A 72089-nucleotide genomic window follows, 5' to 3' on the forward strand; every position below is an offset into this window, starting at 1 on the left:
AAGCCCACTGTGTGTAACAGTGTGCCCCTCTCGGGGTGCCCGCTGCACGCGACACACAGCCAGACAAATGGACGCCCGTGTGACATTCGTATGTCATTGAATTGGACCTCACTTGGAACAAAACAAGGGACAGCTAAGTGACAAATAAAGAAAGACCACAAGTGTCAAAGGGCGGAATGCCATCAGGTGACCAGTCCTGATAACGAAAACCGGGCCTGCTGGTGGGCTGAAGCTTTGGGCAGGAGGAGGGTGAAAGCAGAAAGCAGGCAGCACAGTGCCAACATGGCGTGGTCTAATAATAGAGTTGTGATATACGGAAAATGAAGAAGATGAATGCATTGTGATCACAGCGAAAGATAGCGACTGGCAAAATGGCGGACCAGCATGCACTTCTGCCTCTCTTGTCTTCTCTCCTGTTCTTTCATCCTGCTGACAAATAGATTGACAGGCCCTATATAAAATAAAGACACCCACCTACACAGACAGATAGATAGATAGATAGATAGATAGATAGATAGATAGATAGATAGATAGATAGATAGATAGATAGATAGATAGATAGATAGATAGATAGATACTTTATTAATCCCAAGGGGAATCCACATACTCCTGCAGCAGCATACTGATAATAACAATATTGAATTAAAGAGTGATAACAATGCAGGTATAACAGACAATAACTTTGCATAACGTTAACGTTTACCCCACGAGTCGCGTAGTGTGGGGTCTCCTCAGTCTGTCTCTGAAGCTGCTCCTCTGTCTGGAGATGATCCTGTTCAGTGGATTCTCCATGATTGACACTCGCCTGCTCAGTGCCCGTCGCTCTGCCACGGATGTCAGACTGTCCAGCTCCGTGCCTACAATAGAGCCTGCCTTCCTCACCAGTTTGTCCAGGCGTGAGGCCACCCCAGCACACCACCGCGTAGAAGAGGGCGCTCGCCACAACTGTCTGATAGAACATCTGCAGCATCTTATTGCCGATGTTGAAGGACGCCAACCTTCTAATGAAGTATAGTCAGCTCTGTCCTCTCTTACACAGAACATCATTAATGAGAGGTATCAAGGCACAGATTAATAAATGAAGTTTAAAGGTGCCCGAGTATGCAGAACAATGTCTGCCTAGCCCCCCGAGACCACTGCCTTGACTCGGTGTTGGGGTCTTTGTTAACAGGTCTGTCAAGTCGAGCACAAAGCCCTGCCATCTCCAAACATTAAAGAGCTCAGTGTTTTTAAACATGGCACCGTCAAAAGGTCTGCTCAGGAAATTTCTGCCCCGGTCAACTACAAGCGCTGTCATTGTCACATGGAATTGTGGTGGGGCAACAAAAGTCGAGCCACGACAATGCCAACTCTGTGCCCATCCCACACAACTGAGGTCCAAAATGCCCCTGGAAGTGACATCAGCTCAAGGACTGGGCATCGGGAGCTCCGTGAAGTGGCTTTGCTAGGGCGAGCCTAAGGTGTCTACTCACGATGCCAAGTTTGGGCTGAAATTGGAGGGAAGCCCCCCAGCTGCCATTGGACTGTGGAGCAGCACAAATGAGTCCTCCAGAGTGACGAGTCACACTTCACTATCTGGCAGTCAGTCTGGGGTTGGCGAACGCCAGATGAATGCCAGCTTCCAGACTGCATAGTGCTGACCGCACAGTTTGATGGAGCAGCCTGGGAGGGGTCCAGTTAAAGCCACGGGATATAAAGGGTTGGCGGCCACAGTTTGTTGATGCATGACTGTGCCCCCTGGTGGTCCATAAAGACATTTATCTCCACAGACCAGCAACCCCACTGAGCACCTTTGGGATGAACTAGAAAGCCAGGTCTTCAGATCTGCACCTGAACTCACAAAAGCCTCGTCGGCCTGAAGGGGCACAAAATCCCACAGACGCAGAGAGAAGAGCGGACGCCAACTGCGTGCTTTGGAATGGGAGGGGTGTGATGCTCAGATAGCGTGTGTGTGTGTGTGTGTGTGCCTTATGAGGTCTGGAGACTCCAGAATGTTGATTTTGATGTTTGGAATGTTTTTGTAGAAGAGAAGACCCCCAAAACAGTTTCATATGTAATAACATCATTTTCTTGTGGAAAGCACAACGGAGGCCAACTCCACGCTAATGCCAACACTTTTAGAATGGGATGCCCAACAAGCTCACATGGGGTTAGAAGGTTGTTGGCTAATGGAGTCCGGGTGGGTGGAAAACCCCTGAGGCCATCCTGGACCTCCAATGACCGGCCTAGAAGAGGGTCACCTAAACTCAGCCAAGTCCCAAAATACTCCCTGCTGGCCTTCAGCTGAAGCAGAGCCCAAAAATGAGGAGCTGACGTTAAAAAGTCCAAAGAAATCACAGAATTTCAACGGGTCTCACAGAGGAGAGAACATAAAAAAACGTTCAGACTGTGTCTTGTATAAAGACGCGTTACACAAGAAAATCTACCAAGGCAGCAAAAAAAGGCCAACCTATCAAAGCAGCCCACCGGAAACAAGCGAAACCCGCCTTGACATCACAACACCCATCCATCCATCATTCAACCCGCTATATCCTAACTACAGGGTCACAGGGGTCCGCTTGAGCCAATCCCAGCCAGCACAGGGCACAAGGCAGGAACAAAGCCCCAGGCAGGGCGCCAGCCCACGGCAGGGCACACACTAGGGATAATTTAGGATCGCCAATGCACCTAACTGGCATGTCATTGGACTGTGGGAGGAAACCCACGCAGACACGGGGAGAACATGCAAACTCCATGCAGGGAGGACCAGGGAAGTGAACACCCAGGTCTCCTTACTGTGAGGTAGCAACGCTACCCACTGCGCCACTGGTCATCACAACACAAATGGAAAAATCTGGAAACTGAAGGAACATAAGAAATGCAAACAAATGGAACCTCCTGCTGCCCCGTTGAGCCTCCCTCTCCTGCACTGACACTGCACTGCGGACCACCTCAGGGTCCCAAGCTAAGACCCGAGCACAGCTGTGCAACACTGGTGTGGTGACCACTCCCCCGCCTCTCTCCTGACTGAGTAGAAAAGCAGCAGGAGGAGCCGGCAGCAGTGATGTCACTCTGGCCCCGCCTCCTGGGGGAATCCACCCATGAAGCCCAGAAGTTGGCTTACAGGACACACGGCTACTGCGTAACAGAAATGATACAGAGGGGACTGGGCGGTCTCTTGGTCTGGAACCCCTACAGATTTTATTTTTTTCTCCAGCCTTTGGAGCTTTTTTTTGTTTTTTCTGTCCACCCTGGCCATCAGACCTTACTCATATTCTATGTTAATTAATATTGACTTATGTTTATTTTTTATTGTGTCTTCTATTTCTCTATTCATTTTGTAAAGCACTTTGAGCTACATTTTTTTGTATGAATATGTGCTATATAAATAAATGTTGATTGATTGATTGATTGATACAAACACATGAAAAATGAAAAGCGTTCAGGAAGGACCAATCAAACATCTGGCCATAGGGTGTAAGGCAAGAAAGGGCAGCAGAGAGAAGAGCCGAGGCAGGGCTTACCAAAGGTGCAACTCCTCCGTGATTGGCTGTAATTGGTGGCTCCACCTCCTCGACCTCGAGACCAAAGCACTCCCAACTTTCAGCACAACGTTCATGGGATGAGACGGTGGAGGAATGGACAGAGCAACTCGAGCCACGGCAGCTGTTTCTGTTCATGCCCGCTTCTCCTGCGCCCCTTTCATCAGCTCATCGTGCTGTTTAACCACCCGCCGTGAATGCTGGGAGGTCCCCAGTAAGGTCAGGCTTAAAAAAAGTAAAAGATGTCAGCAAGTTTAAACAAATCAATAATGGAAAAAAATATTTAGTAATAATCCAGAGATTGAATGTGTGCACCACACCAGGGTGAGAGAGAGAGGCCCAGTAGACAGGGTGTACGTCACATGCCAATTGGCACCTCGTTTGTCTGCCCTTACAAAGTACAGCATGCCACCTGCCCGTCTGCCTGCCCGTCTGTCCCTTCCTGAAGGTTAACAGTCTAGACGAGCTGCATGACTGGCGAGGGGAGCTCTGTGCCCTTCTCATTACCGCTTTGTTTTGCTCTTCTTGCTGCCTTGGCAGAGCCTGGCGTCACACGGCTATTAATCCAGATTAGAATTAGCTTGACTACTTGTCCTCATTAAAGGATGGCATAAATGGAGTCCTTTTTTTGGACACAGCAGCTCTGACCAGGGCTGGGTCTGGGCTCAGTCACAAAAGAGGGCACAGTGGCTACTGCCCAAGAAGATAAGGGTAGCATAGCTGCCCCACCTTTTCAGGACCAGATTTCAAGCACATCATGGTGAGGTAGACACTGCCAGCTCTTTCCTCCACAAACAAGGGTTCAAGCACATGAGACTGGTACTGCTGCCTTACAACTCCGAGGATCAGCTTTCAAACGCACAAGGTTGGCATAGTGGCACAGTGGCTACTGCTTCAAGTACCACAGCCCCAGCACAGTACCTCAGGCTCTCTAAGAGATTCAAGCAGACGTGAGTAGAAAAGTGGCACAGTGATCACTGCTCCAGTGCTCCAGAGTGGCATGGTGGCACAGGCTTTACTGCCTCACCACGTCAGGGACCATGGGCCAAGCGGACAAACGTGTCATTACAGGCCCAGGCATCACGGTTCAGTTGCACAGGAAAAGCCTCACAAGAGGAGGGATGTCCTTAAACCCCTTGGCTTGAATAGGAAAGGAATCTTTACAAAGATGTATTCATCAGAGCCAAAAGCGGCACAAGGAGATCCTTAAAGAGACAACCCAAAGGAAAAAAAGTCCAAATATGAGATCCAAGAGGATAATCCAAGAAAAAGAGATAAAGATAAAGATCATCAAAGCCAGTAAATCCTAAAGAACACCCACGACTCACTGAACTCCACTATCAACGTATGATTCCCAACTCCTGAGCCTGCTCAGCTGACTCATATAGCCACTGGGTGGGCTCAGGAATGGTGAAATCATTGTGGGCCTGCCTACAAAGGACAATTAACATTAGTAAATCTGAACAGACAGTAGGAAACAGAAGAGAAAGTAAATAAAAATATGACACTCAAAAACCATCAAACAACACATAAATGATACTAAACCCATAACTCCTTAATCCCCTTTTGGGCCTGTGTAGGCCTTCAAGCCTACCTGTTTAATTTAGGACCAGGCTTCCTGACATCAGGTCTATTTTGGGGTCAGACTCAGTGAAGACCTGCTCTGACTTGTGGTCTTTGGAGATCTGCTCACCCCTTCTTGTGCTTCATTGCAGCAGTCGCTGACATCACTGGCCCTGCAGTCAGGTTCTGAAATGTGAGGGTATAGTACAGAGAAAAGTGGACGGGTCGGACATTATGGTGGTCCTGACTTATCACCATTACTGTCAGTATAGGCTTGAACCCTACAAATAACACAGACCAGAATAAAAGGGCGTAGAAAAGTCACTCTACACATGTCAGTGAGTGCCCCCTACAGGCTGGGTCTGAGATTGCATTCCTCCTTAAACTCCAGACTCCCGCATCTTGGACAAATGGAGAAGCAAAACAGACAATGAGTGGGCGTATGAAATTAAATATGACATGCAGGAAAGTGAACAGCAATGCAAGGTGCCTCTCTTTGTACTGACCACTCAGGAGACCCTCCTCATTTTGAGCAGCAGTATGGACCCTGACTCTTCATCACCTCCTTGCCTCTAACTTTGTGAGATGAACAGGCCGCTCTTGACTTAAGGAAGGCTGGCAAGTCTTTGGACGGCGGTCTTAAAATGGCCGCACGCGGACCTCTAGGTGTGGTCACTCAGCTCAGCGTGTGCAGAAATGTCAATAAACCAATGTGCCATCTGCAGCGTCACCTTCAGTGAGGCCCACCAGGGCACATTGGCAGCCATAGCCCGCCTCTCGAGAACCGCAGCTCTCGTCTGCCTTTCTCATTTTCTTGGCACACGGCGACCTAAAAAACGGCTTTGCTTCATCCGCCGTTTGCCGAATCGTTCATCATCAGGAGCCTTGAGGAAAAACTCAGCAAATCAGATTTCCACAGAAGGAAATTTCACTTTCTGTATCATTTCATTTTCTTAAATGGACGAAACAGAGGAGCTTTATAAAAACAATACGTCTGTCAAAGGCAGCCGCATAAATCTGCATGGAAATTACATCATTGTGCTAAATATATGCAAAAAAAAAAAAGAATGAAATCAGAAGATAAAAAGACAAAAGAAAGAGACGGGCAGGAAATATGAAACTTGTGAAAGAAAGAAGCAGGAGCCTGTCAGTGCCCATCCATTCATCAATATAGCGCCTTTCATATCTATCTATCTATCTATCTATCTATCTATCTATCTATCTATCTAATCCTGCCTACTACACCAAATTATATCTATCTATCTATCTATCTATCTATCTATCTATCTATCTATCTATCTATCTATCTATCTATCTATCTATCTATTTGTCTAATCCTGCCCACTACACCACATTCTATCTATCTATCTATCTATCTATCTATCTATCTATCTATCTATCTATCTATCTATCTATCTATCTATCTATCTAATCCTGCCTACTATACCAAATTCTATCTATCTATCTATCTGTCCATCCTAACAGAAAGAGAAGAAAAGAGAGAGATCACAGGTGTGAACTAAGAACAGAGAGCGATACAAAAAAAATAAAAAGGTCAAGAAGGCCATGAAAGACACTCAACTGGAAGAGGAGCAGATTGAGAGACCCTGGACATGGGAGGGGTGGTCTTCATAAGGGGCTTGTTCAACAGCAAGACACTAGTGTGGAGGTGGTGCTGCCCTCTAGTGTCAATGGCCGCCCTGCTGTCCATGTGAGTGCCTCTCCTAAATTAAAGGCCATTTGTGGTTTAGTTTGTCAGCTTTTTGAAAAGGCCCACTACACCCCGCCTGGTGTTTCTCACCAGCCCCCTGCACGTTTCTCCTTCCTTCACACTTTCCAGAAGGTCTTTGGTGGCTCCTCATTAATTTAAGTCATGCGTGACGCCCCCCAACCCGTCACTCTGCTCAGCATTGATTCTCCAGAAACGGGTGGCCTTTTATCAGAGTAACAAGTCTCTCTATATATACAATCGATAGCCCATAATCTGCCCGCGAGCGCTCAGCACGCTCAGGTGACCCACCGCTGTTTCCTTCGCCTTTCCCACTAATTAGCCGCCTCTGTCTTTTGATGAATTCCTAAAGTATTTTATCTCATTGCTCAGATCGTTTCAGGTAATTAATGGACGATTTGTCAGGACATCGATCCTTATGCTCGTGTGAGACGGCGTCAAGGTGCCCCCTAGTGGTCCATGCTGCCGCCTGACCTCTCCAGACCCCCAGTTAGTGCCGGGGTGCACTTTGCTTGCCCCCCCACCATGTCTGCGTCCCTCGGGCGTGAAGAAAGGTCACCTACAGCTCGCCGTGTCTCAGACACTCGTGGATCCTGCACAAATTTAAATGGATGCTGCAAAAAAATCACCAAAATATACGGAGACGTATTTGAAAAAAATGTTGGAAAGTCCATCCTGCCACTTCTGACTTGTGGTCAAGGAGAGCAAAGCTGATGGATGGATGGATAGATGGATGGATGGATGGGGAAGGGACTGATATAAAGAATCAAAAAATGAATGGATGGATGAATGAACAGATGGATGGCTGGACAAAGGGAGAGCTGGTTAGGTAAATGGATGAAAAGATGGAGAGACTAACTGGTATATGGAGAGTAAGAATGATGAATCAAAAGAGGGATGGACAGGCAAACTTATGAGGGATGGATGAGCAGATGGATGAGTGAATGGATAAATGGAGTATCAGACTAGTGGATAGATGGGAAGATGAACAGATGGACTGAGGACGAAGAGATGAAGGGATAAATGGATGCATAGAAAGACAGATGGATGACTAATCAGACTATCGATTAGACGAACTGAAATTAATGGAAGGATGGGTAGGAGAATAGATGGTTGGATAAATAAGAAGACAGAGGAAGAACAAATGATAGGACAGATGAATGGATGAAGGGAGGAGTGGAGACACAGATATGGATGGGCTGGTTGAAAAAGTGGATGAATGGAGAGAAAGATGGATGGATGACCCAACAGATGGATGTCTGAATGGGAAGGCAGATAAAGAATGAAGGTATGGATAGATGAGTGGATGGAGAGACAGATGAGTAGACTGACAGGCAGAGAGATGAATGAACAGTCTGATGGACAGACAGACAGACTAAGGGACGAGCGTGGAGAGACATAAAGAATGAATGGATAGATGCAAGGATGGATGAACTGATCGATAAATGGACAGATGAACAGACGGACTGGTGGGAAGATGTGAGGACAAAGAGGTGGAAAGGTGGACAAAAAAGATGGAGGAATGTAAGTATGGATGAATGGGAATATGGAAAGACAGAAAAGAATACATGAAAGGATAGATAACGATCAGATGGATCAATGGATAAGCATATGGACCATGAACAGGGGGAAGGACAGACGGATGCAAGACAAAGAGATGGATGAGAGGACTGATGGATGTAGGGATGGGGAGACAGATCAAGAATGAATGAAGGATAGAAGGACGGATGACTAAACAGACAGACAAGCCAATAGATGAACAGAATAGACTAACAGGCAATGGAGGCTGCAGGAGCGAGGGTCCCCACATCAGGCCCCCCACTGGGTGTCTGTCTGTTCCAGTCAGCTGGTCAGTTTCAAGTCCTTTTAGGCCTGCAGGTCAGTTCAGGCCACACATCTAAACACAGAAGCATTCCTGACTCCTGCATCCGCTCACCTGCCTGGAAGACGGAGGCCTGATGCCGAGAGGCTCGAACGGCTCACTCAGCAGAAACGGAAGCCGCACTTGGACTTGCCCTGACGTCTCGTTTCCTCGGCTCCTTGGTGACTCGGCAGGCGGGATATGCCAAGAATTCACTTAGCGTCAGACAGAAGTGCAGCGGGTCACGGCAGCTTTCAAAACACTGCCAAGAACAAGAACACCCCCCCGCCCCCTTCACCCATAAAAGTGCCTCCTGTTTCTGAATGGTGTCACCATCAGCTCCCCCCTGGCATTCAGCATTTGCCACGTCTACGCCATCCACATGCCGTCTCTCCAGTTACCGTCTGCTTAGGCTTTGCTGGACAACCTGCTGACAGAAAAGAGAGATGGGGGGGTGGCATTACTGTGCTGCTACACTGCCCCCTACAGTCACCGCCAGCAATGAGCAAAGGTTGTCACTTCTACCTGGTGTGACCCAAATGTATGCAAATATGCCAAGTGTTTGATTTGTAACTTTAAATGGTGGAGCAGAGGGGGAAATGGAGGAAAAATGTGTCCTTGTCCCAAACTTTAGAGCAGGCAGTGTACTTCTTATATAGCGCCTTTCACATCTATCTATCTATCTATCTATCTATCTATCTATCTATCTATCTATCTATCTATCTATCTATCTATCCTGCCTACTATACCAAATTCTATCTATCTATCTATTCTGGGCATATCGTTGCGCCCCCTTCTGATGATATCAGGCATTTCTTGATTACTCCAACATGCTCAGGTAATCCTCTTGGTCAGGGCAGAAAGCTCTAGAACATTTGGCAAATGAGAGGAGACCACTGAGCCCATCCGCTTGTCGCCAATGACTAAGCTGCCCCAGCGTCTCATCCTCTCAGAGCAGAATGAAGCGCGACTGTCAAATTCAAAGCCCAACATTCTCACACCTTCTCTGTCGCTATCAGGGTTTGGCCCATCCTGGCAGCATCAGGCACAGGGCAGGATGTCACTCGTGATGGAATGCAACTCACACAAAAGTCAAGACAACCCACAGGTCACAGGCCTTGAACCCCAAGGTATTGGATCCATCAGGTAGTGGCACTAACAATGCCACCCTAAAACTGCCATAAATAACTTAACTGAATTTGAAAATGGCAGCGCCACCTGCAGGGGGCCAGTGTGATGAGCAATTGGACAGCCTGGCACCCCACAAGCGGAGGCGTCCCCCTGTCCCAGGCTTTAATGTTGTTCAGCTTCTTTGAACCTCAGCCATCTCAACATCTGCCTGGCCTGCAGCTCTTCAGAACGTTGGCATTTTGTAACTCCACACCAGCAACACGCCGGCCTGACAAAGGGAATCTGAGCGATGGCACTCATGTGACAGTCACCCCTCAAGTCCAGTGGGCACTTTTTCATGGTGGGATGATGTTGTGGCGCGCCCCTCGACCTTTGATTCAAGGAGTGAGACGTCTGGTGCCAACGTGGCCAAGGTGGACATGACAGAAGCTTGGCAGGGCTGTCCCCAGCAGGACGTGCCAGGCATACAAGATCACACCTTGGTGACAGTGCAGCTGGACTTGTGACGGGCCGGAGGTGACATGAAGGAGCGGGCAGCCTTTGAGGGTCCACTTCAGGAACGCTTCACTGCGGGCAGATAAAAATCATTTCAGATTTGTTTTGAACCATAAAAGGATTAGCGATCAGCTGACTGCATTTTTAATCAACTATATGTTAGAATTTGGATTCCCCTCGTGGCCGTGTCGCATTAGGATTAACATCACGACATTTCTCATTTATTCAGGGTTACGCTTACAGGGCCCTGCGTTAATACGGCTGCTGGGGTGGGGCCACCGGAAAAATCAAATGAGGGCAAAGGAAAGGAGAAGCTGGAAGGGGCAAGCAATGGGCATCCCAGGATCTGCACTAGACAAGAAAATCCAGCACTGGTGAGCGGTGAGCATGCACGCACGTGTGTGTGTGTGTGTGTGTGCAAAGAGGGGACCCTAGGGGGCAGTCTGGACCCCCAATCCAGTGGGTGATATTGTGCCCAGAAAGTGTGCCAACATGGACTGGGATGAGCCCACCTTACCTGCACTTAAGCATCTTGGGGTCTGGGGAGTACTGGGATGGCTTGGGGTGCTGCTGGAAGAGGTGTTGGTGAGGACAGCAGGGGGCGCTTGCCTTGTGGTCCCAGGGCGGTGACAGGGACGCCGTGCTGAAGGAATTGAAAAGTCCTTCAGATGAGACGTAAATCTGAGGTCCTGACTCTCTATGCCATTCTCTCTCTGGGCATCATTCAAATTGAGCAGTTGTACTCCTGATGTCCTGGGTAAACTGCCCACCACGGCCCCCTAATCATCCCCTGTCCCTTATTGGCTGGTTATCTCTCTCACTCCTTTGTCACCAAATCGCCAATGTGTGGTGGGCGTAATGCCACAAGAATGGCTGCCCGTCACATCCTCCTGGTAGCTGTTGGCTGAAGTGTCCCCTCACCATCCATCTCAAGCCCCCTGAGGGTCTACAGGTGTAAAGTAATCAGTTAAAAGGGCTGGCAGTAAAAGCCAGAGCTTCAAAGCCGAAAGGATGAGAACTGCAATGGCAGAGCTATGACTTATTCTCCCAAGTGGCCAAAGGTGGTGCGAGACCCTCGAAAACCCGCAGAGAAACGGGCCGGAATCCCACCACCTCTTAGAGGTGAACACAAAAGGTGGTCGCCTCACTTCAACTACAGTGGCTGGCTTTGGCCTGCAGCTTCTCCCTCAAAGCTCCCGAAGTACAGTCCGTGAAACCCCAAAACAAGGGAGGGGATCACCGCCAACCCCTGGCTTGTATGCAAGATCTTCACAAAAGGAGGACATATTGACAGGAATGGAAATCGACAACAACAAAGAGCACAGGAGGAACACAAAGGGACTGTCCTGAGAAAGGATCCTCCTGGTGGACATTACTGGAAGTGTGGGAGTGGGACTTTAATCTGAATGGAAACAACTGAAACCAATGGACACAAAAGAAAAACGTAATGAATTAAATGTAACACCCTTCAGCTGCCCACTCGCCTCTCATTATTCCAATAAAATCCTGCATGTGTGGCTACGGTACACAACCTGGGGGTCTCGGTGTGAAAATGAGAAACCAAGAAAACACATCGAAGTAAGCCAAAGCAGGCACTCCTGCCGTACCCTAATGGGGCTTGGCATGGGACCCCCGAATGCACAGCACGCCATCTTGCTTTGCCCCTGTGCTCGTCTGCTGTGGGCGTCCCTGATGACTTTTCTCCCCAGTGACTTTCCGGGGAGGCTGTCGGAGCAGCGGGCGCCTTTGATCTCTCGTTGGCTTGTTTTTCAGTTCTGCGGTGCCTTGTAGGGGTTTTGCTGATTGAGAAGACCGTGAGTTTCCTTTCCACGGGGGGGGCGGTTGGTTCTTTTTTATCATCTTGAGGGGAGAAGGCAGAGGAGAAGGACACTTTGATGTGCGAGTCCCTTTCAATTCTATCAGACTCCGAAGAGACGCTGGACCTGGGAACGAAATCTGGCAGACATCCCATCATAAACAAAGCCGTATGGCAGACGGGGACAGCGGGGCGTCCTGAGTAGTCACGGTGTGTCACCTCGAGGACAAGGGTGGCATGTCCTGTTCACACTCCAGCCTTTTGAGAGCTCCACCAGTTGGCACGAGTTCCTCCAAAAAGGTTCTCAGATGAGGAAAAGTTTGTTTTAGGACTCGTAAGCGGAAGGGGATTGTTAGCCGTAAACAGCACTGCTGTCATCATGAGGGTCCCGCTGGCGTTAAGGAGAATCCTAATCATCTCCGCCATTGTGATAGCAAAGCTGCTCCTCATCATCATTATTATTAGGCATCACTTCTTTTACTTGAATTCATTATTATCATTATTATTATTCAGCAACAGTATCATCATCATCCTCTTCGTCATCATCATCATCACTGACCAATGGGATCATTTCCTTGGTGCACAGAGCCCAGCCCCTTCCCAGCTGACCGATGAGATCATTTCCTTCGTGCACAGAGCCCCATCCCCTCCCGGCAGACCAATGAGATCATTTCCTTTGTGCACAGAGCCCCGCCCCTTCCCAGCTGACCAATGAGATCATTTCCTTCGTGCACAGAGCCCCGCCCCTTCCCAGCTGACCAATGAGATCATTTCCCGTGAACAGAGCCCCCTTCCCAGCTGACCAATGAGATCATTTCCTTCGTGCACAGAGCCCCGCCCCTTTTGTTCTGTCCCCATTTTGGGGGACAGCGGAGCTCCCACACTGTGAAGTTTCCTTTGCCGAACCTTTCGTTTTGTCACGACTGTGTGTCAGGACCCAAACAAGAACAATGACGTAACAAGAACAATGACGTCAGCTCGTCTGACTGCTCAGTGGAGGTCCCAGCAATTTAAAGGGCACTCGTGTCAGAAGCTGGCATTCAGAATTGGAGCCCACGTCTGCGTGTGACCTCGGTGCGGCAGAAGCAGTCTGTTTAACCTCGATGGTCTTCTCTAAACTTCTTTCCTAACAGCAATGCGACACGTTCCCAGTGGCTTATGGGTAACATCCCTCGGTGAGCCTCACCAGGCTTCACTGCCTCTGCCCACAGAAATCTCATTACGTGTTCACTCGACTGCGACTTCAACTGGACAGATGGCAGAGCGCGGTGCCATGCGTGGCCTCACTACCCAGAATCCATTGCAAACATGCTGTATTGCGTCAGCTCCTCTCGGTGGCGGTTACTGTGTAATTGTCAAATTGCCTTTCACCTCGTGTACGTGTCACACGTGTGCCCATGGGAGGCAGGTAAAGGGCCTGACTGAGTAATTCCATGCCCGACCAGGGGGTGGCGGAGTGCACTAACTCTTTCTCTCACATTTCTTGGCACTTACTGGCCCCAATGACGTCACTTCCGGTTCCGGCCCTCAATGATGACATCACTTCCTCTGCTCGCCCCCTTTTGTGCCAGTAATTCAGTTCTGCTGTGGACTCTAAGCTGGACTACTGCCAGTCAACCAGGAAAACAATACACAGGTGGCTGCCCCAAACCTTTTTGTGTCTCTTTGTCACATTTGTGACAATGTGCACATGGTGTCACACGCACATGCGCATAGCAGGCAGTCTAAGGGCTCCAATAATTGTGTTTCTCAGCCAGACCAGAGGTTGGTGCTCTTCTCTGATACTTTCTCCTTTTTTTTCCCCACTGCAGGCCGTTATGATGGACCCGCCTCCTAACAGCATCACTTCCTGTTCTGGTCACCAAGAACCCGCCTCTGTATGACATCATTTCCAGTTCCTGTCTCCTGGCTGTATATTCGCCCTCCTTTGTTGTTTAAATCAGTTCCATGTTGAACTCGCGTCTGTAAAGATGTCCTTCGCCTTCAGTTTCATGCGTACGGGCGGAGCTCCTCTCATCTTTACGCTCTTTTCTGTGCTCTTTGTATATAAATAAATAGTAGGAACAAAAAGAAGTAGGGAACGCAAAGTGATCCTCGTCGATTGAAACAACGTTAAAAAATCACAAAGTCAAAGGCAGTGTGGCCAAATCCCACTTCTGACACCAGTGTGTGACCCCCTGAGCGAGTCACTTCACCTGCCTGGGCTCCAATTGGACAAAACAGACAAAGAAATGTGACCCGCTGTGTCATAAACTAGCCGCCCCCTGCAGCTCCGCCCACAAACTTTAAAAATCAATAAAAAGAAAGTAATGATTTGTATTTTCTATTGATCGCTTTCGTATCCGAGGGTCTCTTGATTTTAGGGCTGAGAATGTAGCTGTGATCTCTTTGATAAAAATGTAAAAAGTTGGCAAAGGTATCTCTAGCCAAGCGGAAGGTCGGTACGCGCCAACATCAAGCGTCACCACTGTATGTGATCGTGTTCAGCCCTGACGGGGGGAGCGGACCACGCGGCCAGTGAGCAGGTGCCCCCTAAGACACACGGAACTCTGATCTCTCTCTCCGAAAAACGTCCAACGTAACTCCTTGACAGTCTCTAGATGATGATGTCTGCTGAACAAACAGGTAGCGCTGGCTAAGTGGAGGCGAGGTGCGCTCCAACACGTGGCGACAGGTAGAGCGACTCGAACGCTGGCTGGCACAGGAGTGAATGAGGAGGGCCGACTCCTGAGGTCCCACCTCCCCCTCCCCTCAACCCGCTGCCTGTCTCTCGGAATCTCGTGAATAAATCGGTGCCGCAAGTAAACTAAGATACTTAGCACGATGAGAGGAGTCGCAAAATCAACCGGAATGTTCAAGCAGATTCTACAAAAATAACAGATCTAAATCTGTGAAGTGGACGGACAGACGGACGCTGGATTTTATAAATATAGCGATGTCGCAAGTCAGCCAAATCAGTCAACGTAAAGAACACGTGAGGAAGTCTTCTCTGCGCAGCTCTGCAGCAAAACTGAAGAAAAATGGCGGCGAGTTTGGCTTTCAGTCGGGGGTGGTGGGCTCTAACGCTTGTGCTTTGGTGGGCCGAGGAGTTTCATTCCATTGTGCCTGATTATGTGTGTGTGGCTTGCGTGTTTTACGCCTTTCACGTGTCAACTCCACGTGCGTTTACCTGCCGCTTCGTGTCTCTGGGAGGACAACGTCACGTGTCGACATCGGGGCAAACCCTGTGACGTCTGCTGTGGTTGCTCTAGTCGTATAATCACGGTGGGTCCCGGGGGGGTCTAAAAGAAGAAGCAAGGCCAACTAATCCAAGTCAGCTGGATGCAAGCCTGACCCCTTGATTTATGAAACATTGGCTGAAATGAAAATCAGCAGCCATGAGGTGCCCCCGGAATTCACTCGAGACCCTCTGCTCGTTGTGTTCTCCCACTGTTATGTACCCCCCATTCAGCCTGACTTGGCCTCCCTGCATGAACAGATCAGAGTCACTTGTTTATTAGTAATTATTTCTCAGTGAAAGGCGCTATATAATGAATGAGAGTGGCACACGCGCTGAGCTCCTGCTCAGTCCAGGATTAACGTGCCCCCACTCACACACACTCACACACTCGGGTGCACCGGGGTCCGTGAGGCACACCTGCTCAAAGGCAGCGAGAGTGAAGACTTTGGCTTTGATTAGCAGACATCAAAATGCGGCTAATCAGCAATCACGGCTTTTCATATTCTAATTACTGAGGTGGCGGAACAAATCGAGAGAAAAAAAGAAACATGAAAAGGAGCCCAAGTTCTGATTTCCGACATGAAATAAAAAGTCCAAAGCTTCCCAAAGATTTTTTTTTTTTACATTAATCAAAAAGATTTGATTTTTTGCCCATTAAATACAGAAAAAAAAAATCAAACTGGGTCGCCATGATGAAAGAACAAATTGGGCTTCTTCAATGCGATGGCAGCCTCCGGCGTGCAGGTGCGCCGTCCTCAGCATGAAGAGCCACGCTGATGAAAGATCAAGGAGAATTCCAAATGTTCTCCAACACAAAGGGCCTGCCAGGGGCTTAAAATAGAGGTGCTTTCGTGGCACGGGGGCCTCTCGGAGTGCCCACCTATGAAGTAGGTGTCCAACCCTGAAGGGGTTAAAAGTCCAGCGGCCACCCACTAGCCACAGGTCTCACAGTACTGAAGCTGGTGACAGTCCCCACCGTGGACATAAAGGTCATTGGGAGTCACACTGTCAGGAATCAGATGGACGGTTCATATCCCAGCATGCCCTGGGGCTGCCTACGAAGGGTATCCAGGTCCAAGGGATAGATAGATAGATAGATAGATAGATAGATAGATAGATAGATAGATAGATAGATAGATAGATAGTGAAAGGCACTAGATAGATAGATAGATAGATAGATAGATAGATAGATAGATAGATAGATAGATAGATAGATAGATAGATAGATAGATAGATAGATAGATAGATAGATAGAATTTGGCATAGAACAACAAAAGGTGCCAAGAAAGTGCCCCCTAGAGGTGATGGCCTCCATTGTCTTTTCCACAACAGGCTTCAGAGTGCCCAGGGTCAGTTCACTGAAGGGTCTGCTCAGGTGTTTTTGCCTCCCCATGAGACCCCAACACGCTGACACCCGCAGGCAGCCGCTTATCAAAAGACAGGAGTCTCCTGGAGGAATACAATCTTCTCTGGTCCGTCTTGTACAGCACCATTGGGTTTTCGGACCACTCTAATTTGGCCTAACCGTATGGACCCTCAGGGATTTACAGCTCTGCTTTATCTTCCTCTTCCTCCTCCTCCTCCTGGCTGATGAGTGGTCTCAGGGGTCTCCTTGACACGCCTGAACTCCTCCACCAACTGCTCTGTCTTGCTGGTGTTGAGCTGCAGGTGCCTCTCCTTGTGCCCACCAGGCTCCTCGTCTCCATTGCGAATGCAGCATTTGATGGAGGAATCAGCTGAGAACTTCTGCAGATGGCCAGGCCTGGCATGCAGTGAGTCGCATTTGGGGGGCAAACCCGAAGGGGGACAAAATTAAAGCGAAGCCCCATAAAAGAGAGCGGCCCTTCACCAGACGAGCTTATATCTTTGTACAGAATAAAGTTGGTAGCGGACCGCCGTGTCATGTGAGAGGTAATTGCTGTTTGTGATGCCGCAGCCCGCTTGATAAGACGACTTGGCTGACAGCTACAAGGTAAACACACACACACACACACACACACGCCGGTTGCTTTCTGCTTTAATCCTGAGCTAATTAAAGGGCAATCTTAATGCAGAACTTGTTCTTTATTTATGAAAATTAATTCTAATAAGAAGTGCTGGCGTAAAGGGAACATTAATCACAGCGGATGGCAGCATTCATCACCGATATCAGGAATTGATCGTCTTTATCTCCGAGCGCGCCGTTGTATTCTGTGAAGCCTTCCTTGGCATTGCGCTGCGGTTACACTGGTGATAGAAGGTAATTAGCCGGATGTCTTCAAAGGGGGTGACAAGAAGGACAACACAGTGTGTCATTTGAGGCCAGGAGTGGAGACGGCAAAGGGCACACCATGGTGGACATCTGGGGCAGCAAATGTGGGTTCACCCACCACACAACGAAACAGCTTCTGCTTTGACTGTGAAAAGCTCAAACCGGAGATGCAGATGACCCCCATTTAACATGGGTGATGACCCCCAAGCCCCATCACTACGCTGGACACTCCAGGTTGGATTACGGAAGACACTGCAGGGCCAATTGGTCCACCAAGCCAAAACGGCACATCATTTTAACCAACTTGAAAACTCAAATCAAAAACGTAATGTGGGGAATCAATTGAGACTGTCCATCCATCTTACACTGCTTGTCACGGGAGCAGCAGTCTAACTGCCATCTCCGCCAGGGGGAGGCTGTGCCAACATAACCCCTCCAGTATGTCCGAGGTCTGCCCCACGGTCTCCTGCTTGCTGGACATGCCTGAAACACCCCAGGAGGGTGACGTCCTGAGCCACCCTGAATCTCTGCATCCCTCACCCCATCTCGGACCCCCATTAAAGGAAGATCATTTCCACCGGTGGTATCTGTGACCCAGTTCTTTCATTCATCACCCAAAGCTCACAGTCATTGGCGAAGGTAGGACTGCAGACCAGCTGGTAAATTGTCTTCCCCACAACTGACTGGCACAAAGTCCACATATCTGCTGGGGGCCACAGACGCCATCTTCCCTCCCTTGTCAACAAGACCCCGAGATATGAAATCTCCTCTGCTCGATGTGCAGAACCTCCTGCCCAACCTGCAGGAGGCTCTCACTGCTGAGAACCACGACCTCGGCCTTGGAGGTTCTGATCCTCATCTCGAGCACTTCACTCGCATCAAATCACCAGCCCATGAAGCCAACAGGACCCCCTCATCTGCAAAGAGGCGAGAAATGACCCTGAGGTCACCCGACTGGATGCCCTGCACCTCTTGAAATTCTCTCCATAGAGATTATGGACAGGATGGGTGACAATGGTGGGGTCCCACACCCACCGAGACTCACAGCCAGCCTTGAGAATGAAGCTCTCACTCCAAATAGCCCATAGCAGCAGACCCCCCAACAGGACAGGACAGGTTGTATGACTATTTCAAGTCCACGAGTCACATGTCGACTCCCATGAGTGTAACGAGTTGGCCCAGTGTCTGCAATCCAAATTGTTCAGCAACCCCCCCCCAAACACCAATCACGGTTTTGATTTCATGTGCAGAACTCATAACAGTTAATGAACTCTGGCCTATCCCGCCGACTACGCTCTTCCTCGCTCCATTGAATAAGCAGCCGGTAACCCATTTCTCAAAATCGGGGCTACCGTGAGTACGGTGGCCACTAGAGGGTGCTGTGACCTGCTGACCAGGCTTATACAGAAAGGACATCGGGACGAGGGGGACGTGAGGGCCAGCTAGCCCCCCCCAACCTCTAGACGGTGAACAAGACCAGGGTTTACTTTCCATCCCTGAGCTTTAATGGCACTGGACCCCACACAGGAGTGATGCCTAGGGGGCGCTCACGCTTCGCGATCCCACAGCCCCAAAACGTTTGCTCCTCCGAGCCCTCCTTAAATCTCAAATCCCGTAATTACCCGTACTCTAAAGACGTGTAGGTACGCGGGCGAGGTGGCAGAATTATAAAAAATAAAACGGGAACATCATTTTGTTTTTCTTAAATTACAAGTGAAATTATCTCCAGCAGCAAACAGTAAAACAAACAAAGCAGCTCGCCGAGTATTAAACAACGGGTGCCGCTGATTGGCTCATCTCCATTCGTTATTGCAGGGCTCGAAGCCCCCAGATAATTCTGCCGTCCATTTTTAGGTAATAAATTATGCAAATTCCAAAATATCTCAACAAGCCAGTCGTGTGGCGCTCAAATAAAAGGCAGCGGGCTCAGGCGCCGAAGGAGGCCGACGCAGAATTAAAGGGTCCAAATCAAAATAAATTGCCTGTCAGCTCTCCTGCCACAACTGATTACACCTGAAGCCCCCGGCTTATTTGGAAAATGTTTAAGAGGTCCCGATGTCGGAGCGAAATGGGGAGGCCGGGCTGCCGGCAGAAACGTAGCGAAGCCTCACAAGTGAAAACGTGCCGCCGAAGGACCGAGATGGAATGGTGGGGCTCTTTGGGGTCCTTTACGCATAAAGACCACGCCGGTCATTTGAAAACAATAAGCGGCCCAACAAAAAACACGGAAATGTTTGTATCCATATGCAGTATGTGTGTGTGTGTGCTAAATTACGGAACAGAAGAAGCGACATACACAAAAGAAGATCACGGTGGCAGTGACCATGTTAAGTTCTCAAACAACTGAATTATTAGGATTTAATTATATTTAATTACAGGGTCAAGTGTACCAGTGCATGGCCAGTCTAGGCTGGCATCCCCTACCCCAACCCGAACCCTAACCCAATGGCGAGGGGCTGAAAAGACAAAATAACAGGATCACTGAGAGCCCTCTGACGCCTCCAGGGTTTATGGGACAGGGCTTCAGTGCCCACTCTGTGCCCAGGGTGGTGATGTGTCCTTGCTGAGTACCACTAAGATGTCCCCTAAGCACACACACGTGACTCTATGTGTATATTTACCGTATATATAGAGTCACGTATGTGTGTCAGAGGAGCACCTTCCAGTGCCATCTAAAATAAGCCATACCCTGCCAGGATGAGAAGGGGCGCTGTTGTGTGGCAATGCAACGTGAAAAGGCAATCAGCACCCTCGACAGCCGAGATTAAAGGGCAATTCATGTTTTAATTTCAAAAGTTGTCCAACTCGCATCCACACAATCGCTTTAACCACAAGGCGCCTCAGATGACAACGAGGGACAACGTACAGCAGCTGCCAGCCATGACGCCGAGCCACCCTTGTGCTCCCATCAGTGAAGATGCCACACTCCACGTCTGTGAGCTTCGCCTGTCAGCTTCTCCACCGCAGCTCGACTACCGCTGAGCTCCTGACAGGTTATTATACAAGAATGTTAAACCATCGACGCCATCCATGGATGGCTAAACACGTCAATATCACACACCGCCTCTGAAACCAAAGGGCTGCAGCGATGGAGAAAGTCCTGCGTGCTCCCTGAAGAAGAAGCCACCAGTGTCACACTGCGGGCGAGGTGCTGTCACTTTGTTATATAGCACCTTTCACATCCATCCATTCATTTCGTGATCTAATATTGTGCTTTTCATATCTGTCTACTGATCTATTATATAGCGCCTTTCATACCGATCTATGTCTGATATATAGTGCTTTGTCACACCTGTCCCTTCATACAGTGAATCCATCTGCCAGATGCAGTGCCTCTCATGTCAATCTATCTTACTAGCTGTCACCTTTTGCAATGCACTTCATATCCACCTATGTACCTGTAATATAGCGCCTTTCCCATCCATACATACATGACCTAAATTCATTTATATAGCACCTTCCTTACTTTCCATCCACTTTTGCAATGCACCTCTATAACTATGTGTTTGTAATGTAACTCCTTTCACATCTATATATTTTCTTTTATCTTTGTCCATCATTTCTATGGTACATTTCACATCTATCTATTATATAGCGCCTTTCATATCTATATCTATATATATATATTATTCTACACAATGTCTATTGTCTATGTGTCTCTGTAGCTGTACCAGAGAAACTTTTATTTCTACACATATTTCCTTCCATATTTATCTTTCATTTATATAGTGCCTTTCACATATATCTGTCAATCAATTTAGCTCTTGTTTTCTATAATGCATTTCATATCTGTCTGTGCATATGTAATATAGCACCTTTCACATTTATACATCCCTCATTTTACGCATATTACTTTTGCATCTACAGAAGTTTTCACACCTACATATTTCCTTTCATATCTATCTTTAAATGATATCTCTGTCATTTTATAGAATGCATTTCATATCAATACCATTCATGTCTTTATATTTCCTTTCATATCTCTATCTTTCGTTTATATAGCACCTTCCATGCCTCTCCTATCCACAAATCTTTTACTTTAATGCATTCGTATGCCTGTGTACAGTATTCGTAATATAGCGCCTTTCATATCCATACATATGTCTATCTTTCATGTATATAGCGCCTTCCGCACCTATCTACACTCAACACACCCGAGTCTGCCCATCTGAACCGAGCTCCTTTCCAGCGTCCCCTCGTGTCGCCGGATGGCACCGTCTCGTCCTTCTCCGCAAAGTGACCTCGTGGAGCGCAGAAAGGGCACCGACAGAGCACGTGACTCGGGGAGTGTCAATCCTATCAGGCGGTATGCGTTCTTAATTGAAATGAAGCTTCGGTGGCTTCGCTTCTCCAAGGTCGTGCAGTACAAAAGAGGTGAGTCACTGCAAAGTAAGCCAAAAATGTCCTCTCGTCTTCTTAATCTCCTAAATTATGGAAGTGGACGTAGCGAGCTGACGGACTCCCGTGGCCTTCAAGGACGCGCAGCGTGTGCACCCGCCTTGACCCGCAGGCTTGTCCCCTGAGTGCCCCTCAAATGCCGCTCTTGACTTTTGTTTTGTTTTTTTTCTGTCGGTGGCCCGTCGGTGTCTTCGAGGCCCCGTCTCGTGTTCGGCTCGGTGGTCGCTGCGGTTTGCCTGAATTTCCTTTTCTTCTCCTGGAATGACGGGCAGGTCAGACAGACAGCGAGGAATCAGCGGGGCTGACTGGCGTCTCGGCGGACTCGTCCCGCTCATGTCGCACCTTTTGTGCACTCCGGCTGTTTTATCACAGTTGTCACTGATATTAAAAGTCGCACATCTCAGCGCCGGTGCGGGGGTAAGGGGGGGTGGGCTTCCTTTTATTGAAGATATCTGAAGATACGAGGGAGACTTTCACAGGTCATTCGCTCAGCCTAATGGGATTGGGAAATGCACAGAAAATGAACTCCGAAATCCGAGGAGAGGAGAGACGAGCAGCTCCGCAGTGTAAATCTGACTTGATGGGTCACTGGCACAAAACCCAAGGGTGCCAACCTGCATGGAAAGACGACACAGTGAAGTCGTAGAGAAAAAACGCGCCTGGAGCTTCACGCAAAGCGCCTCGGGCCACTCGTGTCATTCACGCACTTGCCGTCTTTTTGGATTTCTTGGCCACCGTAATTATGGATTAAGCACAAAGAAAAATAAAGTGCTGCACAGGACACCCTGGGACACTGTGGGTACCAGTGCTGGCTCAAGGGTCCGTGGTGTCCCAGGGTAGTGTATGGTGGATGCGCCCCCTTTCATATATGTACATGAAATTGAAGGGCTAGGGGGGTTCCCTAGAAAATTGTGGGTCCCCAATATTAGCATATGAAATCAAAGAGCAGGGGGGGTCCTCGGAGATCACAGTATGTTCATGCATGAATGTCAAATTGAAGAGTGCTTGGTAGCCCCTTGGAGATCAGAGCACATTCATAAGGTGTACATCAGATTGAAGAACACTTGGGGGGCTTCTCCTAAGAGATTGGGGAGAGGGGGTCCTCTATGAAGACTGGAATGTGTTCATGATTGTGTTTTACATATTCGTTAAAAAAGTTGGGGGGGCATTGGATGAGCCTTGGTGCCCCCCCAAGTCATGACACCCATTTGCCTTAGCCATGAGCCAACCCTGAGGGGGTACCACAGCTTTTTTTTTCCTTCTTTTCTATATTTTTCTTTTAGTGGTCCAAGTAGGTGGCATTGATGCCAATGGGCACTCGAAGTAGGTGAAGTTGACTCCAGTAGGTCTATCTGCAGACCTCCAGAGCGCCGCCTGCTTACACTGTGATTGACATTGGGGTTGTGGGAGGCTCAAGTAATGCAAATGGGAGTCCGTCCATTAAGTCAGCCCCACCTACTTGGAGTTCCAGGGTGGAGGCTCCAGGCAACAGCGATACCACACTAGGATTATTGGACAGGACTGACACCCTGTAGTTGGGCAAGTCTGCACAGAAACCTAAAGCCACCAGGGGGAGCTCCTCAGGGGTGCTGGCCAGTGTAAAGGGCTTCTAGATGCAGGTTTTAAAAAGCCCCCTGCATCCGAGAGGGGGATCACTGCAGCCTGGAGCCTCCACCCTGGATCTCCAAGTACCTCGAGAGTCGTCATTATTTGAATTAAATAAGCGTCCTATAACCCTAATCTTAGCCATTGTGTAACCGGGTGGAGCTCTGGAGGTCTGCGGCGACACTCTATTGGCACCCCTGGAGGCAACTTCACATGCCTGGCGCTCCAGTGTGGAGGCTCTAGGCTGCAGAAATGTATAACTGCTGCACTCCATATACTGGGGGCTTGGAGTTGGCCAGGAAGCCATTGCTGATGGTTTGGTAGATAAAGAGCCTAAGGCGTACTAAGACAAGGGTTAATCTGGAGGGCCGTGAGGTGGGCGACGCTTACTGGGAGGTGTGGAAGGAGCGGAACACAGACGGTCTGGTGTGAGGTTGTACCCTGTGGTGTTCCAAGAGGCCCAGTCACAAATTAAAGAGCCTTCATTTGAACCTGTGACTGGCTGCACAAAGCTGTCTCTGGAGTTTGGGGCTTGGTGGGGCCCACCGGAGGTCTTCCATCATTTTCTTTGAGTTACGTTCCCAAATACTGTATATTCAAGAAGGCACGTTGGCGTGGGAGTGCATGAGCTTCAATGGCATCGGCTAAGCAGCGGGGTCTTGGGATTATCAGGCTGTGGATAAGAGAATAAGAGAGCATATTTTTCTTGTCCTTCACAAGGAAGATTAAACGGCCGTCGGATTTTCCTTCCCTTGCTCTTCCGAGTTCAGTCGCATTTGAAATTTGTAATACAAGGCAGCTGCAGTGGCGGATGGGCACTTAATGGACTGGAAGCAACAAAGCTGCAGATGGCATCCCCCTCTCATCATGCCACCCTGACATGGGCACGGGAAGACCCCCCTTGGACCCTTGGCTGCCTGCCACACTACACACATGTACTCTTAAAGCCAGCGGTTCTCTGATGGCCCCTTACTGGGCTGTGTGGTTGAACCCTTGCTTAACAAGGGGACCATTGCATTCTGGGATGGCTCTTTGTGTATAAAATGAAGTCTTTGAAATGTCCAGATATGTGGACAACACGGAAATCTGCAATGTAGAGCAGCTGTTGTTTTCACCAAATCGGCGTCTTTTCCTTCCGCTCTCTTTTTTCTTTTTTTAATTTAATTTAATTTATTTTGAGTCACCATCCATTTTGACTTTTTTGTGGCACGGTGACACCTTCAAAACATAAGGTGACCTGTGACACACCTGCTCTGAGCGTGCTCTGTATTAACCAACCAGGACTGGTTTATAGTTGTGAGGACTGCAGGGGGGTCCGGGTGGGCTGTATGGTACGTTGCTTTGTGTGCTTGGACAAGCCGTGACAACGTTGACTCTTCCTATTATCTTGCATGTTCATCTTACCCTTTTCTGAGCAGGACCCCTAAATGTGCACTCAAGTCCTCCTGATGGTCTCAGTCCATGCACACTACTAGGGTATGTCACTTCACCTCACTGTGCCCTAGCCAAAACCAGATGAAGACCCCCCACAAGTCCCCCAAAGCTCCCAAACAAAACACCTCTCTACCCCACTGGACACCTGTACAGTATCTTCCAGGCTCTGTCAAGCTGAGCAATACCACCCCACAATGAGAAGGGGGCGCTGTCGCTACCACTGCCTCCTTTCTGTTCCGCAGTTCTGGCAGGCAACCTCACTTGGAGGCGTGGCGCCCGCTCAATATGGCCCCGCCCTTTCCGGTCTGGACACTATAAAGAAGAGCCGCGGGTTTGGACTCGAACACCAAAAGTGACGGAGCTGCCGCTGATGTGACGTCATGTGACTTATTTTAATAGGTTGGCTGTGATTTGCTTTGATTGATGAGCGCAAAAGCGCCGAACGTATCTTTGCTTATTTTTCTGCGGCTCAAAGTCACCAATTAATCGCGCTAGTGTCACAACTCTTCATGCTCTCTGGCACACACAGATCCTCGCACTCCATGAACGTCAATATGTGAAGAAAAAAAAAAACCAAACTTGACATCCGCTCAACCTCTCCTTCCTTTTTTATTTTTGCTTTGCTCGTCAGTGCCCGAAGTGGAAACAAACAAATGGCGGGCCGCTCGGATTCTGTCGGCTTCTCAGTCCTCGTCGTGACTCCTCAGCTCTTTAACGCAATTTCTTAATTGAGCGGGACGGGTGGTGTTTTAATACATTCTACGTATATATGGGGGGTGCGATAACATAGCAGAGGGGGGCTGGAGTACCCTAGAATATGAGAGCTTGAGGTGACGCAGAAACAGAAAAAAACGACGGCGTCTTTTCTTTTGTCGCACATGCCAAAGGACCTTGGCGACCAGGGCCACTATGAGCGCACCTGGACCGCCTTGATGGCAGATCCAGCCGTGACCCCAGCTGTATAAAAGTGTTCTATGAAAAACCTTATCTGTGAAAGGCGCTATATGCAGTTAGCAGCGCTTTCCGTCCATTTCTTGAAGTCACTTCCGAGGTTTCTGTTGAACCCGCAAAATCAACTGAAGTTCTCCACTTGTGACACTTTCAGCCATCGACATCGCACTTCAGTTTATCGGAATGGAAAGTGCAGCCCCCGTGTCCGAGGTGGACGGCATCAACGGTGGCCACTGAGACCCCGGACGAGACTCAGCAGCTCTGTCCAAGGGTGGCCGTATTTCTATATAGCTTTCTCCGGATACACCTTTATTCTGAGACCTTGAATTGGATGAGTAGGTTTGAGAATGTTCTATGGATTATTATTATTATTATTATTAGCGGCACGGTGGCACCGTTGGTAGTTAGGAGACCCGGATTCGCTTCCCGGGTAGTCCCTGCGTGGAGTTTGCATGTTCTCACTGTGTCAGCGTGGGTTTCCTCCAAGTACTCCGGTTTCCTCCCACAGTCCAAAGACATGCAGGTTAGGTGCATTGCTGATTCTAGTTTGTCCCCAGTGTGTGTGTGTGTGTGTGTGTGCGCGCGCCCTGCGGTGGGCTGGCGCCCAGCCCGAGATTTGTTCCTGCCTTACGACCTGTGTTGGCTCCAGCAGATACCCGTAACCCTGTAGTTAGGATATAGCGGGTTTGGTAATGGATAGATGAATGGTCTATTATTATTGTATTATGATTATTGCGCTATAGATGAAACATATGAATAGATGGAAGATCAGGACAATTATGATGATGACATTATTATTATTACTATTATTATTGTTGTTGTTGTTCCTATATCGGAGAAAATATAAGAATAGGTTAATAGATGGAAGACGACAACAATTATGATGATGGTGTTATGATTATTATTAGTAGCAGTTAGTAGTATTGAGCCCATAGCAGAAAAACTATATAACTATGATAATCAATGGATGTTACTGAGGACTAATATTATTAGTTTTATTTTTATTGTACCAATGGCAGAAAAAATATATAAAAATAGATTAGTGGATGGATGATATTGAGGACAACTATTATGATGACATTACTCAATTGTGCTAGCAGAAATATTAATGGATGGAACACATTGAGGACAACAGCTTATTATTATTATTATTATTATTATTGTGCCTATAACGGAAAAATGTGAATAAATTAATGGTATTGAGGATGATGATGCTTATTATTGTGCCCACACCAGAAAACAATAGACGAATAGAATAATAAATGGAAAATATAGACACCAGTCATGATGATGACACTACGATTATGGTTATTGCGCCTATAGATATGTTAATGGATGGAAGCTAATTGGGGACAACAACTATCACTTTTATGAATATGATTACAGTGCCCACAGCGGACAGATAAACGGATGGAAAATTTAGACAACGGTGACGGTGCCTGTTTGCCGTGCACTGGACGGCTCGTTCCCGCTCATGTCATTTTAATGCGAAAGGGGCTCGTGAGCCCCCACCCTAGCCCGTCAAAGCCCCCACCCCCCCTAACACGCACGTTGGTCCTGGCAGACTAAACGTGAGCTTCTGTTTTGTCGCGTGCTGCCCTCCTTGCATGCGCGCAAGGCTGAGCGCTCCGGTTCGTCGTGAAAGGCGCTATATTCACTGTGGATTGATCAACCGAATGCCGTCACTCCGAGCAGCCAAGTCAGCCGGCCATGGCGCTGTTGGGTCAGGCGCCCCCCGTCCCTCGCCCTGCCTCCTAAGGAGGTCCCCGCAGCAGCAGCAGGAGCAGCAGGAGCAGCAGCAGCACACGCGGACACCTGTGGCAGGCAGGCGGGCGGTCTGGTCGGTGGCTCCCTCCGCTCCTGTCGTCTCGTGCCCTGCCGTCCGCCTCTGTCCTCTGATCTGAGCCTTAGTCGCAAGCGGCTCTGCCCTCGAGTGACAGACACAGGCGGCGTGAGACGGAGCGGGTGGTCGCAGGGAGCGCCCAAGCGCAGCCAGCTGCTGCCGCTCACCGTTATCGCGACGGAGCCCTAAATGGGCAGAGAGATTCTCGGGATTTCGGATGCTGGGAATTGAAGACCGGGAGGCTGGATGAGCGGCGGCTTCTCGTTTGTCTCCTCGAACTGATCACGGACGGACGATGGGAATTGACCGACGGCAGAGAGCTTCTCTGGCTCTCACCTTGAACTTCATCGCGCTCATCTTCTCCATCTCCGCCCTGAGCACCAGCTACTGGTGTGAGGGGACCCGGAAAGTGGTGAAGCCCTTCTGCAAGGGGCCGGTGAGCCTGAAACAGAGCTACTGCATCCGCTTCAACAGCTCCGACGTGAACGACAGCCGCCTGGTGCAGTACATCTGGGAGACGGGCGACGACAAGTTCCTCATGAGGCATTTCCACACGGGCATCTGGTCCTCCTGCGAGGAGAACATCAACGGAGTAGGTGAGCAGCCGAGTGTTGTGTGTGTGTTTGGGCACTCGAGATCAGAGTGGGAGACGGGGATAGAAATGGGGGTCTGGAGACAAATCAGTGGGCATGTCGCCGTAAATTGAGAAAAGTTCACCGTCGAGAGGTGCGACACCTGCGAAGTGGCAAGGGAGGTGGAAACGGGACTGAAGACTGGGGGGCAAATGGAAGTAAAGGACATCAGGTGCTCGTGAGGGTGGGCAGTAGTGACCAGTGTGGAGTAAAGGACCGCAAAGTCAGGGGACAAGCAGGGGACCTGGAGGCACCGAGCTAAGCCACCTGTCATTTGACAACCTGGAAGCAGCAAGCTGATGCGGATAGGTATACCCAGTCTCTCTGATGGGGTGGAGTGGACCCCCTAACCCGTCCAGGACTGGCTCATTCGGTGATGCCCACGGGCTCAGGCACCATGAACCTGATCAGAATGTGGACGGACGGGTGGCCAATGGATGGTGTCTACGAAATGTACTGCCACTTCCGCTTTGAAAACTGAAGGTGCCAAAGCGGTTCCTCAAGGCGATGCCATCGTGGGGAGCAGCTTTGGTTTACGAAAGAAACTTCCAGACTCAGGACGAACCTTCCTTGATTTCGATCATCCCTATGGGATTAATAAAGTATCTATCTATCTATCTCTCTATCTATCTATCTATCTATCTATCTATCTATCTATCTATCTATCTATCTATCTATCTATGTTACCATGTATAGGAGAGAACAGACGTGTGAAACATCACCCGGGCTCGGGTCCTCCCTCCTTCCATATATTAAAGATTATAGTTTTGCTCATTTAAATTAGGGCCCTTTCCAAACCCCCTTTTCCAAGAATTCCTTCCAGTCTGAGATGGTTCTCTTTTTAAGGAACCACACCACCCAGAATGGCGCACTTTCTGTTCAGCACGTTACTTTGGATCTCAGGAGACGTGGGGCTTCAAGGTGCGAATTTCTAAAAAGGGGTGCAGTCATTAGGGGGCGCCGTGCTCGGGTTTTGACTGCCATCAGGTTAGGACCCCGTTACATGTTAAGCTGTCTAGCGTCGTCTTAACTCCTCGCTTACTCAGCTCCATTCTTGTTCTTCCTCTTCCTCACGACCATCTTTGATGTTCTTCTGTCCATGTCATGAATGTCGGCTCGTGTTTGTTTGAACTACTCAGGTACATTCTCTTTATTTATTTATTTATTTATTTATTTATTTATTTATTTATTATTTGGACTGAATGATGTCGGAGACGGTTAGATTTAACGACCATATTGCGCCACGCTGCCTGGCATGGCGCCCCTTTGCGAGTTTCGTGTCTGCGAAATAAACGAGGTGGTCGTTCAAGTGGCGCTATAAAGAACTTTCAGGAATTATACTCATTAACTGGGGCGCGTTAAAACCGGAGGATTGATGGTGTTCCGCTTACACGAACGGCTTTGGAATCTCCAAATTCTTTTACTGTATACGTTTTAAGCTTCATCATTTGTATGAAAATGTGCTCTATAAATAAATGTTGTTGTTTTTGTATCTTCTGTCCATCAGAACACAGCGAGTCTCGTTTCATCTTTTTTTCTGCGCGTTCCACCGGTTTGCACGTTTTATTCCTGGGAATCGACTCGTCCTCTTCTTCCTAAACTTTCATTTCTCCCGTCATTCATTTCCCAAGCCCCCCAGACCCCACCCCCAGGGCGGTCAGGCGCTATATGGGCGGCACGGGCTATACTGCACCAATAAACACAAAGGTGCCAGCGCGATGCCACGGATCACCAGCTTTGAATTCCCAAAAGAGCCCTCGATCGTGAAGGATCCACGAAGAACTTTCTTTTATTCCCTCGAAGAAACGGTAACACATTTGTGACACCCCGACGGGTTCCTAATTTTTAAAGGGGTCTCGCTACACACCGTAATGGGGGCTCTGGATCTGTCACATGGCCTCCGAGCAGACATTCAAGATTTCGGCTTTGCGCACATTGTTGGGGACCGCTTCAAAGCACCAAAGAACAATGTCGTGTGCAAAGAACAAAGGACGAGAGGGCCTGTAGTCGAGCAGGAATAATAATAATAATAATAATAATAATAATAATAATAATAATAATAATAATACATTTTATTGAAATTGCGCCTTTCCCATGCTCTGGTTCGGTGCCACACCACCCAGTTAGGTGCCATTGAGGATCTGGCATCATAGCGCGGCGCGGGACACCCTCATCTCCCTCGTGTCGCCTTGTTGTCCTTTTGGACTTGATGGAATGACAGACAAGCAGACAGAAAGGCCGCGGGGACTGAACTCGGGACTCTACAGACGCCAAGCGGAGGAACTGAGCACCACGCCACCACGCTGCCCACCCGGCTTTTTTTTTTACATTTTTATAAATGCATTTTCTTTACAAGGCGCATCTATCATACATTTAACTACATAAGCAGACCACCAAGCCTATGGACAGTCTTAACATCATCATAGCCCCCCAACCCCCCACGCCGTACGGGAAAAGTAGTGCGCTTCAGCTCCTGTTTTGATACTAAAACAGAAACATACGTATATGGCATCAGAAACATCCTGAGGACTCAGGCGAATGCCCATTGTGCCCACTGGACTTTCGACCGAAAAGAACTCGACCACAAAGCGCGTCCCTTCTTTTCAACTTTTCGTTTGCTTATCCTTTGAAACAGGAGGGGGCATCCTCACTTTTAATCAAGGTTCCGAATACACAATTATTGGGCAATCGGCTCCCGATGCAGCCCCCCGAACCTGGGTGAATACTGTAAAGAAATCCAGTAAAATACATTAAAACCCTCTCATATTCTAAACATTTAAATAATGAAATTAAAACGATAAATACCTGCACATTTACATTTAAGATGAATTTTAGCTGCGAGCATCAATTCGTGGTTTCAATGGGCAGGACCACCTTATATCGATAATTGTTGCATTGCCGTAAACTCGTAATGGTACAGAATTCCATATTTGCATAAAGTGAGTGAATTTGCATAAGGCCACGCCCCCTCTGCACGCGCTCCCTTGTAACGCCGGCAGTCGTGCAGTGTGACAGCCGCGAGGGTGACGGTGCTGGCGGAGGCGTTCATTGTCGGGGAGTTCGGAACGGCCCTGTGGCTACCGAAGCGGGACTATGCGGAGTTATTTTCGATATTCTGGCGAAACTGTCACACACCCACCATCAGAAAAGCAACGTTTCCTTCTCCGCTAAATAACGTGAATCGAATTGCACTTAAAGGCTGAAAAGAACTGTTTGTTGATTTCCTTTATTGTTTCAGTGTTGTTAAGTGGTGATGCTAATCTTATAGAAGCAATTCACTTGTTTATTGTAGTCATAATAATAGTAATTCATGACGTTTATGGAGCGCTGTTCTTACTGGGGGGCACTTCGACCTGCACCATTCTATAGCCCCCATCTGGATGATGCGACGGCCACCACATGTTAGTTATTAGGTAGTGAAGGGGTGACAGAGGATAGAGTGACAATTAGAGATGGGGATGATTAGGGGGCCAGAATGACCAAGCCGGGGTGGGCAGTTTAGTCAGGATATCAGGAAGCACCTAACTCTTTATGAAGGATCTTTTTAGACCACAATTATCCAGGACCTCCGTTTAGGGTCTCATCTGAAGGATGTCGTCATTTTTCCAGCTCTGTGTCCCCGTCACTGCACTGAGGGCTTTGGGATCTGCACATGCATCACTGGGTAGGCGCCCCCTGCTGGTTTCACCAACACCTCCTCTAACAGCCGCCTCAGCTTTTCCGAGAGGGTCTCCCATCCAAAGTGCGGGTGGGTCCTGAATGTGCTTAGCTGCAGGTGGATGATCAGGGTGGCGTGGCTGCTTCATCAGGTCAAAGTCACCTCCCTGAAGTCGTCCACTCGAGCTGCTTTGATGTGACGCCATCCTGAGATGTAAATGAGGAGGTTCAATTTAATCTTAATGATAATGGAGTTGGAATTGTTGGCTGCGTTAATTTGACTGAGACGAGTCGTACACTGGTGGTCTCTGCCCCTGGCTCGTTTGACGCTCAGCTGCCAGCCATTTCACTGTGTAACTACCACCACATTTCTTAAACTGCATGAATTCTCAAAGCGAATCATTATGGGAGCAAATAATGGAGCAGTTAAACATTCGGGCGAGGACAACTCTATCCTTGTCAATTCTATGGTAGTCAGAGACTGTCCTGGGCAGCACTGGGCACGAGGTGGGCAAAGGCCATCACAGTTTATGTCACACCTTTAACCTGTGTGCTGTGTGGCACACTGATTGGCATCTCTACCGTGCAGTCCTGGCAGCCTGTGACCTTTCACCCTCTGCCTGGAGTTGTTATGCTCTCCCCATCTGCACCTCTGTGGTCTTTTAGCTTTCCGCTCAATTTCCAAAGGGGTGTGTGTGATTTTTGTAATGCCATCCAGCCCAGGGTGGGCACCTGCCATGTGCTTGATCTTTGTGCACTCGACTCCATCTTCTGGTGACCTCAAACTGGAGAAAATGGAGTGGAGGAGGATCTGTTATGTTTCTGGCTGCTGCTTGGCACTACATTGTGACCCACAGAGAAGGAAATTGACAAATCACATGAGTGAAGTGGTGAGGACCCTCCTCCTATTCCTATCGTAATCCTCCTGATTTTCTCTTTGTTTTGCAGGTGAGACTTGCCGGAGCTTCCTCACCATTGCACCTCCTCATGAACGAGGTAAGTATGTGCAGACGGGGCTAATAATGCAACTCAGAGAAATGATGTGGCGTTCGTTAAGCACAGGGCTGCATTGTGGGCACAGCAGGGAGGGATGAGACCTCAGTGTCCGTGGACCCAGAATCAGTCCCAGGCTGGACTAAGGTAAGAGAAACACATACTGTGGGGGGCCGGGGGGAGTGCTGGGACACAATGGCACCCCATGAAGGGCAAGTCCTACCTCGGTCCCATCGCTGCAGTGTCTGAGTGTAACCTCCAGCAACACACGAAATAAAAAATGGTGCAAGTAAAAGACAGACCAATAGATAGAAGTGTAAGGCACTATATAATAGATAGATAGATAGATATGGAAAGGTACTATGTGTATATATATATATATATATATATATATATATATATATATATATATATATAAATATATATATACCAGATAGACAGGTTGCATAACTATTTTCAAGCTTCTTCTTCCTCCTCTTCATCTTTTCCCACTTTGATGTGAAGTCGCTGTTTCTGTCCCACCTTCTCCACGCACTTCCACCCCAGTCAGACTCTTTTCCTTCCTTCAGATCTTCTTTTATGCTCTCCATCCACCTCCTCTTCGGCCTCCCTCACTGTCTCTTCCCCATTCCCAACCCTCTTTCACCCACATCTTCATCGTCTCTCCTCTTCAGTTGTCCACACCACTTCTTCCTCATTTCCTGCCCTTTGTCTCCCACTTTTGTTGATCCTCTCATTTCTTCTTCTCATTTCTTCTGTCCTCCTTTGTGTCTCCACATGTCCATCTCCACATTCTACTTCCTGTCACCTCCAGCTTCTTCTTCTTCTTCTTCTTCTTCTCCTGCTCAGCTCCCTCTACTGCCCAAGTCTAGCTGGTCTGACAAACGTCACCATTAACCTTCGTCTCAGTCCACAGCCGCCACCTTTAAACAGCTCAGGATACGTCGGTGTGAACTCCACATTTTCCACAGCCATGGCTTGAACTGCTCACACAGGCTCCTCGTCTTCCCTTCCCAGCACTCCTTTTGTGATTCTTGCGTCTGATTGGCTGCCCGTGTCACTCAGTGTAGGCACAGGTCACTCCAGATGCCCTTCCACTGGTGGTCTCACCCAGGCATTTTTCTGGTGGGTTGGCCTGCAGATTAACAAACACGAAGGTGACTGAAGAAGAGGGGACAGATGGCAGAGATGTTACTCATGTGATTATCAGTGAGACCCCACCGCCGACTCGCTTCACCTGTCTAAGCTCACACTGCAGATATACGGAGACCTTTGTGGTCTGCAAGTCACTTTGGATTGTGGATCCATCCGTCCTCTTTTACTTGAGTGGGGTCACAGGGGGGCTTGGAGCCTATCTCAGTAAGCATAGGGTGCCGGGCAGGAGGAATGGCAGGGTCTCACAGGGTGAAGACCCCCCCCACACACACACACACACACACAGACATCAGGGGCCAGTACAGTCTTTGCACTGTGGAATTTAAGTAGGGTACCCTGAGGGGTCCCACATGGACACAAGGAGAACACACAAACTCCACGCTAGTAACACCCAGGACATGAGCCCAGTCTACTTCCTGAGAGGGGCCACCATGCCACCCAAATGTAGAGCTAGCCGACTAAATACAGTAAACAAAGAACATCCCCTTAAACAAAGACCACTCCAAATGAAAGCCCACATCAATGACTCCAACGTCACTCCGGTTCTCTCTCATCCTTTCCATCCTCGTAAGCCATTAACAACACAACAGCGATGGCTGCCATTACCCAGGACCTTGGGCTTCCATCTTTCTTTGAACAGATAGGATGTGTGACGGATCAGTGGCTCGCTGAAGGTCAACTTCAAAGCCGACGCTTCACTTTCATTATTCAGTGGGCAGCACAGCCGCTGGCAATGGAGTTCTTACGGGTGTCCCAAGGCCACATTGGTTTTCGCTTGACAGTGAGATGTAAAACTGAAAAAGAAAGACGGTCCCTTTATTGGTGACAAATCAATGTGATGAAAATACGGCGTCCTTGTCACTGCCTGCCAGACTTTGTTTTCATGGCTGTTTATAAATGACATCGGTGAGGCTCATGAAATCGACTCATGTGGTTAAATGAGCTCACGGAGTCAACACTTGTCACTGATCCTAAAGAGGAAGGGGCGGGGATATGCAGATGAACGCCTCAATTTACATATGCAAATAGTCTTGCTACAAAGGATGGTCATCCCATGGCAATGGCTGATTTTCCCCTGTGTTTAGTCAAACAAGTGGTAGACTATGAACACCTAGAGATAAAAACGACATCCACCTTAATAAACGGATACGTGTCTGTGTGTCTATCGGGTTGGCTATGTCACTGTCATTCCAAGAGATGCCATCACAAACCCTTTAACCAATAAAATGCATTGCATTTGTCATTCCAACATTAACACTGCTTTTATGAATCCCATACCAATTGGCATATACCAGAGACAAATGCATTGCATTTTTCATTCCAACAGATGGTACATCACTGCCCTCTGTAGTAATGCATTTTGCTATTACATGCACTACATGATACATTCCAATAGATGGTGCACTGCCAACGTTAACACTGAGGTCTACACTGATTACTTTGATATGAACCTGTCTTAGACAGATAGCATAGCTAGTGTAGTGATAAAATACATTGCATTTGTCAGTTCAACAGATGGCACACCACAAACATTAACTCTGCTTTTATGAGTCCCATACCAAATGGCATATAAGAGAGACCAATGCATTGCATTTCACATTTCAACAGATGGTGCATCACTGACATCTGTAGTAATGCATGCATTACACGATACACTCCAATAGGTGTTAACGTTGAGGTCTACACCGATTATTCAGATTTCACCTTCTCTTAAACAGGTAGCATAGCTAGTTAGTGGTAAAATGCATTGCTTTTGTCATTCCAACAGATGGTGCATCACAGACATTTGTAGTAACGCACTTTATTACTGCATGCATTATAATATATAACTCCGAGGTTTATGTCAATTATGGAGATTTCGACCCGTCTTCTAGGGGTCGCCCAGCCAGTACTTGAATAAAAACACAAGGGAAAGGTGCCTTTTCAATTGTTTGTTCAACAGAAATTCCAACAGAGGGAATGTTCTACTAGGGAATAAGTAAGTCCACCTCAGAAGATGGCGCTGCCCCCCATAGCAGAAATGACTCTTTGTAGGGGTCTCACAGAACTGCTCGGTGGTCTCTGATGTCGGCTCGGTGACTCCACTCCTCCATGTGCTTGCTCCTTGTGACTTTCACATACATGTGTTTATCTATAAAAGTTCTTTATTCGGATTGTCTTTAAAAGTCAGAAGAGTTTATGGTTTCTCTCCCTTGTGAGACATCGTTAAGACTTCTTGGACACTCTTGTTACAGCCCTGTGGGGGTCCGATACAGCATACTGGATGGACATCAGGTCCAAGTCTCCCACCATTGTCCCCCTGGCTGGGTTCTTCGTAATAAAAAGTCGTGCCGTCCGTCCACTCTTTGTGTAACCAACTTGTCCAGTCCAGGGTCAAGGGAGCCTATGCTGATATGACTGAGTGTCAGGCAGGAGCCAAAGCTGCATCTGATTCTTAAACAGTTACGGGGTGGCACACTGTTTGGCACTAACACCTACAGGACATGGGGCTCAACTCTCAGCCCACTTCTTGTGCATGTAGGTGGCCTGGTGGTCTTGAATTGAGCCGAATCCCCAAAGGCTGCTGGTCCAGTTTCTTTTTTATTTTTAATTTTGACACATTTGGTACCAGCTGCACACAGACTATCAAAGGACATCATATAAAATAAAATATTGTGATCCATTAAAAGGAGGAGGGCATATACATCTGTGGGGCATCTGCATGTTCTCCTTGTACCCGTGTGTTGTCTTCTTCATTTATTCCAATCGCCTCCCTTATCTCAGAGGCACACTGCAGCACGGTTGATTGGTGCCTCTAAATGTCCCCTCTATGAAGGGGTGGGTAAAGTGGGTTCAGAAAATGGGTATGTGTGAGCGAAGGACTGGCATGACACCCAAGGTGGGTTACTGCCTGGTGCCCAATGCTGGCATACACTTGTCTCTCTTTAATGAAATGAGCAGTTTTATAAAAATGGGTAGAAAGATGGCTGTGCCCTTCTGTGGCTTCACCGTGCTCTTGCATGGCACACCTTGCATGCTTGTCAGGGCAGTGATGGTCTTCTTTGACTCCCCTTTGGTGAATATTGGCGGGCATCTGAGGAAACCAAGTTGGACAGAAGAAAAGCACTGGAAAGATAGTTCAAGACACAAAACCCACAGAGACATGAGTGGGCACAATTCCAAGTTTCTGGCTCTTCTGGAGATGAATTCCTGCACATTTATGGTATTCTGTGCCAGCCTGTGCCCACCTCTTTCATCTTCTGGACTTTGTTTCTGTCTTTATGCTGACACATATATTTTTAATAGTCCTGGAATGACATCCTTGCATGTTGTAAATCCTTGTTCTGAGGCCCAGTGTCTTTAGAAGGCGCCTTTATAGACTGTGCCACCCTGGGGTGGCAGGTGGCAGGACTGAAAGACCCTCTGTGGTCTTAAAGGGTCTTCAGTTTTGATTATGCCGTTGACCTTCTTGTGTTTGTGTGTGATGGCAGGTGTCCTGTGGCTATGCATCGTGGCTGAGTGCCTGTACATCCTCCTCCTCGTGACAGGCGGCATCCTCATGTCCATCGAGATCTGCCACTACACCAACGTGATCGACGGCCTGAAACTGAACGCCTTCGCTGCCATATTCACCGTCTTGTCAGGTAAGAACCTCTCCTTCTCCTCTTCAGCGTGCTGAGTGAGCTTTAGAAAACACATGAGAACGCCACACAGATAGAGGCTGACTGTGCCCATGCCACACAACACAAAGGGAACATGCAAATGTCACATGGGCATAAGGAAAATGTGGCATTTTAACACAGCCAAGGGCAGAATATGCAAACATCACACAGAAAACGAGCAGACGTGGAAGTCGAGCCCCGGGCACTGCGTGTGTGAGAAGGAAGAAGTAGCAATAGCGCCACCCTCTATGCCACCACACTGTGCCAGCCTACAACGTGCAGGGAGAAAGAAAGAAAGAAGGACAAATTCCAGCTGACATAAACGGCAATGTTATCTCTCTAAACATCATTTGTGGATTTCAGAGAAAAAAGAGAATTTTATTAGTAATGGAATTAAGAAATGCAATTGTCATCGATCTGATGTGACGCTCCTGTCCTCTCCTCTTCGTGTTTTGTTCAGCTCTCTGCCCCCCACGTTCTTGCACTTGTTTTATGGTTTTTTGACTTCTTGTGCTTTTAAAATATTTCAAGGGCGTCAGAAGAGATCAGCATGGAGCCCACTGAGCCTGAGGCATTTGAGTGCCCTTGTCACATTGTCACCTGGGCCTACCAGAGGGAACCAGAGCCCCCCACCCCCCCGCCACTGCTCTGTCACTTGTCGTTTGGGAGACCTTGGATGTGCCACACATAGCCAGGCTGTCACTCAGCTGAGGAGGTCACAGGCGTCACCACGGAGCTGGAGGTGCTGAGGCCACAGCTTCTATTTAACGCTTCCTGATCGCTTGTGACAGGCGGCAGATTTACTGCCAGGGGCTTAAAACTTGTGTGTGCCCACCTACAGTGTGAGGGTACAAAGCAGACAGAAAGGAGACTGGAAAAGGTGTGTGTTTGATCTGCCGGGAAAGGAAAGGGGGCTTAGAAATGCCAACTGTGTGAAATGCCCAGGGACACAAGACACGGGTGTGAGATGGGAACACACTGGGGTGGGACTGTGCTGAAGGAGTCGGAAAGTTCTGGAGCTTCTGTGGTCTTTGTTTCCCTTTTAGAACAAATTAAGATCTATCTATCTATCTATCTATCTATCTATCTATCTATCTATCTATTATATAGTGCCTTTCATATCTATCTATCTATCTATCTATCTATCTATCTATCTATCTATCTATCTATCTATCTATCTATTATATAGTGCCTTTCATATCTATCTATCTATCTATCTATCTATCTATCTATCTATCTATCTATCTATCTATCTATCTATCTATCTAAACAGGATGCCCCTTTTCATTTTGGTGTCCTAAGTATGAATACAAAACCAAGGCCCAATGGTGCTGAACATTCCGTCTTCGGAGCGCCGTATTCCAGTGCTCTTCAGAGACTCAGCGTTCAGTGGTCCTCATCCTCAAGGGTTTGTGTGTCAGTGACTTGTCCCCATGCTGTGTAGCCGCTTGAGCTGCGGGGTCCCCTGCGGATGAATGTCCCGCTGGGTTATTTTCCATGTGCACTTTGCAGGTCCTCCCTGTGTCTTTCTCTAACTTTATGTGTTTTTTTCTATTTTCACATCCCAAAGATTGTCAGGTTTGGCCGACTGGCTGATTCCCAGCTGGCCTTGTGAGTTGTTGGTGTTGAGTGTTGGTCCCTGTCTTGGTCCCCGTGTGTGACACAGGATTGAGGAGTTTTTAGGAGACTATCGCTATAATACTCCACATGTCCAGCAGATGGTGCTGACGTGCCAAATGCACGTGAGTGTGTGATGAGGAGTCTGAACGAGCCCAGCATACTGGAGACCTGAAGTTCAAAATGATTAAGGGAAGATTCCATAAACGTTCAGCTTCTTGGTTTAAACCCTTTTAGTTTTTTTTCTCGGCATAATCAGCCATATAATTATAATTTTTCTTGACTGTAAAGCTTTTCCAATCATTTGGCTGGTAGCTAATTCCAGTTGCCTAACTCAGTTTGCTGACGTCAGAGTTGCATTACGATGACATTCGCCTCAGAGCTCCTTAGTAAGAGTATCTCCACGTCCTTATGGTCTTTATCTGTCCCACACTTAGCTGTCCCCCAATTAGCTTGTGCTCAACCCCGAATGCCATCTAAAATATTGCTGGCTGTTGGAACGCGTCTCCTTATCAAAGTCAAGCCTCTCATCAAGGGAGACATGGAGTAAGTGACCAAGTGGTGTGACGGACAGCAGGACCCCGGGGACGTTCAAACCTCCACTTGGATCGCTAGGATTGATGAGCTCTGCTGGTCTCCATGGCCTGTTGCTCTCGTCTCCATTGGCTTTCTAAGTTTTCATGGCTGCCGCAGGCTTGGGTTTTACAAAAAATGGAATTATGGCTCCCTCTGGTGGACATTTATGGAAACTGCAGTTGGACTTCTTTAAGTTCTATGAATAAAGTGCTCAGCTGTTGTTATCCCAGTTTCCTGTTTTTTCAGCCACCGTGAGCTCCGGAAATCTCCTTTCCATAAAGTTACTCAGCATCAGTAATCCTCCATTGCTGTAAAGTACGCCTCGGCTTACTCTCTCCACACACGGTTTACGTTGTGAGACTTTAAAGCAAAATCTCTCAGGCGTGGAAGTGTAGCCCACCTCAGGGCACACACCAAGCACACACTAGGGACAATTTAGGATCGCCAATCCACCTAACCTGCATATCTTTGGACTGTGGGAGGAAACCCACGCAGACACGGGGAGAACATGCAGACTCCATGCAGGGAGGACCCGGGAAGCGAACCCAGACGGGTCTCCGTACTGTGAGGCAGCAGCGCTACCCACTGCGCCACCGTGCTGCCCTGAAATGGAAATAAAAATAACAATGTTAGACTTTGAAGCAAAATCTCTCAGGCGCGGAAGTGTAGGCCGGCCTGCTGGCAACTCTAAATTCACCCACTGGAAATGAATGTGTGTGCCAAACCGTGTGCCACCCCAAATCTATGAAATGGAAGTCCATCCATCCATTATTCAACCCACTATATCCTAACTACAGGGTCACGGGGGTCTGCTGGAGCCAATCCCAGCCAACACAGGGTGCAAGGCAGGAAACAAACCCCAGGCAGGGCGCTAGCCCACTGCAAACCTTCAGTATCCATTTTCCAAGTCTCACAACGTAAACCGTGACCCTGTAGTTAGGATATAGCGGGTTGGATAATGGATGGATGGACGGATTCTGAAGATTCATGAATGGCAGGATGGCATTTCCGTGAAGTCAAGTGAATCGGCTGTGGCCTTCATTCTGAACGCTCTTTGGAGTCTCCTGCTTTTGAACTTCCCAGGTGTGTTTCCTTTCCGCAGGTCTTCTAGGCATGGTGGCCCATATGATGTTCACTACTGCGTTCCAGCTGACGGTCAGCCTCGGTCCAGAAGACTGGAGACCTCAAACGTGGGACTACGGCTGGTCTTACTGGTGAGACACACAGTGTGTGTGTGTGTGTGTGTGTGTGATGATCTCCTGGCTCGCTCCATGTCAAGCCCAACTAGATGTTTCTGGAAGGCCCCAGACTGGTAGTCCGCTCCATAATTTTAGGAATCTCAACTGCAGTTCGGTCAAAGGGCAGAGCCATCTGAAAATGACAAAATGGCCAACTGAGTCTGTCAAATTTCAAAGAGGTCCAAACGGGGTCAAAACGTTCATTAGCTTAATAAATAAGATGGCCGAATAAATGACAGAATAGCTTAGTAATTTAAAAGAACAGGCTGAGAACAACGGATGACGAATGAATCCTTGAGTAGGCAGCAGTCGGCTGTGCATGAAAACGTTGAGTCAGCGAGTCCTTCGGGTCAAGCGGTCCGCTCTGAGCACAAACGGCTCATCGATTAGTCGATAGCTGGGGATAATAATGAAGAGGCAGCGGGCCGATGAATCGACGGTCAGCCGTAAGCCAAATAGCACATCGATAATCGGCGGCCATGGACCCCGATGAGAGTTGTGGATGGGAATGTCTCGTTCATTAATTGGTAGCCCTGATTGCCGGGGGTCCATTGATTAATCGATAATCAGTCCTGCAGTCAGGGCCATCTTCACCGATGGGCACAGTGGGCTGGGGGTCCTTGATGTTTCTGATGCCATAGTATGCTATCCAAACGGGGTCCCCACCACACTGCTCTGCTCGGGGGGCCTATGATGCTGGTAAGATGGCCCTGGCTGAAGGCAAATCATTGAGCAGCCCTAAATGGAAACACTTTTATCAGTTCACACGTTGACTGCCCCAGTGAGAAATCGGTAAATGTCTTCCCGATGCCAATGTAAAACCTGCCTGGTATTTTAAAATACTCAATAAATGCATTTTATTACAATTTCCCCCCCCCAAAAAAAGTCCACTCAAGTTACTGTATAGTTGGCGCGTGGAGCAGAAAATTCCTTGTGCACGCCCGCTGTGCTCTAACTGGGCGGGGCCTAACGTGTCGGATCTCGTATAATTGGCCGAATGTCGCCGTTGCCCTCTGAACTTTGTAGTGGTGGGACGTCTCTGGAGCTCCACCCCCATAATGTTTCACAGTACAGCAGCCAGCTGGCGTCTGTCTGGAGACCACCCACTATACGAGTCAACTTGAACTTTGCAGTCGACATGCCGATCGGTTTGTTAAATTCAGTCCTGGAAAGACAATCGATTAGTCGATAGCTGGGAGTGGAAGTGGCTCCTCGATTAATTAAAAGAGGCAAAAGGTCCTCTGATTAACTGCGAATAATGAAGAGGCAGCGGGCTGATGAATCGACGGTCAGCCGTGAGCCAAACAGCACATCGATAATCGGCGGTGAGACAGTGAGGCTCTTCTCCACCTCTCCAACCCTCAGGTACGACTCCAGACACTGGATAAAAGTCCAAGAGTTCCCACTCAACACTCTTTATACACTAAATCAACACAATGAAAATACTCTCTCCTCCTCGCCCAGACTCCTCCCAGCTCAGCTCACTGGCCGGGTTTTCCCAGAGTCCTTTTATACACCCTGACCAACCAGTCCACAGTTCCTCATTCCTTCCGGGTCAGGGTAAACAGTCCTTTTCTTCAACCCGGGAGCACGTCCTTCCTTCCTGTCACGTGACCGTGATGTACTCCCGGGTTATAGGGCGCATATGAGCCCACGAGCCCCCCTACACCGACTCCCAGCGGCCCCCCAAGGTATCCATCAGGGCTGTGTATAAGCTCTACAAGGTCCATGATGCCCTGCTGGAACTCGGGGCACAATCCCGCTGTTGGGAGAGCTCCCACTGGCGGCCTGGGGGTGAGGACCGGAGTAAGAAGCTGGCAGTCCTCCACAGCGGCCATGGACCCCGATGAGCGTTGTGGATGGCAATGGCTCGCTGAGTAATTGATAATCCTGAATGCTGATTAATCAATAATCAGTTCTGAATGGAAATAGATTATCAACTGGCTCTTCTATTAAATTATAGTTAGTTGTGAGCCAAATTGTATATCGACTAATAAATCGTCAAATCGTGGCTTATCGATTAGACGGTAACTATCAATGTCGATGGTTCTTTCTTGAATTGATAGCCAACCCTGAGTAGTAACAGGTCAGCCATGAAGACAAACGGGCCATCAATTCACCAACAGTCAGCTGTGAAGCGAGCAGTACGTCGATTAAAACATCGATAGGCCCAAACCAATCGACGGGATGATGGCTGTGAGTGTCAAACTGATGAATTGACAGGCCTGAAAGCGGACGCTTCATTGATTAACTGTGAACAGGTTATCAGTGAGGTGGGAATTGGCCAGGAACGTCACTGGTTCTTCAGTTAACTTGTGGTGGTCCGGTGCCGCTCAGATTCACACTTTCGACCGCACACTGATTGGTTGTTTTTTTTTGGTGGAGATCCCAGGAACGCCCCCAGCTTTGGCCCGACTTGCACCACTCATCACAGAGACGCGACTCACCAGCAGATTAAATAACGAAACAAACGACGGAGCGACGTGTTGAATGAACCACCAACAAACAATGAACTGCTGACCCTCCCTCTTCCGCACAACGATATTAAATAGCAACACAACAGCAAACACTAACGACTCATCCATAAACAGTCCAAACGCGACGGTGGACGATGAAGCTTTCTGTAAGTCACATATTAAACGGTCCTACCGGTGGTCCTGAGATCCGGGGAGTGCTAAGCCAATGGTGACGCATGACGACCAATCAGGCGCTCCTCACGTGACAGGCAGACACGAGGCACTCGTTACATCCGATCCAGGGTAGAGACGGACAGGGGAACGCAAACACAAAACAACGGGGTCTCTTTTTAAAGTTCCCGCCAGCCCTTCTTGTGCCCAGCAGCCCCAGCACCCGTTGCAGACATCCAGTCAGGGCAATGCCCTCAGGGCAGGCTGGGGAATGGAGTCCATTAGTCCGGGGCACAAGTCTGACAGTCCGTCGTACAGCAAGTCGATAAATCGATAGCCATGAACTGAAACGGTTCATCGATTAGATAATCGTCAATGTAAACGGTGAATTATTTGATTGATAGTCAGCCCTAAGTCGTAATGGTTGATCAATTCATTGATAGCTGGTCATGAACACAAATGGCTCTTCAATTAACGTCGATTAATCGACAGCCATGAACTGAAACGGTTCATCGATTAATCATCAGTGTAAACGGTGAATTATTTGATTGATAGCCGACCCTGAGTGGTAACAGTTTATTGATTAATTGATAGCTGGTCATGAACACAACTAGGCTATCAATCAATCGATAGTCAGTTGTGGACCGAGTAGTACATCGATTAATCGACAGGCCTGAACACAGATGGCTCATTGACGGGATGATAGCTGTGAGCGGTCACCTGATGAACTGAGAGGCCTCAATGCTGACGCTTCTTTGATTCACTGATTAGCAGTCCTAACTGGAAACAGTTGATCAGTTAATTGATAAGCTGGTCGCGAACACAAATGGCTCTTCAGTTAACTGCCAGTCCGTTGTACACCGAGTAGTACATCGATTGATCAATAGCCATGAACCGAGACGGTGCAACGATTAGCTGAGAGTTCAGAAGCGGTTCTTTGATTTATTGATAATGAACCCTAAATGAAAATAATTGATCAATGAATTGGTAGTCAGCCATCAGTGAAATAAACCGTCCTTTGTAAATGGAAGTAACAAAAGCGAGTAAGGATCCCAAATGGGGAAAACACAAAGGAAGGGAAAGAAATCAAACGACGAGAGCAAGTGGCAGGGCAGGGTGGCCCATGTGACCCGCATGGCCAGGACAGCAGGTGCTTTACGGAGAGGGGGTCTCTGCGCTCAGGTAATCCTTTACTCAACATCGAGGACCCCACGCCTGCTATTGTGGGCGAGAGAAATGCAGACAGGCGACAAGCAGACAAACAAAGACCGAGACACAGAAAGGGGGTCCTAAGAACAAAATGGTGTCCTTCAGTAAAGCAACAGCAAAGATTCACGAAACAAGACAAAAGTAAGGAGGGCGCAAAAAGTAAGGCTGCCCACAAAACGGAGAAGAAAATTCAAAAATCACAAGTGGTCTCCCCTTGACTTTCTCCTATCCTCAGATATGGGGATCGATATTTGAGGAGTAAACCGCAAGGCGAGGATTCGATTTTTATATAACGTACATTAAAGAGGCGTCAACGACAAATCAAATCAAATTCATAACATATTGAGCAATTATTAAAAACGTAAAGCTGAAGAAATCGGACTCTAAGCTGCCCTTCCGGTTAGCGGTAATAGTTGATAGAAATCGATGATTTTGTACCGGATACCTGTTTGACCGAAGTGAACGCGTCCTCAAGTTATCGGGTTTACACACAAACACACACAGAGACAGACATAACTCCAAACTTCGAAATTCATCAAAATCTCGACATCGAATCTTTGAAGGCTCCTGATATTTTCCCTACACTTCGTATACGAGAAAGTAAAAAATGTGGCCGAGTTCCTACAGAAGCAGGGGGAGGCGAACGACAAGAGCAGAAGAGCCGAGGCCCTCCAACCCCGGACGTCCCCAAAGCTGCTCTGCTCCTTTGTCGAAAGTTTGTTTGTTCGTTCGCTCGTTCGCTCGCTTGTGATTTTGTTTTCATTCCCATCTTCTCCTCTTTGTGTCTCCCGCCTGCAGCCTCGCCTGGGGTTCGTTCACCTGTTGCATGGCGTCGTCGGTGACAACGATCAACCGCTACACCAAGACGATCCTGGAGTTCAAACACAAGCGGAGGAACATCGAGAAAAGTCTGAAAGTCAAGCAGAAACTCTTCAACTTGGACTCGCCGGAGCAGGTCTGGGATATGTACATCAGCTCGGTGCCCAGCACGGCGGAGGAACTGCTGGACCTCTCGAGCAACGGCCGCAAATTATCCAACACCTCCGTCTTCTTGGACCTGAACGAGCTGCCGGAGCCTCAGGTGGAGGAGTACTGCTGACACCTTGCTGAGGTGGGAGAGCCGCCATTCGCTAGGCTCGTCAGGAGGGGGCTGGAATTGACGTCCCTCTTTGTCACCCGCCGGGTGAGCCGGCAAGTCGTCTGGGAGCTCGCCATGGCGGGAGGTTCACTTTGGGTTTGTGCTGATGGTGGTGATGGTGGTGATGGTGTAACTTTTAGAAATGCCTTTCTCTCTTTAAGAATGTACCGTGGGTGTAGCTGTCCAAGAAATGCGTTTTTTGTTGGTTGGTTCGTTTGTTTTCTTTCTCGTAAAGCTTTCCATCTCTGTAGACCACTGAGGCTGCGTGGGCACGAGAGGGGTCTCACGTTCTGCTCCTGCTAAGCGCTGTTCGCCGTCTCCTTTTCCCAAACGTCGAATCCTCCTCTTTCGGATTCCCGTCCCGGTCTGACCCAGCAGAGTCCAAAAACCCCAACACAGGAGGGAGAAAGGATTAAAAAACAAAATGAAAGGTGTTTTAGGGATCCCGGCTGTGCCATGACTGGCAGCGTCTTCTGCCAAGTGGTGGGATTGTAAGCAGCCCAGATAGATTAGGGGGTGGCAAATTAGGGCCGACGTGTCATTTCCTATCTCCTACTTCTACTGAAAGGCGCTATATACAGTTTACTTGAAAGTCTGTGAACTCTTTAGAATTTTCTAGATTCCTGCATAAATTTGACCTAAAACATCATCAGATCTTCACTCAAGTCCTAAAAGTAGATAAAGAGAAACCAGTTAAACAAATGAGATTAAAATATTAGACTTGATCATTTATTTATTGAGGAAAATGATGGAATATTACATATCTGTGAGTATGTGAACCTTTGCTGTCAGTATCTGGTGTGACCCCCCTAAACGTTTCCGGTAACTTTTGATCATTCCTGCACACCGCCATTCCTCCGTACAGAACACCTTCAACTCTGGGATGTTGGTGGGTTTCCTCACATGAACTGCTCTCTTCAGGTCCTTCCACAACATTGTGATTGGATTAAGGTCAGGACTTTGACTTGGCCATTCCAGAACATTCACTTTATTTTTCTCTAATCATTCTTTGGTAGAACGACTTGTGTGCTTAGGGTGGTTGTCTTGCTGCATGACCCACCTTCTCTTGAGGTTCAGTTCATGGACAGATGTCCTGACATTTTCCTTTAGAATTCTCTGATATAATTCAGAATTCATTGTTCCATCAATGAAGGCAAGCTGTCCTGGCCCAGATGCAGCACAACAGGCCCAAACCCTGATACCACCACCACCATGTTTCATAGATAGGATAAGGTTCTTATGCTGGAATGCAGTGTTTTCCTTTCTCCAAACATAACACTTTTCATTTAAACCAAAAAGTTCTGTTTTGGTTTCATCCGTACACAAAATCTTCCAGTAGCCTTCTGGCTTGTCCACGTGATCTTTAGCAGACTGCAGACGAGCAGCAATGTGGCTTTCTCCTTGCAACCCAGCCATGCACACCATTGTTGTTCAGTGTTCTCCTGATGATGGACTCATGAACATGAACATTAGCCAATGTGAGAGAGGCCTTCAGTTGGGGTCCTTTGTGACCTCGCCGACTATTACACGTGTGCCTTGCTCTTGGAGTGATCTTTGCTGGTCGACTCTCCTGGGGAGGGTAACAATGGTCTTGAATTTCCTCCATTTGTACACAATCTGTCTGACTGTGGATTGGTGGAGTCCAAACTCTTCTGAGATGGTTTTGTAACCTTTACCAGCCTGATGAGCATCAACAACTCTTTTTGTGAGATCCTCAGAAATCTCCTTTGTTGGTTCCATGATACACTTCCACAAACGTGTGTTGTGAAGAGCAGACTTTGATAGATCCTGGTCTTTAAATCACACAGGGTGCCCACTCACACCTGATTGGCATCCCATTGACTCGAATGTCACCTTCAAACTAACTGATCATCCCTGAGGTTCACATACTTCTGCCACTCACTAATATGTAATATTTGATCATTTTTCTCAATAAATAAATGACCAAGTATGATATTTGTGTCTCATTTGTTTAACTGGTTTCTCTTTATCTACTTTTAGGACTTGAGTGACAATCTGATGATGTTTTAGGTCAGATTTATGCAGAAATATAGAAAATTCTAAAGGGTTCACAAACTTTCAAGCACAACTGTACATCAAAGCCGTAAACGTGGGTGTCACCTAATGAGGCCCCCAAAAGCGAGCGGGACCCTGCAGTTGAACCCGTGTCTTCTTCCCTCAGACCGCTTGCAAAGAGAGAGCTGACATGTGGAGTGAACGACAGAAAAGACGCCTGCATGTTGGCGGGATTGTAAGCAGTCAAACTCGATTGGGGGGCCGCCGTTTCATTTTAATGGACCTCTTGGGTGCTAAAATGACTTGGACATAAATGATGTCCTCTTCAGGGGTCCGGGATGGGCTTGGGACCCTTACACCAAAGTTCAGTTCTGTAAGTGAGCCTCAAATACATCAAACAGCTTCAAAAATAGAAATTCGGTGCCTGACTGCTACCAACAAGAAAAAGGCCTGAGGCCTTGAAAAAGGGAAAGGGGAAGCCACTAAAACCCCTGGCCCAAAGAAAACACTTGAAAGCAATGAAATTATTAATAAAGAAAAGAAAACAAAAATAACACCAAAGTAAAAACAATGCAAACTTTCCCAAGCAAAACTGAATTTCAAAATATCAGAACTGATAACCAAGAAGAGGTGATAATAAGCTGGTAAAGGTAAAGAAAGAGGGAAACCCAAAAATAAGTAAAGTAAAAAGAACAGCCAATCAAAAAAGATCTAAAAAATCAATAAAACTCATAAAACCCAAAAGTACTAAAAGGGGGGCCAAACAACAAACGTGCGCAGTCGCTACACTTGGAGGGTCCCGATTGGCACCCGTGGTAAATAAACACCAAAGCCAGTGTGTTACCCTTAGAGTGGCATCACAATGACATTTGATTGGGCTTGGCACCTTACTCAGGAAAAAAATAATAAAAATATATCTCATTTTTTTTTAATGGGGTACCACGCTAGACCCCAAATGACTTAGGTTTGGACCCTATTGGACACCCTGAGGACAAACATGGCACTTATCAATAAAGTGTAAGGAAGCCCCCCAGATGATACAGTCTTGGACTTGGGGGGCCTCCTAATATTCTGTGCTTGGACTTAGTGGGACCCCATTGGCACCCTACTGACCACAGTATCTTATTACTAAGGTGCCATGATAACCCCCTTTAGACCCTGTGGCACCCAATATATGTAATTATTAAACCCAGTAAGATTCAAATGGGGTGCTGCGATGGCCCCCTCATAACATATCATGGAGAAATTAAATTTAAAGTCAGTACTCATCAATAGGGTCCCATGGTGGCCCCCCAACTACTTACGCTTGGCACTGAATTGACCAAGTATTTTTTTGGTAGGGTGCCATGTACGGCCCCCTAAATGACGTAGGTGTGGGTAGAGAAGGGGCCAATATTCTCTTAAGATGCAAGGGACCCCCCCAACCCCATCCATTATCCAACCCGCTATATCCTAACACAGGGTCACGGGGTCTGCTGGAGCCAATCCCAGCCAACGCAGGGTGTAAGGCAGGAAACAAACCCCGGGCAGAGTGCCAGCCCACCACAGGGCACACACACACACCAAGCACAATTTAGCATCGCCAATGCACCTAACGTGCATGTCTTTGGACTGTGGGAGGAAACCCACGCAGACACGGGGAGAACATGCAAACTCCATGCAGGGAGGACCCCGGAAGCGAACCTTTAAGGGTCTCCGTAATGCGAGGCAGCAGCGCTACCCACTGCGCCACCGTGCCGCCCTCCCCCTAACTCACTGTGTGTAAATGCATAGACAGAAGTGCAAAGGGGGTCCCTCTCAGATCTCGTCAGAGTTCCTCTCCTCTACTGTGCTGCTCTTTCACTTGCTTTCATGCTAACCACTGAAAGGCGCTATATACATCAAAGCCGTAGACGTGGGTATCACCTAATGAGGCCCCTGAAAGCGAGCGGACCCCGCAGTTGTCTTTCTTGAACCCGTGTCCTCTTCCCTCAGACTGCTTGTAAAGAGAGAGCTGACAGAGGGTCCAAAAGGGCACCATAGTGGTGGGCCGGCTGGGCTCTCTGAGATTCAGGCGTCTCTTTCAAGTAAAGACGAGCGTCTCACAGGGTGTGTGTGTGTGTGTGTGTGTGTGTGTGTGTGTAAATCGATGTGTGCCCCCCGAGCTCTGTAAATATCGGGTCAACACGCTCGTGTCTCATCTTTGCCTTTTCTCTGAACAGCAGATTGTATTTTCTTGTTTTTCTTTGTTTTTTTAAAGGCTTCTCTTCTGTCACAGTCTGGTGTTTGCATAAACCAAATAAACGTTATTTTCTCTGAAACCGCCTCCTGTGGAATGATCAGCCAGCTGGCAGTGCCACGAGGACCACCTGAGCCCCAGCGGTGCAAACACTCAAGTCGGAGTGACTTAAACTCAAAACTGGTGCTCCTTATGGGTTGGCGGGGGACCTAACAACAAGCCATTCCCTGGACTCGAGAAGAAGGGCCTGTTGGTTATGGATGGCACTCATGCCAGTCTCGACGCAGTCAGGGTCTCTGCAGCTCGCTTAAATCTGGGAGCAAAGACGGTCAATTCATTAGGTGACAAAGGCGGCCGCCTATCTGAGGGGGTACCATTTATGAACGTTAAGGGGCCCGCGCCCCCCCCGACATAGAGGGGGCCCACAAATTTATCGATCTCTTATGACACTGAGTGGGCACAATTACACACTGGGTGCTGTTTTTGAATGTAAAAAGTGCACACGCTCTGCACACCAAGGGGCATGCACTCCTTAAAGTTCATGATATATACACAAAGGGGCACCACTCCGGAGACCCCCACCACACAGGTCAGTGAAGTCTAATAATACTGACTACCCACTATGGACAACAAGGGGCAATACACGTCCACCCCACCTAGGGGTACTGGCACTAAAACATTCTTCATAAACCAGCTGCTTAGCCAGTGGGGGTCTGGAGCAGGAAGAGAAGGGTAAGGTGCTTGGGACTGCTACAGACCACCTATGAAGAGCTGGCCCCCCATTGAATGGGACGGTCACACCTGAAAGGGAAGGCAGCTGCAGGTGAGTTCTTTATATAGCGCCTTGACAAACTCTTTGGACCCCTGTACTTTTGCCACATTTTATCGTATTGCAGCCTTGTGCTAACATCATTTCAATTCATTTTCCTCCCTCGTCCAGCAGCCCTCAAGACCCCAGGATGACAAAGCGAGAACAAGACTGGCAATTGTACTCCAAATAAGTCACCAGCTGATCAAAGTCCTGTGCAGCCCCCTCTGCTGTCCGAACATTTGAACAGAAGTGAACACCCCGGCCTGCTGCGAGACCCCCTGTGTCGAGTCCTCTAACACTACGCCTTGTTGTTGTTATAGTCCCCCATATCTCTGTGGGCGTCTCCTCACATCCCAAACACAAGTGCCTGGACGATGTGGAGCTCTGCTGGCTCAACTTTTAGGGCCCAAAGCTGCCACAGTTGATTCTCTGCGCCAATGCCACTCTGGAACTGGACTGGGCAGCCTTACATAGTGGAGGATTTGTGATGCCACGAAATGCTAACACAACTAGCAGGGCCTGTGCAGTCAGAGAGATGGACACCTGCGGCCTGACAGCCCAAGTCAGCTAAAAGGGACCGTCCAGCCATTGCAGGAGGACACGAGAGGCCATGAAATGCCACCACAGCTAAAAGGACCTGAGCTGTTCTCACAAACTCTAGTGGAAATAGGAGCCTGATACATGATCACCATCTAGTGGTGGTTATCAGCATTACATATATGAAATTAAATTCACTTCATGAGATCGGCACAGGTCCAGTGAAGCCAAGAAGAAGGGCGCCCAGTGGCCGTTAAGTGTTAATGCCACATGAAGGACCAATCCAGCCATTGCAGGAGGTTATGTGATGCTGTGAAATGCTAAGACGCCTAACAGAACCTCTACAGCCAGAGAGAAGGACACCTTTGGTCTTTAAGTGCAATAAAGCTACAAGGACTGGACAGTATGTGATGTGCTGTTCTCATACACTTTATTTGAAATAATATATGTAATGCTAAAAACCGCCATTAGATGGTGATCACGGATTACTAATGTCAGAAATGTAATACTCGATCGCCATCTAGTGGTGATTTTCAGCATTGCATATATTGAATTTAATTCACTTCGTGATGACAGCCCAGGGCCTGTGCAGGGTGCGAGATGGTGTTAATGTCACTTAAAGGACCAGTCCAGCCATTGCAGCAGGATATGTGATGCCATGAAAGGCTAGCACAGTGCCAGTCACATTCACTCAGTGATGCTTGCATTGAGATCCCTTAGTTAAACCTCACCTGAAGAAGGGGCCTGAGTTGCCTCGAAAGCTGTAATCTGTTCAGTTAGCCAGTCAGAGGAGTCTCTCTGCCTGACTTCACCAATTGTTGTTCCTCAGATCAGCCAGCAGATGGCAGTCTCTTCACAAGTGTGGTCGTGCCAGCTGTGGCTGCCGTTATTGTAGAAGATGTCACCTCATCTCTCAAACTCTGGACTAAACCAACTGTCTTCATGTAGTGTGTGTGTGGAAGTGGTGTGGTGTAATATTGTATAAAAAAAAGAAGACGAACGGCCATATAATTCAGATGTGTATCTCACAGTGCGACGCACCACAATATACATCAACTACTTGGCTATATATACTTGTATTTACAGTTTATGAGACAAAATAAACAAGATAAAGGGCTGGGGACCCCCACGGTACCCCATTCAACATCCAAAACAAAATTAAAGGCCGCACAATGACAGAATATGCAGGTCCAGCACCAGTCAGGTTGGGGATCAACAGGCGAGTTCACTTGGCAGTTTCTTGGTTTGCAGTCATTCCGATGTCATTAGCGCCCTGAAGGTGGTCCCCAAGCGCTGCCGTCTGCCGGTGTTTATATGTTTATATGTATTCGGTGCTTGAGGTGGACCCCGCATTACTACGTTCCATCCCCACTTTTCCTTGTGAAGCGTTGAGCACCACAATGGACTGGTATGCTAAGAGAAGGGTCCGGCACTCTGGGCAGGACCCTCGTGGAGCTTTAAGCACTGGAATGCAATAACATTCAATCGAACAGTTGGGGTGGGGGGGTCAATAGTGTTGGGGTCCAAGAAAAGGTGGCGGGACTGTAGTTAGAAACTGGAGGAGGTGCTGGAACTGCATATTGGCGAACACTGGCCCACTTCAGGCACTGTATATCAGTGGCATCACTAGTGTTGGTACCCCCAGTGCGGTAACTAAGGCTGCATTAAGACCCCCCAAAGCCACTGGGTGGCATAAATTGCTGAAGAACTTAATGCTGGCCCTGAGATGGTGGAGTCAGAACACACAGTGCATCTCAGACCCGTCAGTGTGCCCATGATGAGCCCTGAAAGCCCCCACAGTGGGCCTGAGACTGTCCGAGCCAGCCTGTGGAACAACAGAAGAAGATGTTCTGGTTTTCTTTTAGATCATGTGTGTCACTTACCCGGGGAAGAGATGGCAGCAGGACAGGAAGAAGGCACGGTGATGGCGGAGGTCATGTGATTCTCTTGGCAATGTCCTGCTGGGGGCCCTTGGCTCCTGCAGACGTTCCTTTTGACACATACCACCTACCCGACGACTGCTGTAGACCACCTACATGCCATTCATGTCAACGTCAGTCCCTGATGGCAGTGGCCTCTGTCAGCAGGATAAAGTGACCTGCCACACTGCAGAAGCTGTTCAAGAACGGTTTGAGGAATGTGACGAAGAGTCCCAGGTGCCGATTTGCCCATCAAATTCCCCAGATCTTAATCCGATCGAGCGTCTGGGGGATGTCTTGGAAAGACAAGTCCGATCCATGGAGGCCCCGCACCAGGGCCGTCTTAACATGCATTGGGGTCCCCTGCCTACACAAGCACTCAGCAAGTCACAACATACATAGATTAGCATGGGACCCCTGTGCTCGTGGGGCCCCTGGGCACCTGCCCAGCGTGATGGCCCTGCCCACCACCTCACAAACGACACAACTTAAAGCAGAGGTCTGGTGGAGTCGATACCTGGACAGGTCGGCACCAGGGGGTCCTACCCAATATTAGGCAGGTGGTCATGTTGTGCATATTCTGTATGCAGCGAGTGCAAGTGCAGCCCCCAATATGTTAGGCTGTTACCCACAATGCACTCCTCCCCAGTCCAAGGCGTTTGTCAACAAATGTCAACAATGCTTACAACTGAGCCCGTAATCTAACAACGGAAATTTAATGGTGACAAAAAAATTGAGCCCACTGGTTTGGCACACCGACCGCGAGGGTCTCAAACTCCAATCCTGGGAGGCCAACCCACCCTTCTTTATGGCTGTTAATTGAATTTGTTATTCATTGACGGGATTTATTTTTGCGTTCATTTTGCTACGTTAATGAAGTGAGACCACCAGAACGCTTAATGGCCTGTCATTCCCTTCCTGCCGTGTTTCCTTTGCTTCTTTCCATTCAAATATTCCTTTATTAACTTATTGGCTCAGTTTGTCTGTTGACCTCACCAGCCATTGGATTCTCAACAATGGAGCGAATGGTCCTGATGCGCCATTTGTTGGAATGAAAAATGCATCGGGTTTTGTTACTGTTAGGAAATGGAGACACAAAACACAGAGAAGAGGGTGCTTTCCTTGAAATGCTGTTACCTCACTAGATTCGTGAATTTGGTTTTGGTGATTCGAGAGTTGGACGTGAACAATTCTCATTTTTATTGTGCCCTCCAAGTGAGTTTCATTTTTCACAGCTGGGAAATTGCAGACAAAATTAAATTTAGGGAAATTTTATGTTGTAAACCAAACCAAACTCGTCTGTGTCGGTCCTCACTGGCTGTCTTCTGAAACTCTCTGCTGCCACACGTGTCCCCCCACAGATGCATAGGCCCCCATATTAATAAATGGTTACAGTGCCGTTTACGTTCCTTATTATTGGTTAAAATGCGGAGTCAGATCAGAGGTCTCATGGGTCAGCCCATTATCTTTTACTCCATTCGGTTCCTTGACGTCACTCCCCTCCATATCTCCAGCCCCCCAGGGTGCTGTGGTTCACCATCTCTTGGTCAAGTCCATCAGGTCCACAAGTGTGTCCTCAGGTCACCTCTGGGTGCATTTGTGCCATTTCAGGCTTCATCCAGAAAAGCAAGGCCAGGCGCCCCGCAGACTCTTTTCACGTCGTAAATTGAAGTCATGTGACCTGAAAGGCTGAGGCCTTGAGAGGACCCTTAGGAGCCGCACCCCTGCACACGTGACACACCTGTGTCACTCATGTCATGTTTCTCTTTCCATTGGCGCCCCATTCATTTGTTTAAGTGGTCAGGTGGGCCGTATGGCTGACTCTGTTGCCATGTGTACATTGGGAGGGGGGGGTGATGGTGATAGGTGTTGGGGTCTTGCTTCTTCTGAAGGTCCGTTCACTTGCATTTATTATCTAAAAAATGAAACACAAAGATTTCATGACCCCCATAGCCTGGCAGTGCCCATTCTGTGTGTGGTTGGTGCTGAAGAAAAAGATAAACGGCCCCCTCAGCAGGCCCAAAGACCTCACTTTAAAACACTGGTAGGACGGCAAGGTGGCCACAAAGTGACAGGCAGGGCCACACTGATCCACGCCAACAAGATTTCCCCTCTGCTTGGGGACGGGTGGGCCCTCGACATGAAATGAGGTTTTATTTATTTTACTCGGCTTCATGCATCAAAGACGTTGTCAGCTCAATGCAAAGGCTGCAAGCACAAAGCAGACGTCTGAAATGGCTGCTGGCCATGCTGTGTTATTAACGTTCAGCAACAAATGATTTCTTTAAATATTACATCTGCACCCGGGAATTCACCGTGTCACCATTTAGCATTAAACAGACATTTCTCATGTTACGGGGGACACCTGGGGCGAGCGCCATCAATCAAAGGCGGGACTCAGCGTCGGGGCACATCAGCTCGCGAAAAGTTTAAACAGGGGGGGATCGTGAGCAGGAGGTGGGCTTTGCTGGTCTGACACTCTCGTCCACATTTTCCCAAAGACACGGGCACGTTGTGTGGAAACCAACATCAGGCCGCAGGGCAGCGCAGCCGACTCATTAGCGGGGCTGTGGACCATTCGGGGCGGTGCACGAAAACCCCTTTGATTTATTTACTTTCAGCTCAAGAATATTAAGTAAAAATTTCAATCAGATCCACTGACTCCGCAGCACACTAAATGACTCCATGGTGAATATTCTGCTAAATGGTCCATTTAATGTGGCAGTTTGGAGAGCAATTCAAGCAGATAATGACACCGTAGGCTACAGGCCATCCTTCTGGGTGATGGATTCTGGTCACTGATTTCAAAGCGGAACAGAAGGGAGCCACTGGGGCAAATTACCAATATGCTGGTAAAAGCGGGGACTAGAAAGAAGAGGATTAGAAAATAGACAGAGAGAGAGACAGAAATGAAATGATAGATAGATAGATAGAATTTGGTGTAGTAGGCAGGATTAGATAGATAGATAGATAGAAATAATTTGGTATAGTAGGCAGGATTAGATAGATAGATAGATAGAAATAATTTGGTATACTAGGCAGGATTAGACAGACAGATAGATAGATAGATAGATAGATAGATAGATAGATAGATAATCGTCCCATAAGCTGCAGCATCAGCCAGGCAGTGTGCTGGTTAAGGCTTTAGACTTTAAGCCCTGAGGTTGTGGGTTCAAATCCCACTTCTGACACCACTGTGTGACCCTGAGCATTTGTATCACAAATGTTGTAAGCCCAGTACTAAAATAATAATAATACTCACCTGCGGTGGGCTGGTAGGGTTTGATTCCTGCCTTGCACCCTGTGTTGGCTGGGATTGGCTCCAGCAGACCCCCATGACCCTGTAGTTAGGATATAGCAGGTTGGATAATGGATGGATGGATAATACTCACTCATAGCAGATGACCTTTAATATGGCACGGAGGGTTATGATAGGAAACTGAAGCACCTGCAGAAATCTTAAAAACACCTGCAGACCCCCCTGCTAGCAGTGATTTGAACCCACATCTCTGAAACTTGAGGCAACAGCCTTAAATGTTGTACCATCCCAAAATAGTTGAGATGACCACGGCCAGCAGGGTTTGAGCCCAAGGAGACACCACAGGCAGACCCTCTCTAAACTCTCCTACTTCTGAAGTGGGGCTGCAGACGCTCGGATACAAGTTTACAGCTCATTATAATACTGGCAAACGATTGGTTAAGAGTGTGGGCGGGCTCAGGCTGGAGTCGTGCACGGATTAAAGCGTTAAACAAATTGATTGCTCATTAAGTGACCATTCATGATGGAGTGAAAAGGTCTTATAGATGTCACAGTAACTATTGTGTTTAGTGACAACTTTATTCAACATTTATTACCTTTTCTTTAGTCTTTACAGTCTTTATTATCCTCAAGGGGCGGTTAGATTAGCAACAGCAGTAAATAGAAAGAAAAACACCAAAAAAAAAAAAGCCAACATTCATTCACGTGGTGTCATTTGTTATTTCAGTTGTGGTGTTAGCCTGTTCAGTCGAGCACAGGGCCGCTGGGACTACACACACATCAGATGGTATGTGGGCAATGCGGATCTCTGTTTTATGGGAAGTAATTGAAATAAAATTTTTAAATGGTATAAAAAGGTCCTATGATATAAGATGAGCTCTTCAGTCACGCCATAAAACTTGAGCAGCACACATGATGTGTCTTTACTCAACACACTGATGCTGAGAGTCCACAAGACTAATAGAAGAGCGCCTCCTACTGGTTACTTCAGCACAGAATAATACCAAGTCAGATCTCCAATATCAAAGACAATTTCCTCTTTGGTATTAATAAAATATATGAAAAAGGGACGTAGAATATGTGATTTTCTTTTCTGCCTTTCAAACCAGATCTTTGCTCCTATCAATCTCCTGGAGTGGCTAACCAACTGCCATCAGGACTTTCCCATCACCTCCTCTTTCTTTCTCTTTCTACGGGCCTGTTAGTTTTTGTCCAGCTCACTGCCTGCCTACCCCAACTGACCACTGGCATTGAAAGTCTTCTCCACCTTAGAATTACATCTGGAGGTCAAATCTTTCCTCAGAAGATGTAAGGCCACCAGATGACAGCGCCACCAAGTGGTCACGGCTCTCCCTGTACACCTGAGTCCTTAGTGTTCAGCTTCTAGTGTTCTTTCTTTGTGTTTAAAGGGCTCTGCATATGACATGCTATCTATCTATCTATTTATCTATCGATCTATCTATCTAATCCCACCTACTGTAACAAATTCTATCTATCTATCTATCTATCTATCTATCTATCGTGGAAAATCAGCCCCGACTCAGACAGGCACAGTGACACAAGTCCTAAGCACACACGGTTTTTATTCTTTTCTTTTGCCTTTTCAGCACACAAATCACCATCCAATATGCTCAGTCCCCTCTCTCTCTCTTTTCTTCTCTCTTTTTCTTCCTTTTTCTCTTGCTCTCTCTGTCTGTGCTGCCTCCACTCCTCTCCCCGCAAGCTTTATCCTCCTCCTCCTGACTCAGGCTCCCTGAATGGAGTGAGGCGGCCTCTTTTACATTGTGCCCAGAAATCCTCCAGGTGCTAATCCATCCAGTTCCGGCAGAGCTCCTGGATGTGGCAGAGGTGCTGCATGGGCACCCGGAAGTATTGCAGGTGCGCGCGGATTCTCTTCCAGCAGCACCTCCTGGTGATGCAGAAGTGCTGTGGTCCACGGCTCCGCAATCGTACAGGCGCCCCCTGGCAGTGACCATGGGCCCCAATAGGGTTGAGCTTCCAAGGTCTAAGCCAGTGGTCCCATGTTCCGGGGAAGGTATTGTTGTGGCCATGTCCTCTCTTCAGGTCCTTCCATCAGAAGGGCATCCGATCGGGCAAGGCTCCCAGTCTTCTGTCACATTATCGATCTATCTATCTATCTATCTATCTATCTATCATATACTGCCTTTCACACCCATCTGTCTATCTATCTATAGTATAATTCCTTTCTTGTTGATCTGTCTATTATAGTGTCTTTGTCTTCTGTATCATATAGTGTTTTTTACATCTTGATCTATCTATAAACAGTATTTCACAGTGCCTTTGACTTGTGTCTATCTATTATATAGCATCTTTCATGTCAGTGTACCTATTATATAGTCTTTCACATTTATCTCTCACACAGACTGTCTAATATTAGTGATGAGCCAGCAATTCAAGTGAAAGTGAATTTGCTTTGCTTCACAAAAATAACTCGTGAATCTATGCCATTAAACGACCAGTTAGATCTCTGCCATTGAGTCAGGAAGGGCGGCGCTTAATACATATATAATAACTAGTTTCCCTCCTTGTATTTCCGTCTCATCCGTAGCCTTGCAGGTTGCCGATGAGGGGACTACACTTCCCATCAGGCAGCAGGAGTGCGCCGTGGCTGATGGGAAGCCGAAGAATTAGGCGGGCTGAAATTCCACTTGTTCGGAACTTCGGATTATCGCGCCGCGCACGAAGTTTGAACGCTTGCTCAACTATTCTGTATAACAAGTTCGTTGTCTCGCTGGATTTCAGATTTGTTTGTTTTTTTTTGTGGTAATACAACGTCATATTATGACAAAATGGTTCGTCTTTAATAAGACTGCATTTCCAAGGAAACCCCGGTACCCTGTTTATTTTCGTGTGGAAAACATTTCCGAGAAGTCGGCGGGTTTTTAATGGTTGTAACGGCATTGCCGAGCCCATAAGCAGCAGCGTTTCATTCTTTCTATGAGGAGCACAAAACGCCTTTTCAATCTTCTGTATAGACTCTGAACAAATATCGGCGTTACCTGCGAAGGAGACCTTGGCTCTTCTGCTGATATTTTAGCGAAGTGGCGTTTGTTTCGTAGATGGCAGGAGGAGGACGGCCGAGGACGCCGTGTTTGAGTGAGTGCAAGACATTTGTCACTTTACCGTTTCTTGCTCGTTGACATTTATTCAAATAGATGTTATGATGAGGCTGATCGAATTTTAGCGTTGTTTGAACTAAAATGGATTTTGAAGAAAGCCGATTTTGAATGATATTAATACCGAATATCGCAGTCTTTGCTGAGCTGCAGCACGCTGTGTGAGACCCCAACCCCCCAGGTCCGGCCGGCTCCAAACGCTTTCCGAGGATTTATATAGCGCCTTTCATATCAATTCATCAATCCGTCATCTTGAATTCATTTTCTTCCTTACATTAATGCCATCTTAACTTTTAAAGAAATGAATAAAAATCAAAGTGCATGATTCCCATTTTAGTGTTATTTTATTTTCTTTAAATGCGTTCTAGTTTTAGAATAAAGTAAACTTTCATTTTCTGGCTGCCCACTTAAGGTCCTAGTTCTGTGCGTGGCAGTCCATCTGTCCTTGGTGGCAGCCCTTCTGCCAGTCCATTTCCACATTTTCAGCCAGTGGCTCGGCTCGGCCTGGCCAGCCCAGCCCGTCTCTTCCGGATTTCTCCTCCGCCATGGCGGTTTTTCCTGTGATCCTCCTCCACATTCCCCACTGGGTCACTGCCAGCCAAAGTCCTGCCCAGCCATGTGGTAGAACCTCAAGTTGTGTGGGTGGTAGAACTCCTTGAGCTGCTGGATGACTTGAGGGTCAATGCTGGGGTGCGGCCGGCCTTTGGTTTTGCCCAAGCAGTGAGGTTTGCTGCTCCCCTCGGGCTTTTTCAAGCAGGGGAATCCCTTTGTCTTGTTGAAGTAGAAGTGTTTGTCCGTGATGATCCTCTGCAGGCCCAGGAAGTCCTGCACTTTTCCCAGCTCACCGGCCGGGTCGCTTATCAGCCTTTCCCCGTGCACAAAGTGGATCTGGGACAGAGGGAAGTAGGAGAGCCATTTCTCCAAGTGCTGAGCATAAAGGCCAATCCAAAGGGGGCTCCACAGAGCGTCCACCTGTCCCGTAGTCCGGTTTTTAAAGGTTAGGGTCTCAAAGCTTGGGATGTCGGGGGCCTTTGAAATGATCTGTGTGTAGTCAGAGATGGCTCTTGTGATGGGGTCTCGGACCACGATGATCAGCTTCACCTCCTTAGACATGGCGTGAATGCGAGCTGGGGTCTCGGCCGCCACAAAGTAGCGAGGGGTCTTCTCCATGACAATCTGGCCATCCAGAGCTTTGGGCATCATGCTCCTGTAAAAGAAAGAGGAGACCATCACAGCCTGGCACGATAACAGCACAAGTGAGCCCAGAGGATACCCTGTTGTTATTGGTCAATATCACAAATAACATATTCAGCCTTGCCCTGTCACTTTGTTAATGTGAGCCTTTCAGTTATGAATACTGACCGGCCAGTCGGGCACATTGTCTGTTAGTGAGCCATTGAAATCCAAAAGTGGTCAGTCTGGTACATCAAGTGGCTCTGGCGTGTACTGGTAAACAAACTAAGTCCAGTCCAGTCCAGTATACACACAGGTCATCCAATCAAATTAAACGCGCAGGTGCAAGTTGTACTCTGGCCAACCAGTTACATTAAACCAAGTGATGCGGTGCTAATGGTGGCCGGTCACTTAGGGCGCCTGACCTCTTTTTCTGATGATCTCCTGCATCTGTGATGGGCTGTCTGCTTATCCTACAATTGCTTGGTTCAGGTTAGTAAACCCAATCCATGGTGCCCTGTGTATGCCAGCTACTCAGACATTTTGTTTTAACAATTAAGATACTTGCACTTACTGGTCGGCCAGTTTAATTTTACCACCTCTGACTTGTGGAATGATGATGAGTGGACACTGATCAGCCATTTCACTACAGTGAAGCTTGCCGTCAGTACTCTAGTGTCCACCTCTCGGTCACTTGAGACTAAGACTAGCCATACCACTCAGTAAATGTGTTGATGTCCGGTCTCAGTTTCTCAGTATATTCCTCAAGCTAAAGGCAAACTGGTCAGTGTGAGTCCTTCTTTGGGGTCACTGAGAGGGCTCATTCCCATAATTCCCATCTGGGCGGCTTGCTCCTTCATCTTCAGAGGGCCTCCAAATGTGCCTCAGTAATGAAGGCTACAGCCAGATGAGCCGCTTGCATTAATCACTCCGGGTTAGTGACACGCAAGGCAAAACAAATGGACCGAGGGGCCCTCGGCCTCACCTCCAGAGCCGTGGTGGGCAGCAGATGCCTCTCATCTACATACGCCGTCCTGCGATCAGCTGAATTCTGATGAATTTTTAATAAGGCCTGACGCACACCTGCTCTCAGAGCGACAAGGGCTCAGCCACACTTCCTTCTGACCGCCCTTAATTTGGCCATTACTCTCTAGATTGGCTTTTTACTGCACCTGCTAGCCAAAACCATATGAGGCTGGACTAATTAGTGGCCGCCTTTAGTGAAATCCTCATGCGGGTGGGGTGAAGGGCGAGAGTCTGAGGGAACGAAACAAAGAAGATGAGTCGGAGAGAGGAGACAACTTCTGTGGGCAGTAGGTGCCCACCAGACCCCTCACATGAACACTGATGTGTGCATTGAATAGCTATAGAACAGAGTCTAACCTACAGAGGCCTCAGTAGAGACATACGTTTATAACTGAGAAGGATAAACACCTGATACTGAAATAACAAAAAGCACTGCTGTTGTCATGGGGGTGCTCGGCAGGCAGCAGGGGTCCCGGGGCAATAAAAAGCACAGAGAAGCAATGCTATATTGGGCAGGACAAGCAGATTCTGCATCTTTAAAAGTGGTGAGGGCTCGTCTTTTAAAGACACAGACCCTTGTAGGTCCTTGCCCACTTAGCAGTTGGCCTGTTGTAAAAGGGACAACATTGAATCAACCTTAATTTGAGTGTCACCAAGTGTGATAGCACCTCTGGCTGGGTTTGTCCTGCTCCTGTCATCACAGGAAGTTGGTGCCCATACCGAGAGACCCAACTCTTATCACAGGGCACACATATGTACAGAACACCACTCACGTATCTTGAAGTACAACCATGTCACTGAGCAGTTTTTAAAAAGTCAGCCATTATTAAATGACATTCAATGGCAGTGACCACACTAACAGCATTAGGTGCAATACAGAAAACTAACCCGAGATAGGGTTGCCTGTTCCATACCAGTTACCCACTCGTAACACCAGTTAGGGATGGCCAATTTAGTCATCCTGATGGCTATGGGGATGTGGAAGAGAAACCCAAATAGCAGACATGGGTTCTGGGGACTGGCAAAGTCCACACAGACCACAGCAGGCAAGGGACGTGAACACAGAGTGGTGGATTTTACTGAGGCACTACGACCACTTAGTCAACTACAGAAATAGAGGAAATTGACACCGACATAACAAAAAAAGGAATAAGAATCATAATAAGTAAATTAACCGACTTTGTCTTTTTGGGAATCATAATAATATTTATTGTTTATATAGTGTTCTTGCTTCTCAAAGCGCTTTACATAGTGAATGGGGAGCCACCTCAACCACCAGATGATGCGATGGCAGCCATTTTGCTGCTGTTTTCCAGTATACTCGCCACACGTTAGCTATGAGGTGTTGAAGGGCTGAGAGAGATCGTCAATAAGGAACAGGGGATGATTAGTGGGCCAGATTCCTCAGGCCAGGGTGGGCCATTCAGCCAAGGCATCGGGATGCACCCTACTGTTTACAAAAGATGCCCAGGGATCTTTTATGACCACAGAGAGTCTCATTCTTGGTTTTATGTCTCATCTGAAGGATGCTGCCGTTTCTACAGCACAGTGTTTCCATCACTACACTGGGGGCATTGGGATCTACACACAGACCGGAGGGTAAGCGCCTCCTGCTGGTCTCGCCAACACCTTTGCCAGCAGAAACCCAAGCTTTTCCTGGTTGGCCTCCCAGTACTGGCTGGGCCCAAAGATGCTTAGCTTCAAGTGGATGACCTGTTTGAAGTGCGTGTGGTACGGAGAATTAATACTTATATGATATATAATATAAACTGAGTGCTTTACAGGACTATTGGAAATTGATACATAATAAAAGGAACAATAAAAAGCAGAAAAAAATATTTAATAGGGACCATGGAGAATTAGTACTCTACCTATAACATAATACAATGAATGAATTGAATCATTTATTCATTTATTTTGTAAGCCAGCTTGGTCCATTAGAGAATTATAGCAAATTCATATATTCTATAGTATAATAATAAATAAAGTCAATGAAGTTATTTACTCTTACATAGTGTGAAATTAACAATTAAATAATACTGCTACTAATAAAAATAGTAATATAGTCGTCGTCCTGTATCTGGGCCTCCTTGCGGAGGAGTGATATCTGTGGATAATGCCCAACGCTGTGTACCTTATTTACCACAAACTGGGGATGTAACTTTACCAGCTGTAGGAGCACAAGCAGTGCCAGCATGAATTTCTTTTTTGTTATCACTTCATCAATTGATCATTCGTTTTTGTTGTACATTCAGGCAACTTTGGCATACAACATTTTTATCTTTCAATGCTAAATCAAGAATTGTGATTTTCTCACTTAACGGAAGGACTTCATGTCTTCTCTTTGGTTTAGCGGAATTGCCAGCATCACTACTTTTGTACTTTGTGTCCATATTAAGCAACATAAAAGTTACATTTATAACGATACCGCGATCCTGGGTAACATTTACACTGTGGATCCTATGGGGTGACTGGCAGGGTGGCAGGAGCGGGTGCTGGGAAGAACAGCAGTGTGTGGAGTCGTTCATACTGGAACAGGCGGGCACACGGATTTTTTTTCTTTTTAATGAATATTTCCAGACTGAGGGTAACTGAAACCGTAGTTGGAGAATTCATGGTTGAGAGGTGAACAGTGTAATTATTTTTATTTAAATTATTTATTATTTCTTAATTCTCCTTGATATCCTCCATTTATTATTATTATTTGCATTCTGACAAATTATATTTTAGGTGTAACATACATCATCACAACATAATTCTTACTAATCAAATTAGAACCATAAAACGACTGGCCATACATGCAGACAAATTCTGAAGGTGCCGAGTTTTACCGTAAACTTTCATTTCTTTTTTCAATCGTAAAGCGCCTCTTAATAGTGCTTTGTAGCAAAAAGTGCTATATAACAGAAGGAGTGACTTCATCATTTTAACTTTTAGAGCTAAATCAATCATTTCATGGTAACTTTTTGGTGGGCTTCTTCAGAAGTCTCCCGTGCTTCCACATGGCCAAATGGCTACCGTGTGAGAAATGCCAAGATGGATCTCCTGCTTTAACTCAGGCCTGTGACGTTTTATGAAAGGGCCTCAATTCCAACACAAACAGCACGGCAAGTATTTCCAACCCTGATAAAAAATGAATGAGACTCGTCACCACCCACCACGGCCTTCCTGATGTAGACACTCCATTTACTCTTTGCATCCAGCAGGGAAGTTAAAACAATCACATCTGTCTGTGGCTCGTACAGCAAATCTGTCTCCTTGTCCAAATTGCAGCTCACCGCCAGCGCTTTGCATCATAGCCGCTCGAGTCTCGAAGCTGACAGCAGGACGGTCACCTCCTGCTTGTTTGAAATCTCCACAGAGATCAATGATCTGCTCAACACGCGGTTTGGTTTTTTGGATTCGGGGCCGGCTGTAGGTTTTTTTTTGGTCTTCTTCTTGACAGTTTAATTGCAGCGGTTGGGGGCTAAAGCACAAATGCTGCACACAAATAGCCTACTGGTGCTAATATCATAAGGAATATTTAGGGACAATGCAGGCCCTGAAAAGCATAGAACAAAATGACAATTGCACTGACATCACTGCCGGCACCTAACTAGCGTGTAATTGTCAAAGGAATTTAAAATGCAAGCCTCTCAGGTGCATTTGGGCTACTTGTGCACGACATCGCTGCTCCATCATGTGCAACCCAGGGCCCACCGTTCATTCCTGGACAAGTCTTTTCTCTTACAATGGTTGTGTTATCCTAGAAGGTATTGCAGAAAACAAATTGGTTTCAATATTTCACTTGTAATTGGTGCCCGCTCTAAGGTTGGTGTCTGTTGTGCATTCTGGCTGCCCATGACCCAGATTCGGATCAAAAGGGCTCGAAACATGGATGATCAGCAGTAATCTCTTTCTCATGAAACACCCGTGCTTGAAGCTCTATACCGGGGGTGTCGAACTCCGGAGGGCTGCGGTAGCTGCAGGTTTTCATTCTCACCCTGTTCCTAATCAGTGACCAGTTTTCACTGCTAATTCATTTCTTTTCCCTTCATTTTAATAGCCCTGTTTTGAAGGATTCAGTCTTCCGAACTGATTATTTTCTTTATCAGGCGAAAGAAATGACACAGAAATGAAATGTGAAACGAGCCAACAGATGACCAGCTAAACCAGTTTCACTCCAACCAGTCTCTTAACGAGAAGCTGATTCTTGCAGTTAATTAAACTTGTTATTTAATTCCATGGCTTCTTGCTGCTCTCATTCTGCTACAGCTGACATTTCCAAAACTGTTGATTTTTCAGTTTTTTCTAAGAACACCATCAAAATGTTTTGGTGACTTTGAGAGATGAACCTTACCGAGACCTTCAACTTTCTTTATTTTCAGATATTGTGTGATGGGCACAGGTGAGCTGGTCATGTGGCTGCTTGTTTTGTGTCTCATTATTGTTTGGCTGCAAAATAAGAAAAAAAGAAACGACTAAGGGGCCTGAGTCAAGTTAATTCAAAACTAAGCAGCAAAAACACGTCACTAATAAAGAAGATGGTTAGAATGAAAACCTGCAGTTAGTTACTGCGGCCCTCCAGGACTGCGGTTTGACACCCGTGCTCTATACAATTCAATCAAATTTTGTGCCGCACATGACATGGAAGTCGCATGGCTTTGTAACAGGTGTTCTGTTTTCTATTTTGACCCCGTTATCAGTATAATGATTATTGCGCACTTCATTTCATGGTCTGTCTTCATCATTGGATAAGCATGTTTGTGCAGGAGCGCCAGGAGACACTAGGGGGAGCCCTAGAAAGACAGATGCTTCTTTGTAGCATTCCAGGACCCTGAAAGTCTTTACCTGGGACACCCAGAAGCAGTTTGCTAATGGCGCTTAAACTTCTTTTGCCCATGTGGCCCTTGAGCTTGTAGTGTGGGGAAAAAACGAGCATTTGGCCAGGGTGCAAGCGGTGAGAAGCCAGGATGTGGAGAAGTGGATGGTGAGATTTAAAGGAAGGTCTGCTTGTGAGTGTTTTGTTCAGTGTTTGTGGATGCCTGTGCACCTCGTCAAGAGATGGCATGCAATTTGTAGCCCATTTTGTTGTCCTTTTTGCTCTGTTTAACGGCTCCAATAATAAAACCCGTCTTGATTTTATGCATCCTTGCGCATTCTTTGAGTTTGTGTGGATGGTTCTTGAGCACCCCTTACAGACCACAACAATGCAACACAGATATACGGTAGTATAATGTGCTCTGGAAGGCACTATATGAAATAGACTGATAGCCTCAGACTTAATGAAGATCTTGTCTGCACTGGTTTGTGCGCCTAACAAACTGTCATGAGGAGTGGCATTTCTGCTTTCTTTGCCAATGATGGATCACCGGGCCCACAATAAGGAGAGATGTTGAAGAAGACCAGCTGCGGCGCCCCTTTGTTGCTTGTGTGTGTGTCTTCATCTTAATAAGAAAGGAATAATTGACTTCTCTGGCTCTATTTGCTCTGCCCCTGCCGCTGAGCAGGGGGCTGCCGTCACAATCAGTGGTACGTAGCAGTGGTGTCCGGCGTCCCGAGTGGTGGAATCAAACCACTGTTTGGGAATCTCGGAGGAGTAGAGCATCAATTACTATCAATATTTGTCATCCCAGTGATGCCATTCAGGGAGGGAGAGATGAAGATTTCTGTAAAGCCCCTGCTGATTCCTTCACCCCGGCCCACACTTAACCTAAACACTTCCCTGTTTACTCTGATCCATTAGGCTACCAGAAAGTCTATTAGAGAAGTCCATCAATAATTCAAGGCTGGCCTGCTAATCCCTGGGAAGTCACGTGTCTCTTTCTTTATTTAGGGATGGCTGGTCTTTACAGTATGTGATACGTCCACATGGCACCAAACACTGGCTCAGCATGCACTGGCAAACCACCAACAGGAAAGCGTAGGGCACTCCCACATTACATGGCGCAGGGAATGGCAAGTTTAATCATAAAACGGGCAATGCCTTGTAGTTTTCCCCTTTCCATATGCGTATGTCACATCCTGTTTCAAATAATAAAAAACGCAGTGCCATGGAGAACCAGAATGATGACAAAAATGTTAGGTGCAAGGGGGCACCACCATAATTATTTTATTCTATCCTTATACTGTGGAAGGAGTACCAGCATGGCCAAGATAGGTGGCATATTGTGAGGCACTACAGGACGCTGCTAAAATTCATGTCCTCTTCCAATAACAATATGGGCACAATACGTATTCTGATATGTCGGGCATTATAGGGAGCCACGAGAAGGAATGTATTCGATATTAAAAGGTGTATTAAAACTGTCCAATATAGTAAGAGTAGCCCAATGACCTTTGCCTAAGTGATGCATTATTAGACACTAGGGGGCACCACTAAAATATATTTACTCTTCCAGTGTTAGTAAACGTATCAGTATGGCCAAAATCGGTGATATACTGTTAGGCACTAGGGGGAGCCACTGCAATTCATGCATTTATGATTTCAGAGTCTTTAAGAGTATCAGCGTGACCCACAATGAATATTAAATTGTTAGGCACAAGGGGGCACCACTGCAATTCAAGTATTCTTCCTACATCAGCAAGCGTATCAGTATGGCTACAATCAGTGACATATTGTTAGTCACTAGGGGGAGTCTCTACAATTCAGTATCAATAAAAGAGTATTAATCTGGCCACAGCAGGTGATATGAGGTCAGTAGGGGGTGCCACTAGAATTCATTTACTCAGTAAGGATTAGTAATCTGGCCACAGCCCATGATATATTGTAAAGCACTAATGGATGCCACTAAAATGAATTTATACTACAAATATGTTAGGAGTATCACTATGGCTATTGACACAGTAACTGATATGTTATTAGACACTAGGGGGCGCTGCTAGAATGTATTTACTCTTCCAAGGTGAGTTAAGAATGTCCCTGTGGTCACAATCTGTAATATATTGCTAGGCACTAGGGGGAGCCACAGCAAGACCAAAAGCATCTTTTTATAAAGCAACTATTCATTTATTCAAAAAATATCAGTAAGAGTGTCACAATTAATACGATATTGTTAGGCACAAGGGGGCACCACTATAGTTCATCTATTCAACCAGTATTATTAAGAGCATCAGTATTGGCCACGATATGCGTTATATTTTGCAGCATTAACGGGCAGCACTACCCTTCATATACTGAAGCACTGCCTAAGCGAGTGCCAGTCAGGTCAGTCAGTCTACATGTTGTCTTACTGTGCATCAGGCAGCATCACTACAACTTGTTTATACGACCAGTACGTACCAGTATGGTGGGCAAAGGTCAGAAACGCAAAGTATAAAAAACAAGAATATAGTGAAAAGTCAAGCAAAATCACCCCTTTTATTGGCTAACTAACAAGATTACAATATGCAAACTTTCGAGGCAACTCAGGCCCCTTCTTCATTAAAAAACAAGAAAAAATAGAAAGGAAAAGAAAGGCAAGCGGATTCCAGAAGCAGGGGAAGTGGCACAAGGCTGTCCAAAGCTGACCTCATGAGGGGGTCCTGAGCGTCAAAGCCTTTAAGGCCTCATCTGATTGGCTTAAACACAATCCAAGTGTTTAAGAAAGTCAAAAGAGGTGGGATGGCGCCCTGCGCAGTGGTCGGGCTGGCAGCTTCCCCCGGATGAGATGAGGATATGCGCACATACCGCACCCGCTGATGACGCACACTAAGAAGCACGAGGGTCTGATGCGGCTAACATGGCAGAGGTAAAGCACAAAAAAGAATTTGACTTCTCAGTCGGCATCATCTCATGGGCCCTTACACAAATCTTACTATTCTGAAAGATGACAGCGGGCAGGACTTCCTCTGGCATCCCCCACATAATCAGATGACCCCCTCCTGCTGGTCATGCTGTGGGGGGATTCGGGCAGGATGATGATAATGCGGACCTCAGCTGGTGATGAGGCAGCAGATGGAATTTACACACAAAACAAAAAAACCCGCTGGAGATCCATCAGAGTGGCAGTGCGTACAAGCAGATGGGCAGCAATTACAGCAGCCAGCCAACCAGCCGCTCCTCACGCCCGTCAGCCACACCTAACCCCTCTTTTTTTTTTGTCCCTAAAGGGAGAGGTTTAAATGCAAACATTGGATTTGCAGTTGGAATCAGACATATGATGGACAGTCGCTCCGAGGTGGCAAGGAGGCATGCGTTGAGCCACGCCGCCCCTTTTCCTTCCTGAGGTGCCCATGTTGCACATTTTTATTCTTGTCATGTTTGGCTGAGCGTCATCTGCAATGGCCTGGCGTCATTGTTTAGGTGGGTCACTGGCTGCTTGCTCTGGTGCTGGCACAGTCAGTGCCCACTGGATGGAGACCTGCTTCCTCAGGAAACTGGCCTCCTTTAAATTGTATGGCTTGCTTGGACTTCTTGTGCAGAAGAGTGGTGGTACCTGCTTCTGTGTAAAGGCTTGATGTCTGAGTGGACTGCAGCTTTTCTGCTAGCGTGGCACAGGATTAGTAGCGGGGTGCAGTATCACAGAGTGCCTAGTGATGGTGCCCTTCTGCCTAAAAAGTTTATTTTGCATTTCTCTTTGTAGGTATGGTATTCACACCATGCCCTCTTGCGCTCTGGTTAAGTGCCCACTGATGCCCACTCTCTCATTTGCTGTCTTAATGGGCAGGTGCTTTATAGGCAGCATGAGACATTCAGCATTTATTGTCTGGGAGGCCTCATGCCTCTGCATCCAGGTATGGCATGGGCATCTAGTCCACTGGCAGTGTTATCTAGTGCTCACTAAGTTTGTGCCCTTCTGTATAGGAGAGGCTTCTCTAATTTGCCCTGAATTTCTTCTTCAGTCTGTAGACTTGCTGCCATTGTAGACTGGCATTTTCATCCTAAATTTGAAGTCTTGTCTGATTCCCCTCACTACTTTTTGAAAGCTTGGCATTTCCCATCATAGGCATGGCACTGACACAATTTCCAGTTTTACTCTTGCTTCACGCCCACTGACACCCACTGTCTCTCTAAACATTTACCCTGTGTGTAGGCTGGCATCTTGGAAACAACAGGACAAGGAAATTCGGTCTGAAGTGCAATTCCATTTTGATGCCCATTGTTAAAGAATTCCTGCCTAGATGGGCTGGCATTTGTGTAGAGGTGGCCTTTCCATTTAATCCAGCTTCAGCATCAGTTGTGCCCACTGTGAATCGACTGGCATTTTTAAGAGTGGCCCATGAATTCTGCTTAGAGTGGGATACTTTATTATATGTGGATTAAGACACAGCAATGCGATATCAGCACATGCGCCCAACCTAGTAAGGGTATCTGGTTGCTGGTTGGAATTATTTATGCACCTTTCAGAATTTCAGAACTGGCATCCATCTCTAGATGTGCTGCTGTCCAGGATGCCCCCCTCACACAGTTAAGCCCTCAATGTTGGAGGTTTGCTTTCATTTTTGAGTCCTCCAGGGCCCCTGCTAGAAGTTGCCACTGCGGCTATTGATTTTTCTGCAGCTCGTTACATTGTTAGTTTAGCCGATACAAAGAAGCCAGTGTGCGTGAAGGGGGGTGTGCGTGTGTGTGGGGGGGGGGTCCCTCTTCAATTGGGACTGCCATTAAGGAGGCAGCCAGATGTAACAGCGCCCTGTCCACTCCTGGCACTCATTCATCAACGGGATCCCCAAACTCCCGCTGGCCCTTTCAGGATGGGCGAATTAGAGCCACCGTCTGGGTCTTATGCTGATTT

The 72089-nt window shown here is 47.5% G+C and overlaps 2 protein-coding genes across 2 annotated transcripts in view; one reads left to right on the forward strand and one right to left on the reverse strand.

Moving 5' to 3' along the window:
* Positions 1–27519: 27519 nt before the first annotated feature.
* Positions 27520–46933, forward strand: LOC120517956 (germ cell-specific gene 1-like protein). The gene is made up of 5 exons (XM_039740495.1): positions 27520–28414; positions 33056–33103; positions 37726–37878; positions 41192–41303; positions 45962–46933. The coding sequence occupies exons 1-5, from the start codon at positions 28114–28116 to the stop codon at positions 46260–46262; spliced, it is 915 nt and encodes a 304-aa protein (XP_039596429.1). The 5' UTR covers positions 27520–28113; the 3' UTR covers positions 46263–46933.
* A 13597-nt stretch (positions 46934–60530) lies between these two features.
* Positions 60531–72089, reverse strand: part of hs3st3l (heparan sulfate (glucosamine) 3-O-sulfotransferase 3-like) — a 22797-nt gene continuing 11238 nt past the window's right edge. The window contains exon 2 of the mRNA XM_039740163.1: positions 60531–61405. Coding sequence (XP_039596097.1) covers positions 60787–61405 — 619 coding nt within the window. The 3' untranslated portion in view covers positions 60531–60786. The remainder of the gene's footprint in view (positions 61406–72089) is intronic.

The sequence above is a fragment of the Polypterus senegalus genome, chromosome 17 (assembly GCF_016835505.1).
Source record: "Polypterus senegalus isolate Bchr_013 chromosome 17, ASM1683550v1, whole genome shotgun sequence".
Lineage (NCBI taxonomy): Eukaryota > Metazoa > Chordata > Cladistia > Polypteriformes > Polypteridae > Polypterus > Polypterus senegalus.

Excerpts from the sequence above, each read along its gene's own strand:
- LOC120517956 (XM_039740495.1), top strand. The coding sequence starts at position 28,114 with ATGGGAATTGACCGACGGCAGAGAGCTTCTCTGGCTCTCACCTTGAAC. Across the intron at positions 28,415-33,055 it reads GGAGAACATCAACGGAGTAG|GTGAGACTTGCCGGAGCTTC; the intron begins GTGAGCAGCCGA and ends TTTGTTTTGCAG. Across the intron at positions 37,879-41,191 it reads CATATTCACCGTCTTGTCAG|GTCTTCTAGGCATGGTGGCC; the intron begins GTAAGAACCTCT and ends TCCTTTCCGCAG.